The sequence below is a fragment of the Pongo abelii genome, chromosome 1 (assembly GCF_028885655.2).
Source record: "Pongo abelii isolate AG06213 chromosome 1, NHGRI_mPonAbe1-v2.0_pri, whole genome shotgun sequence".
Lineage (NCBI taxonomy): Eukaryota > Metazoa > Chordata > Mammalia > Primates > Hominidae > Pongo > Pongo abelii.
Window position 1 is genome coordinate 93,832,608 of NC_071985.2, and position 66,800 is coordinate 93,899,407.

At 52.4% G+C, this 66,800-nt stretch overlaps 5 protein-coding genes and 1 long non-coding RNA gene across 19 annotated transcripts; 4 read left to right on the forward strand and 2 right to left on the reverse strand.

The window, feature by feature from the left end:
* Positions 1-2,023: 2,023 nt before the first annotated feature.
* HDGF (heparin binding growth factor) lies at positions 2,024-15,865 on the forward strand. Of its 3 annotated transcripts, none has more exons than XM_009242877.4 (6): positions 2,024-2,151; positions 12,604-12,680; positions 12,831-12,969; positions 13,624-13,809; positions 14,094-14,320; positions 14,517-15,865. In XM_009242877.4, the coding sequence occupies exons 2-6, from the start codon at positions 12,613-12,615 to the stop codon at positions 14,521-14,523; spliced, it is 627 nt and encodes a 208-aa protein (XP_009241152.1). In that variant the 5' UTR covers positions 2,024-2,151; positions 12,604-12,612; the 3' UTR covers positions 14,524-15,865. The 3 variants fall into 3 exon arrangements, with proteins under 3 accessions (XP_009241152.1, XP_003775587.1, XP_002810055.1); XM_003775539.4 differs by lacking the exon at positions 2,024-2,151 and adding an exon at positions 5,496-5,770; XM_002810009.5 differs by lacking the exon at positions 2,024-2,151 and adding an exon at positions 6,267-6,653.
* A 916-nt stretch (positions 15,866-16,781) lies between these two features.
* Positions 16,782-20,668, forward strand: MRPL24 (mitochondrial ribosomal protein L24). 3 transcript variants are annotated; one of them, XM_002810014.5, is made up of 6 exons: positions 16,782-16,918; positions 19,204-19,447; positions 19,531-19,626; positions 19,835-19,938; positions 20,196-20,326; positions 20,437-20,668. In XM_002810014.5, exons 2-6 carry the CDS (start codon positions 19,265-19,267, stop codon positions 20,571-20,573), a joined length of 651 nt encoding a protein of 216 aa, XP_002810060.2. In that variant the 5' UTR covers positions 16,782-16,918; positions 19,204-19,264; the 3' UTR covers positions 20,574-20,668. The 3 variants fall into 3 exon arrangements, with proteins under 3 accessions (XP_002810060.2, XP_002810061.2, XP_009241163.2); XM_002810015.5 differs by having other exon boundaries at positions 16,785-16,959; XM_009242888.4 differs by having other exon boundaries at positions 16,836-17,040.
* A 348-nt stretch (positions 20,669-21,016) lies between these two features.
* Positions 21,017-29,466, reverse strand: METTL25B (methyltransferase like 25B). Of its 6 annotated transcripts, none has more exons than XM_002810008.6 (8): positions 29,150-29,466; positions 26,270-26,394; positions 25,912-26,104; positions 25,339-25,401; positions 24,851-24,994; positions 23,876-24,360; positions 22,059-22,243; positions 21,017-21,334 (listed from the first exon to the last, which is right to left on the reverse strand). In XM_002810008.6, exons 1-8 carry the CDS (start codon positions 29,258-29,260, stop codon positions 21,213-21,215), a joined length of 1,428 nt encoding a protein of 475 aa, XP_002810054.1. In that variant the 5' UTR covers positions 29,261-29,466; the 3' UTR covers positions 21,017-21,212. The 6 variants fall into 6 exon arrangements, with proteins under 6 accessions (XP_002810054.1, XP_009241209.1, XP_054407092.1 ...); XM_009242934.3 differs by having other exon boundaries at positions 21,017-21,347; positions 29,150-29,384; XM_054551117.1 differs by lacking the exon at positions 29,150-29,466 and adding an exon at positions 26,472-29,136.
* On the forward strand, positions 29,157-36,457 carry ISG20L2 (interferon stimulated exonuclease gene 20 like 2). 5 transcript variants are annotated; one of them, XM_009242923.4, is made up of 4 exons: positions 29,157-29,949; positions 30,597-31,462; positions 34,003-34,203; positions 34,888-36,457. In XM_009242923.4, the coding sequence occupies exons 2-4, from the start codon at positions 30,713-30,715 to the stop codon at positions 34,999-35,001; spliced, it is 1,065 nt and encodes a 354-aa protein (XP_009241198.1). In that variant the 5' UTR covers positions 29,157-29,949; positions 30,597-30,712; the 3' UTR covers positions 35,002-36,457. The 5 variants fall into 5 exon arrangements, with proteins under 5 accessions (XP_009241198.1, XP_009241178.1, XP_009241172.1 ...); XM_009242903.4 differs by having other exon boundaries at positions 29,162-29,949; positions 30,558-31,462; XM_009242897.4 differs by having other exon boundaries at positions 29,888-30,047; positions 30,558-31,462.
* Positions 31,278-37,993, reverse strand: LOC134760362 (uncharacterized). The gene is made up of 2 exons (XR_010137692.1): positions 36,954-37,993; positions 31,278-32,526 (listed from the first exon to the last, which is right to left on the reverse strand). It is a non-coding gene; the product is annotated as an uncharacterized LOC134760362 (long non-coding RNA).
* A 14,989-nt stretch (positions 37,994-52,982) lies between these two features.
* CRABP2 (cellular retinoic acid binding protein 2) lies at positions 52,983-58,925 on the forward strand. The gene is made up of 4 exons (XM_002810016.4): positions 52,983-53,202; positions 57,484-57,662; positions 57,879-57,995; positions 58,454-58,925. Exons 1-4 carry the CDS (start codon positions 53,133-53,135, stop codon positions 58,502-58,504), a joined length of 417 nt encoding a protein of 138 aa, XP_002810062.1. The 5' UTR covers positions 52,983-53,132; the 3' UTR covers positions 58,505-58,925.
* Positions 58,926-66,800: the final 7,875 nt, after the last annotated feature.

The following is a 66,800-nucleotide window of genomic DNA, read 5'->3' on the forward strand; positions in this document are numbered from 1 at the left end:
TATTGGGCCTCAGCCTCCTCAGTAGCTGGGATTACAGGCACACACCACCACACCCAGCTAATTTTTGTATTTTTAGTAGACATGGGGTTTCACCATGTTGGCCAGGCTGGTCTTGAACTCCTGGCCTCAAGTGATCCACCCACTTTGGCTTCCCAAAGTGGTGGGATTACAGGTGTGAGCCACCACGCCCAGCCTTTAATTTAAATTTATTTATTTTATTTAATTTATTTTTTTTGAGACGGAGTCTTGCCCTGTCGCCCAAGCTGGAGTGCAGTGGCATGATCTCGGCTCACTGCAACCTCCGCCTCCAGGGTTCAAGCGATTCTCCTGCCCCAGCCTCCCGAGTAGCTGGGATTACAGGCACGCGCCTCCATGCCCAGCTAATTTTTGCATTTTTTTAGTAGAGATGGGGTTTCACCATGTTGGTCAGGCTGGTCTCGAACTTCTGACCTCATGATCCGCCCGCCTCGGCCTCCCACAGTGCTGGGATTATAGGTGTGAGCCACCACGCCCGGCCTTAATTTAAATTTAAATGGCCACACGTGTTGGCCAGTAGAGACTTAGAGAATAACTCTTATAATTTTACCTTTTTCAAAAAAGCAGAACCAGGCTGGGCACAGTGGCTCATGCCTGTAATCCCAGCACTTTGGGAGGCTGAGGGAGGTGGATCACCTGAGGTCAGAAGTTCGAGACCAGCCTGGCCAACGTGGCAAACCTCTGTCTCTACTAAAAATACAAAAATTAGCTGGGCGTAGTGGCGCACAACTGTAATCCCAGCTACTCAGGAGGCCGAGGTGGGAGAATCGCTTAAACCCGGGAGGTGGAGGTTGCAGTGAGCTGAGATTGCGCCACTGCACTCTAGCCTGGGCAACAGAGTGAGACTCTATCTCAAAAAAAAAAAAAGGCCATCTTTTTAAAAAAATAACTTTTTAATTGTGTTGTATCTATATACAGAGAATTTAGAAAACATAGGCATTTTAAAGAAAAATAGCTAATACTACAATACTAACAGCTAATAGCTAACACATGGTAACTAACAGTACCTACCGTGTGCTAGGCACTGCTCCAAGCATTTTACATATATTATATATATTAATTGGTTTATCAACATCCCCCTTTACAGATGAGAAAACTGAGAAACAGAAAGGTTGAGTAACTTGCTGCAGGTCACACAGTTGGCAAGTGGTATAGCTGGGATTCAAACCTAAGTAAGCTGACTCCCAACTCCATCCTAAACACCCTCACCCACTGTGGTATTGCCAGCTTTGTCAGGGCATAATGCTAGTATCTCAGAAGCTTACTGCGAAGGAATCCATTTTTTTCAAACCAAATATTACACAAAATCTAATATAACAATAAATACAGTGATAACCAATTTTATTAAGCACTTATTATGTCCCAGGCTCTGTGCAAAGAACTTTATTTATTTATTTATTGAGACCTAGTCTCACCCTGTCATCCAGGCTGGAGTGCAGTGGCATGATCTCAGCTCACTGCAATCTCCGCCTCCTGGGTTCAAGCGATTCTCCCACCTCAGCCTTCTGAGTAGCTGGGATTACAGGTGCCCGCCACCACACCCAGCTAATTTTTGTATTTTTTAGTAGAGATGGGGTTTCCCCATGTTGGCTAGGCTGGTCTCGAACTCCTGACTTCAAGTGATCTGCCCACCTTGGCCTCCCAAAGAGCTGGGATTACAAGCGTGAGCCACCTCGCCCTGGCCTAAAGAACTTCAATGCATTCATTCATTCAATCCTAATCACGACCCCGTTTTCTGGACATGAAACTGAGGCTCAGGGTAGTTAAGTGTCTTTCCTAAAGTTACACACAAAGTATCCATGGTGGTGGCAGTACTCGGACTGTTATCTCTACAGCCCATATTCTCAACCACTCTGACTCCACACAGAATGCACAAAGGCAGGGCTGCTCTTTTATTTTGGGTGGCGTGGGTGGAAGTAGGCAATGGAGGCACAGTTTTCAAAGCCACTGGTCTAATCTAACCACTCTTCTCTCTTCCATTTTACAGAGTATGTAACTTCGGCCAAGAAGTCGTGATGTGAGTAGGTCACACAGTGTTGAGGGCCAAACCCCTCGACTCTGTTGGGAGTTAAAGGGAAGGAAGTGGACATTTCCTTTGAACCTAATAATAAGCAGGTGAGGTTTTGTATTCTCATTTTTCACAGTGGAAGAAAATTTTGTTTAGAAATTCTAGTTAAGTCATTTACCCAAAGCCCTAAAGCCAGTAAACAGCAAGTGGGATTCAAACCCAATTCCCTTGACATGCCAAACCAGCTTCTTTCCACTAGACCACCCCTTCCCCCATTGCTGTAAACTCCATCTCTCCGCTGCTGTCAGCTCCTTCTTGATCTGTACAGAAATAAAAGTTTGCCACCATTTTGCCTGACCTCCTCCAGAGACTCGCTTCAGGATCCTAGAGCCAGATCTGCACCCCACAGCCTTATCTGCTTTGGGGCCCCAAGTCCCTCAACTTCTGTCCTGACCTCCTTCCCCACATAAATGTAGAAGTACGCACCAGCATCAACGGAATCATTTCACTGGACGTTTGTGAATTGGTTCCAACCTGGGCTGGTGGGTTGAGGACTTGTGAGTCGTGTTGTTTTAGACCGTTACTACTCAAATGATGGTTCTAAGCAGCAGCAACAGCACCTTGGAGCACGTTAGAAATGCACATACTCCGAACCTCCTGAATTAGAATCTACTTTTTGTTTTGTTTTGTTTTGTTTTTGAGACGGAGTTCACTCTTGTTGCCCAGGCTGGAGTGCAATGGTGCAATCTCCGCTCACTGCAACCTCCGCCTCCCGGGTTCAAGTGATTTTCCTGCCTCAGCCTTCCAAGTAGCTGGGATTACAGGCGCCTGCCACACACCCAGCTAATTTTTATTTTGTATTTTTAGTAGAGACAGGGTTTTACCATGTTGGCCAGGCTGGTCTTGAACTCCTGACCTCAGGTGATCCACCTGCCTCGGCCTCCCAAAGTGCTGGCATTACAGGCGTGAGCCACCATGCCCGGCCTAGAATCTACACTTTTTTTTTTTTTTTTTTGAGACGGAGTCTCGCTCTTTCGCCCAGGCCAGACTGCAGTGGCACTATCTCAGCTCACTGCAAGCTCCGCCTCCTGGGTTCACGCCATTCTCCTGCCTCAGCCTCCCGAGTAGCTAGGACTACAGGCGCCCGCCACCGCGCCCAGCTAATTTGTTGTATTTTTAGTAGAGACGGGGTTTAACCGTGTTAGCCAGGATGGTCTCGATCTCCTGACCTCGTGATCCACCTGCCTCGGCCTCCCAAAGTGCTGGGATTACAGGTGTGGGCCACCGTGCCCGGCCGAATCTACACTCTTTTAAAAAGAGATTCCCAGGTGATTTGATTGCACGTTAACGTCTGCAAAGCACTAGGTTAGATGTGAATCCCAGGGGAAGCAGGCTTATGCCCGCCTGTGTAACTGACCCTCTGCAGCTCTTGGCTTAGTTGTTAGGGGCAGCTGCCAGTTGGTTGATGACGTTACTGTAAGGAGCACTTGAATATTAAATTGCAACCAACACCTGGGAGATTACTGCAACAAAAGGAACCCTGGTTGTATTATTGCAACCAGCATCCACATGGTGGACTGAATGAGAGGCCCAGGAGATTTTGGTGCAACAAGAATTTACAAGCCTATTTCCACTTCCAAACTGGCTATTATGATGCAACAAAGTGGAGAAATGGGAAGGGCTCTTGCTTTTTACTAAATTGAGTGTACCAAATTGGAAAATAGTTTAAAAGCATGTTTGTTGGCCGGGCGCGGTTGCTCATGCCTATAATCCCAGCACTTTGGGAGGCCAAGGCAGGTGGATGACAAGGTCAGGAGTTTGAGACCAGCCTGACTAACATGGTGAAACCCCGTCTCTACTAAAAATACAAAAATTAGCCTGGCGTGGTGACGCATGCCTGTAATCCCAGCTACTCAGGAGGCTGGGGCAGGAGAATCGCTTGATCCTGGGAGGCAGAGGTTGCAGTGAGCCGAGATTGCACCATTGCACTCTAGCCCGGGCAACAGAGCGAGACTCCGTCTCAAAAAAACAAAACAACAACAATTAAACAAACAAACAAAAAAACCATGTTTGTTGCGCTGAAACTGTGCATATTTATAATAACGACCTAGGCCGGGTGCGGTGGCTCACACCTGTAACCCCAGCACTTTGGAAGGCCCAAAGTGGATGGATCACGAGGTCAGGAGTTCGAAACCAGGCTGATCAACATGGTGAAACCCGTCTCTACTAAAAATACAAAAATTAGCCGGGCGTGGTGGCACACACCTGTAATCCCAGCTACTCAGGAGGCTGAGGCAGGAGAATTGCTTGAACCCGGGAGGCAGAGGTTGCAGTGAGCCAAGGTTGGCCGCTGCACTCCAGCCTGGGCAAGAGAGCAAGATTTTGTCTCAAATAGATAGATAGAATAAAATAATGACCTAGATAGTTAAAGGAAGCCTGTTCTGATGCTGGACTTACTCTTGAAACATTTTCAAGAACTTGTGACAAGATTCTCTCCTAACAAAAAGATTTAGCCTGATAGAGTCTGGACTATTACACTGATTTTGAATTTCAAAATGGAATGCATTGTAAACACCAACTAGAACCTAGTTGCTCTGTTGCAACAAGTTTGAATTTGCTATGGAAACAAATTGACAAGCTTGTGGCTGAGGGCCTGCTTGGCTGTTTTCTTGCAACAGGACCTTCCAGAATGCCCCCCTGTGCCAGCGGCCTGGTGTGCCTCTTATCACAAGGGGAACTATGGTTGAGAGGCCACACTGTTATAAAGGCAAAAATAGTGAAACATATTGCCATGGACATAAGGACAGCCAAGTGTCATGCAGGACTCTGGGAACAACTGCAGGCATCCCCTAGTGACAAGCAGCCATTCTATGCCTCTGTTGTTAGTTACCAGGGCAGTCATGTTATCCCATCTTACAGCAGAGGAAACTGAGGCTTAGAGTTCAGGAGGTTGTCCAAGTTCTCAGGACAGATGAACAGCAGGGTAGGATGTGGATTTGGAACTTTTGGCTACATCCTGGACTTCCTTGCAGGGAGACTTTGCATATGCTTTGAAATAGGATCAGGAAACGTGGGAAGAAAAACATGCATATTTTTTACCTATTCAAACCTAGCATATTTTGTTGCTAAATTTTAAGGATGTGTATATGCCATAACATAAGATCCAAATATCTTATTTCTAAGGGAACATAGGTGTCTGGAATGTGGGCAAATACAGTGACAGCAAACCAAAGATGTAATTACAATAAAGTCTTATTTAGCTTAATGGAAGAGACCTGAGTTCAAGTTTTGGTTCTATCACTTCTTAGCGTATAACCTAGGCCAAAATGTAGTCTCTCAGAATTTGGCAAAATTCTACTCATTCTTTAATGCCCAGTTCAGTCACCACCTTTGTGAAGCCTTCCCAGACCCCCCTCCCCACCTCCTAAAAGAGGTAGCACCTGGCCCCTCGGTCTTCACAGTTTACTGAAGGGGTTGGGTTTATTGGCATTCTACTGTAACCCACTAGAACTGAGCTCATCTTTGCGGGGTTAGCTAGCCGTTGAGTCCAAGTCTCCTTGGCAAGACAGCAGCTTAGAGAAACGAGATCGAATGCACCCGGAAGGTGGCCAATTTGTGCCTCAACTCCTTGGCCATCTCCTGGCTACCAAACTCAAGCGTTTCCTCCTTAGCAAAGGCGGACGTAGGACTCAAATCCCCGACGTTTCCAGGGCCACCCCCCATACGGTAAGCACGGCAAGGTCCAGAGAGGACCCCAGTGCGCGGAGCGGCACGGCGCCCACTCCTCTCGCCCTGGGCGCCTAGCACGCTGCCAAGAACCGCGGGTGTCCAGTAAATATTCGTGGATTGAGATGGAGCAAAGGGCAGGCGGAAACCGTGTATAGACGTCCACACTTAACTGCGCTGGGGCAGCGGTGGTGAGCGCTCCGCGGAGTCGGGGGAAGGGCGGGGGCCGCTCCGTCCAGCCGGGCGCCAGCTCCTCCTGGGCGGGCGGGCACCCACCGACCGCGGGCACACAAAGCCTGCTCGGCGTGCTCGGCGATCGGCTCCTTATGCCTGTGCCGCCACGCGCCGTCAGGCGGCTCCAGGTTGGGCGTTGGGCCGTGGCAGGCCCTGGGCGTCAAGAAGCTGCACGCATCAAACCGCCGCGGGAGGGAGCGCGAGGCTGGGGGGCGGGGGGAGGAGGAGGAGTGGGTCCGGGAGGAGGGAGGAGGAGTGGGGACCGGGCGGGGGGTGGAGGAAGAGGCCTCGCGCAGAGGAGGGAGCAATTGAATTTCAAACACAAACAACTGCACGAGCGCGCACCCACCGCGCCGGAGCTTTGCCCCGATCCGCGCCCGCCCCGTCCGTGCGGCGCGCGGGCGGAGACGCCGTGGCCGCGCCGGAGCTCGGGCCGGGGGCCACCATCGAGGCGGGGGCCGCGCGAGGGCCGGAGCGGAGCGGCGCCGCCACCGCCGCACGCGCAAACTTGGGCTCGCGCTTCCCGGCCCGGCGCGGAGCCCGGGGCGCCCGGAGCCCCGCCATGTCGCGATCCAACCGGCAGAAGGAGTACAAATGCGGGGACCTGGTGTTCGCCAAGATGAAGGGCTACCCACACTGGCCGGCCCGGGTGAGCAGCGCGGCCCGCCGCCCCCTAACCCCCTGCGGGCTTGGGTTGCATAACACCGGGAAGGGCACGAGCGCTCCGCGCGGAGCGGGCAGAGGTGGGGGCAGGGGGCTTGTAGGTCTCCGGCTCTTTCCCTGTTGCTTCCAAGCCCACCCGCCGGTTATATAATGGTGGAGGCGGGCGGGGGTGGGGGTAGACACCTGGCGGGCACGGCGACCGCGCGTAGTGGCGTGTGCACGGCGTGGGGATCCGAGGGCGCCGGTCACTTCCCGGCCCCCAGCTCCGCGTGCTCAGTTCCGCCCCCAGCCCCCATACTCCCAGAGGTTTCGAGCGCGAAGTCTGGCTTAGGGCCAGTAGTGTTATTCCTTCCCCCGACCCCAGGCGCCGCCGCCACCCCCCTTAAGACCCCCTTAGAGACCCCTAGTTTGTTCGTGGATTGTCGGCCCTAATTCAAACTCTTCTCTTCCTGGATAAATGGTTAAGAAGGATCCCAACCCGGAGAGGGCTAGATGGAGGCGGAGTTCGCTTCTAGGAAACTTTGGTTTGGGGCATCTGTAAGAGGTCTAAAGTTGGGAAGGTCGAAGGATCGTTGGGGGCGGCGTAAGGGGATCTACCTGGCTTGGAAATTATCCGTCAGAACCCATCAGCCCTCAGCTCCACAGAAATATTCCTCCATATGCTGCCAACTCAAATTTAGGATTGAGGTGGCAGATTCCCTTGTGGTATTAGGAAGTCCAGTCCAGACTGCCTCTTAGTAGGGGTTGGGGGAGCCCAAGTTCCTTCCCCCGCTCAGATGTGAAGATCTTCCGCCAGAACGGTCCAGTCTCTGCCATGTGGTTGATTCAGCCCGCCAGTAGGAGCCCCCCCACAACCCCAGCACCTGGCCAGGTGGGAGGGTGGGGCCCTGCAGCCAAGCCTGGTGTGCTCATCATGTTTCCCCTAAGGACTGAGACAGGTTAAGTAAGGAGGATGGGAGGTTGCCAGTTGCTGGAGGAAAGGAGGGGGGATGGGGGGGCAGTGCATTTGGCAACTTAAAAGTTGGTGTAGAGGGGCCTTTGGTTTTGGGCGAGGGCATGACTCAGTATCCTAGAGTGTAGGACTCCTGTAGAGTGAAATCCAAGGGCAGAAGGACTGCATGGTTTTGAGGTGCTCTTCTCAGTGTAAGTCTGTGTCTGTCTGGCCCAGGCTTATTCAGGGTATCAAGCCAACTTTGGGGCCAGTCAGAAAACTCAGAGACCCTTCCTTGCTCTGTACCCACTCCTCAGGAGTGTGCCTAATCCCACGTGCCTTGAGCTCCTGGTTCCCTGAAACTTTCAGATGGATCAAATGAGGACCGGCTTCTGCTAATGGGAGTGAAGTACAAAGAGAAGCGGGACTCTGCGTTAGAACTCTCCTGTACTTTACCCTGCACCCTTTGACCCAACTGGCTTCTTGGCCCAGATGCCAAGGCCCTGGTGGGTAGGACAAGAACTGAACCCAGGTCTCTACTGTTCCTACCTCCTGAGGGTGGGACAAAGTCCAGAGGCTGGACTAAGCCCTGGGGAGGGGGTGTTAGCTGGAATGTGGGTTGCAGGGAACCCCTTCTGCATCCGGTAAGAGAGAAAAGGGGTAGGGACACAGCAGGACCCACACTGGCCCCTGTGAGGAAGACCTCAAGTTTCTGGTGGCCTTTGGAGTAAGGGCAGTCCCTAGGACTAGGGATCCCATCCATTTCCTCTCCACTTTGGGCCTCCAGGACAGAAGGGAAGGACAGGGGAGGCAGCGTTTCTTCCTCTGTTGAGGCCTGGACCTTTTAGATAAAGTTAGAACTGGGGTAGGGAGATCAGCCTGGATCTCAAAGAGATAGGGCCCCACACTTTGCCTGTCTCTGGCTCTTGATTGTGATACTTGCAGGGAGGGCTACACCCAAGGCTGTTACCTCCCAGACACAGTACCCTTGTACTCCAAAAGAACAGACCTGGAGGCTCCTCACCATTCCTTGGACCGTGTCTTAGTCCCTAGAGAGGCAGAGCCTGAGGGGCCCTTCCTGAGATGGATGAGAAGTAAGAGGGAACCTCACTGACTCGCCCATCTCATAGGAAGCCCAAATCTTCAGCCATAAAGAAGGCCCGTGTGTGGATTTTCCTTCCTCAGTCCCTGCTGCTGGGGAGGGTGGGTGATTCTGGGTGAAACTAGAAGGGCCCAGTGCTTGAGAGAGAGCCCAGCCAGAGGGGCCACGTGATAGGCAGGACCTGCCTGGAAGGATGGTGTGACTCCATCTTAACCTTCTCCTTTCCCTCTTCTGCCTGCCTGACTTCCTGGGGGATCTCCAAGTACTTAACAATTAACCTCCAAGACTTCAGGGATTTCCCCCCACCCCCCGTCCCTTTCTGCTTTTGCTGCTTCCTGTTGAACAATCCCAGAAAACTTGGGCAGCCAGGACCTCACCCGTCTTTCCTCCCGGTGCCCCTTCCCCCTGTACCTTCTCTTTTCTGCCTCTTGGGCTTGCCACACTTTCCTGGCCCCAACTGTCTCCTGCCCCAGATTTTCCGGTTCCTGGGTCAGGTTGGGCCTCAGCCCTGGGTGTGGTGGTCAGAACCCTGGCTGGTAGCCAGTGTATGCTTAGCTTTCCCTGCTGCCTTCTTAAGTGCTGGGTCTGTTTTTAGTCTGAGGCTGGGGGAGAGGTGTTCAGTTCTCTTTCCCCACTCTACCTGAAAACTTCAGATTCCTCTTTGGACCTCAGAGGGTGTCTGTGGCTCGGGAGGCTGGTATTTCATGTGCTCAGGCCTGTCTGATGGAATCAGGCAAATGCAAGGCCTAAGAATAAGTAACTTGCCTGGATCTGGAATGGTTAAGAGGTAGCCGAGTTCCCCTATTGCTGGCTAGTGGAGGGGGTACAGTGGGGTCCCCAGCACTATTTGGCTCCACCCTGACCCAGTTAGCCTTGACTCACTTGTTCTGAGTCACAGCCTGGATACAAAGGCACTGCCTGGAAGACAGATGTCTGTATTGGGGTACAGGGCTCCCCTGAGAACTCATATCCTCTACGTCTAGGAAGAACTGCCCTCCACTTCCAAATGTAAGAAAGGACATTTCCTTTGTAGCTTGAGGGATAGAGGTGTCACTGTAGAAGGGATTTCTCCTCTTTTGGGTGAAGGGTTAGAAATTCCATCAAGTGAGAAGAGCGCACCTCCCCTGGCCCTTCCCCCACAAATGCCTATACTCTAGGTGAGGGAGCCAGGTGGGATGATGCTTTGAGGGGAGGTGCCTATCTGCTCAGGCCCCTGTCTTCCTCTCTCTTCCCGCTAGACCCATCCTTTATGTAGCTAGAAGTCAGCAGGGCTGGCATATCTGGTGTGCCTCATGCTATTTTTAATCCCATTCGTTCTTTTGTTTCTCCTCCACTGCTGGGGCTGGGCAGCTGGTGGCCTTCTGGGTCCCCTGCCACACCATTCAGCTATCTGCCTCTGAGTTTGCTTTCCATGGGAAGCTGGGGCGGCACGAGACGGTGGCCAGGTAGCCGCTTTGCAGTCTGTGCTTCTGCAAAGAACGTCATTTCTCTTTATTTCTGAACTTTCACCCACCCACCCCCTCTTTATGAAGCCTCAGTTTCTCCTCTTCCATCACGCATTTGCTGTGGGCATCTTAATGCCCTGGCTCAGGTGTGGGCACTGAAAATGCAGAGCTCTAAGTCCCAGCCTTAGACCCTTCAGTCCCCACCCCCACCCCTGGTTCTGGGTGCACACAGATCCACAGAAGAAAGGCCTAGGAAAGGCGTTTGCTATTATTGTCCTAGGCCTGTCTCCTGGGATCTCTAACCCCTGGGGGCGCTCGTTTTGTTTTTTGCTTCCCCCTGTTAGGAGGAGGATGGGAGCTAGCTGGTAACAGGACCCAGGCGTCCTGGCTGAGGACTGGCTCCTCTGTCCCTGCTCCAGGTCTGGCTTCCTCAGAAGGACGCCCCCCCTCCGCCCCGCACCCCCTGCAGCGGTAATCCAGCCCTAGCTGTGGTTTCCAGCACAGCCGGGGACCCAGGTGCCAGACTGCAGGCTTGGGGGTGGGGTGTGTGTTAGTATCCCTTCCTCCCCAATCCGGAGAGAAGGCGGGGTGGGGGGGGGGGGAGGGGCGGTCACATTCCTGGTTGCTGAGTGGCCCCGGGGGCGGGGTTGCGTTGTCATGGCGATGGGGATCGTGTTTGTGGGGGGAACTGCGTGCCTTTCCACCTCCTGCTCTCACACCCGGCGTCTCCTGGTTGTGGGAAGGGCCCAGTTTGTGTTGGGCCTTCCTGGGGGGAAGGGCTGGACCTCTGTCCCCAGAGGCCACGGGGCAAGTGGGGAGGTGCCCAAAAGCCTGAAGATTCCAAGTCTGGGGCAAGATGCCCCTCAGATTCATGCCCAGGGCCCCACCCCTTCTCCTGGGTGTGTCTCAGCGCATTCCCATCCACCCTGTCTCCCCAGGCCCCCAGTTGGGCCCTCTGTCCCTGTCTCTGTGTGTTAATCACTGCCTTGGCCTTTCTGTCTCTCCTGTTTGCGCCCGGGGCCCCAGTCATCATGGCCACCTGGCCTCTGTCCGGCGGGAAGCCTGGCTGCTGGGGCTGCTGCAAGTGCTGCTGGGAGTTGTAGTCCCCATCCGCCCCACCTTTCCCCCCGACCCACCCCTGGCTCAGCTTGGCCTGGGCTTCCAGACTTGATCTGGGAGAGGCTGGCGAGGCCACTGCCTCTGGATTCCCCGACCTCAGATTTCTGCACCTCTCACCTTCACCACAGCGCTCCTCACCACGGGCACACGTGGGGCAGGGGATTTCGTCAGGTGATCTGAGACCTGGCCCTTAACTTGCTATGTTATTTTGGGCAAATCACTTGTTCTCTGGGCTGTTTTCTCATCTGTAAAATGAGAGTTTGACTATGTGCCTTTCAGAGTTCCCTAGAAGCCTTTTGGCGGGCGTTGGATAGGCAGCCCTTTGACCTCACCCCTCCACTTCAGCCAGAGCAGCTTTCTTTTAGCCATTTGGTAAATTCATTCAGTAAATAATTGTATACCTACTGTATGCTAAGCACCGTGCTGCAGATAAAAGCAGAGCTGGTCTCTGACCTTGGGGCTGGTCTAGTCCAGATAGTGCACATAGATGTTAAATAATAATGCGAATCAGTGTAAAATTAGAACTGGGAAAGCACTGTAAAGGGGAAGTCTTACAAAAGAGTTTTACCTAGGGAGTCAGCCAGGCCAGGAGTGATAGGGAAGCTTTCTGGAGGAAGTAATGGCGGAGCTGAGGCTAGAAGGATGATCAGGAGTGAGTGAGTATTAGAGACTGCAAGAACCATGGTCAGAGCAGAAAGGACAGTGTACTGGGAGAGGCTGATGAAAGCAAAGACGTGTAGGATGTACCACATGCCAAGTTATGGTCATTTCATCCTCACAGCCCTATAGCTTTAGTACTATGACTGTCTCCCTTTTACAGATGAGGAAACTGAGGCAGAGAGATGTTCAGTAAGTTGCACAAAGTCATACAAGTGGGGGCAGACTTGGGATTCAGATCTTGCCATTGTGCAGAAGGGGTGAACAGGTGGGCCCTAGAGTCCTTAAAAGGTATTGAAGGATTTTGAAGCAAGGGGACGAAATCTTTGGACCAACATTCCCAAAGGCCCACTCTGGCTGCATTGTGGAGAATAGATTGTGGAGAATGGAGAAGGTGGTGGCAAAGTCAGGGGGCTTTGTGGCCAGACATGTTGGGAGGCAGAATGGGTGCTGTCTGGCTGGTGAAGGAGAGGGAAGGATTCCTGGGTTTCTGTTGGGCTTTCATGTCTGACTTCATTTGAATAAAGTGTCACTGCTAAAAATGGCCCAAAAGCCATTTTGCTGACTATCCTGGGTCCCTCTCAGTCTGATTTTATATAAATGTGCCTTGGAGGTCAGCACCCCTACCTCAGGCTCAAAACCTCAGGACTCTAGCTAACCTCACCCCCTCATCTCACCCCAGATTGACGAGATGCCTGAGGCTGCCGTGAAATCAACAGCCAACAAATACCAAGTCTTTTTTTTCGGGACCCACGAGACGTGAGTGGAGGCCAAAGGGGTATAGGTCGGGAGGGCCCCGGGAGGACTACTCTGGGGAAGGTGAGGTGGTGTTGGTGTCCCTTTCATGTCGGGCTGTGCAGCTCAGGGGCAGTGAGGGGCTTGAGAGCACAGTCTCCCATCTCTCACCAGGGCATTCCTGGGCCCCAAAGACCTCTTCCCTTACGAGGAATCCAAGGAGAAGTTTGGCAAGCCCAACAAGAGGAAAGGGTTCAGCGAGGGGCTGTGGGAGATCGAGAACAACCCTACTGTCAAGGCTTCTGGCTATCAGGTGAGCCACCGCCTGCCCCAGAGACCCCCTGGAAAGCAGATGTGGCCGTGGGCTCTGGCAGCCCCCAGCCCACAGATGATGCTTAGTCTTCAGAAACTCCAGGGCTTTCAGGGTAGGAGCTAATCGGGGTGGTGGGAAGGGGGCTTCCTACAAGAGGGGATAGGGTTGGGCTGTGTGGTGTAGTTGTGGTTAGGGACAACTGTGAGCGGTCTGGGGGGCAAGAACAGGATGGAGGCGGTAAGTGGGGCAGGCCTTTGTTGGGCCCAGTGTAAGTATAGGACACGGCCTTAACTCTTTCCACAAAGGCTTCCAGGAGGAGGTGCTTGTGAGCCGGGCAGGACGAGGCGGGAGGGTGGGGGGCGGGGGTTGGCGGGGAAAGGGTCCTAGCTCCCTTTGGGAGAAGTTGACCCGAGGTTTTGCCTCCTGCTCCAGCCCTCCCCCCTCCTGCACAGAGCCCTGCCTGCCCGGCCAGTGGGTTTACCCCGGGGCTAATCCGACAGAGGTGGGTCTCAAATCACTCGTGAGACTGGGCACCTGGGTGGGGGTGGGGGAGAGGCGGGAAAAGGAAGGAGTGAGTGGCCGAGGGAGGGTCTGGGGAGGGGGCCCAGCATGGCAGCGACTGGTGCCACTCAGCCTGTGCTGTCTCTGCTGCAGTCCTCCCAGAAAAAGAGCTGTGTGGAAGAGCCTGAACCTGAGCCCGAAGCCACAGAGGGTGACGGTGATAAGAAGGGGAATGCAGAGGGCAGCAGCGATGAGGAAGGGAAGCTGGTCATTGATGAGCCAGCCAAGGAGAAGAATGAGAAAGGAGCGCTGAAGAGGAGAGCAGGGGACTTGCTGGAGGTAACTGCTGCCTGCCCAGGGCCTGGGCCCCCCTCAACATTCCCCATGGGGTATCCCACAGGAGCAGGGCTTTGCCTCAGAGGTGCCCAGTCTGAGAGGTCGATCCAGCCCCTAGTCTTGGGGAGTCCCCAGCTGACCAGATGGGACACAGAAGGCATTTCAGCTAGTAGGGTTGGGGAAGGACTGTGGGTGTCAGCCTGGGAAGGAGCCCTGGAGGAGAGGAGTGGGTGGCTAGTGGCCTCCCTCTCCAGCCTCAGCCCACTTCGTCTGTTGATCCTGCCTAGGACTCTCCTAAACGTCCCAAGGAGGCAGAAAACCCTGAAGGAGAGGAGAAGGAGGCAGCCACCTTGGAGGGTGAGAGGCCCCTTCCTATGGAGGTGGAAAAGAATAGCACCCCCTCTGAGCCCGGCTCTGGCCGGGGGCCTCCCCAAGAGGAAGAAGAAGAGGAGGATGAAGAGGAAGAGGCTACCAAGGAAGATGCTGAGGCCCCAGGCATCAGAGATCATGAGAGGTGAGTGAGCCCCCTGACCCCTTGGCAGCTGGACTAGTGGGGGCTGGCCACTCTCGGAGAGGAGGATGAAAAGGGCCTGCAGTGGTCAGCCTCTCGGGAGGCGGGGTGAGCTCTCCTAGGAGACCGGCACTGGCTGGGGCAAGGCCAGGCCAAGGCCACACCATTAACCCTTCTCCCCTCCAACCCTCCCTCACAGCCTGTAGCCACCAATGTTTCAAGAGGAGCCCCCACCCTGTTCCTGCTGCTGTCTGGGTGCTACTGGGGAAACTGGCCATGGCCTGCAAACTGGGAACCCCTTGCCCACCCCAACCTGCTCTCCTCTTCCACTCACTTTTCCCACTCCAAGCCCAGCCCATGGAGATTGACCTGGATGGGGCAGGCCACCTGGCTCTCACCTCTAGATCCCCATACTCCTATGATCTGAGTCAGAGCCATGTCTTCTCCCTGGAATGAGATGAGGCCATTGTGTTCCTTCCACTTGGAGCTATTTTCCAGGCTTCTGCTGGGGCCTGGGACAACTGCTCCCACCTCCTGACACCCTTCACCCACTCTCCTAGGCATTCTGGACCTCTGGGTTGGGATCAGGGGTAGGAATGGAAAGGATGGAGCATAAACAGCAGGGTGGGCTTGTGGGGTCTGGGAGGGGCAATCCTCAAATGGGGTTGGGGGCAGCACAGGAGGGCGGCCTCCTCCTGAGCTCCTGTCCCCTGTTACACCTATTATCCCAGCTGCCTAGATTCAGGGAAAGTGGGACAGCTTGTAGGGAAGGGGTTTCTTTCCATAAATCCTTGATGATTGACAACACCCATTTTTCCTTTTGCCGACCCCAAGAGTTTTGGGAGTTGTAGTTAATCATCAAGAGAATGTGGGGCTTCCAAGTTGTTCGGGCCAAGGACCTGAGACCTGAAGGGTTGACTTTACCCATTTGGGTGGGAGTGTTGAGCATCTGTCCCCCTTTAGATCTCTGAAGCCAGAAATAGGATGCTTGGGAAGACCCCTAGCTGTCCTTTTTCCTCTCCGCACAGTGCTCAAGGCCAGCTTATAGTCATATATATCACCCAGACATAAAGGAAAAGACACATTTTTTAGGAAATGTTTTTAATAAAAGAAAATTACAAAAAAAAAAAATTTTAAAGACCCCTAACCCTTTGTGTGCTCTCCATTCTGCTCCTTCCCCATCGTTGCCCCCATTTCTGAGGTGCACTGGGAGGCTCCCCTTCTATTTGGGGCTTGATGACTTTCTTTTTGTAGCTGGGGCTTTGATGTTCTTTCCAGTGTCATTTCTCATCCACACACCCTGACCTGGCCCCCTCAGTGTTGTCACCAGATCTGATTTGTAACCCACTGAGAGGACAGAGAGAAATAAGTGCCCTCTCCCACCCTCTTCCTACTGGTCTCTCTATGCCTCTCTACAGTCTCGTCTCTTTTACCCTGGCCCCTCTCCCTTGGGCTCTGATGAAAAATTGCTGACTGTAGCTTTGGAAGTATAGCTCTGAGAACCGTAGATGATTTCAGTTCTAGGAAAATAAAACCCGTTGATTACTATATTGGATTCTGACTGATTCTTTGGGGGTGTACTGGTTAACTGCAGACAGAAAGTGGGGTAACGGAATGCAAATGATTTCCAGGTCATCTCAGATTTAGGTAGAGGGTGTCAGCCTCCTCCATTCTTAGGCATTTGGAAATCCAAACTTGTGGGCAGAGTCGTAGAATAAACCACACCATTCATTCTACTCCTGCCCAGCCACTGTTTAACGCACCTGGGAGATTTTTTTTTAAAAAAGGGTTTGCACAAGAAGTGGGGTGTGGGAGGATGCCAGTATCGGCCACAGCCCAAGATGGCCACGAAGTGGGAGTTTGGAGGCTGGTTGTATAAGCAATTTGACCCCAAAGGGCAAGTCAAATAATTAGGATAACCCTTTCTCCTTGCTAATGCTAGGGGTACCTGCCACCCTTAGCTGGTGATGGGGTGGTAGGGGGAGGGGGTTGGTAGGGTGAAATCCCGCCAGTACTCCCCGAGTTAAGTGGAATGACTGGCTTAGATCATTTATGTTTCCTTCCAGATCTGACATTTTGTAACTAGATCGGCTACTAGCATTGGAAGGGCCCACGTTTCATCCCTTCCTCTAGAAAGCCTACCGGCAGTTTTTGAATCTGCCCTGCCCCCACTCCAGCAGAGAAGGACAGGGAGAGCATTGGCTGTAGTCCTGTCTGGAAAGGGCAGCCCTTTGCCTTGAACAGGAAGCCACAACCACCTAGAAAATGGAGCCTTCTTCTCTAGAAACTACAATTCCCAGCGGCCTCCACGCAGAGCATGCGCGGGAATGTGCCAGGCGGGCCGGCCAAACCAGGTTGCCTTTCGATTCCCGACATGCTTCATGGTGTGTTCCGGTTTCCTTGATTTCCTACCCCGCCAAACTTCCTGTTTCCAGCTTTCTAGCGGCGGACTACAACTCCCAGCATGCTGAGAGGTAAGATTCGCGGTTGAGCTTCCGTTTTACATTTGGACTACATCTCCCAGAAAGTCGACGGGCGTGGCGGGGGAGGGGACGCTGAGGGCCCATGTGCGGAAAATCCGAAGTGCCGCGGAAAGTGGAGGTGAGGGCCGCCCGCCCCAGAGGTTCCCGTCCGAGAGGCAGGTGCGGGAAGAGCCTATCCTTTTCCCTGGCCATGGCTCAGTCGCCTCCCCAGGGTTTCTTTGCACCGGAAGTTTGGAGCGGGTGGGTGCTGAAGACAGCTAGGCCTTGGCGATGTCTGGGATGAGGCTGGTGGGGGAAGCCTTTGGAGCCGTGACCTGAGAGGGCAGACCTTCGACCCCACTACATTGCACGGCGCCTTCAGAACATGCAGGGAAGGCCCCACTGTGGGACGCTCACCAGCAGCATCTCCAAATTGTGGAGGGAAAGAAGGGAAAGATCTCGGGGGCATGCAAGCTGCTCTGGGCTGGGGTGGTTCAGACCTGGATTGACTGAGGTGAAGGGACTCCTTGCAGCAATCACGCAGAAGGCTCGGGTCTTAAGATTGGCCCTGCTCCTGTCAAGCTGTATGAACCAGGGTAGTCACTCCGGCTTTCAGGGCCTTGATTTCCCTGTCTGTAAAAGGGACTTTATGATGCATCTGGCAACCTCACCTCCCTCACTGGGCAACGTGAAGACCAAATTTCAGCAATGAAATTCCCAGCATTAGGTTTGTCATATAGTAGTCCTCTCTAAGCATTTGTTGAATACTCACAGGAACACTTAGGCCAGTCAGCATTAATTGAAAATAACAGGCGGGTTTTTTTTTGTTTGTTTTTGTTTCTTTTTCCGAAAATAACATCAGGCCTTTATACTGAGAAGTATAAAGAAGAAAAATGACCCAGTATCTCACTGTTCAGATAAACCGTTAATACATATTTTTAAATGCACATGGTTAAAAAATGCAAACGTTACGGGAAGGAACAAAATGGAATTAATAGACCTCCTAAACAGTTCCTCTCCCCTAAAACAAGTACTTTGGTTTCTTGTTTCCTTTCCATAAATATAACTGTGCTGGAATATATATTTGTATATTTACCCCAAAGGGATAATACTACTTACATTATTTTGCACCTTGCTTTGTTAAAATATTTAAAATAATTTAAATGACAACAGCTCAACCCTGTAAATGTTTATGGATGATGAAACTGAAATTCAAAAGTTAAATTGCTGGATGGGCGTGGTGGCTCACACCTGTAATCCCAGTACTCTGGGAGGCCAAGGCAGGTGGATCACCTGAAGTCAGGAGTTCGAGACCAGCCTGGCCAACATGGTGAAACCCTGTCTCTACTAAAAATACAAAAAAAAATTAGCGGGTCGTGGTGGCACATGCCTGTAATCCTAGCTATTCAGGAGGCTGAGGCAGGAGAATCACTTGAACCCAAGAGGCAGAGGTTGCGGTGAGCTGAGGTCATGCCACTGCACTCCAGCCTGGGCGACAGAACAAGACTCCGTCTCAGAAGAAAAAAAAAAAAAGTTAAGTTGCCTAGTGTCATACAGTAAGATGATGGTGGAGCAGGGAGTAGAACCCAGGTGGTCTGACTTCCTTGTCCAGGGCTGTTTATGCCTTTGTAGTATCTTTGTCTTTGAAGTTAGGGTCCATTTTTATCTAAAAAATGAGATTAATGGTGACTTCTTCATTTGGTTGTCCTTAGGCATAAATGAGATACAGGAAAGCACTTAGCATGGCACCTGGCAAGTTGCAAGTATTCAGTTAACTGAAGCACTTACCATTTATGCCTTCAGTTCATTCACTACCTCATTAATTGAGAATTGAGTGGTTTAGAGCACATACTTAGTTGGGAAATTTAGGACTCAGTAATTCTAGAGTCTGGCCCTGGGTCCTTTTCCTTTAGAAAAGGAGCTATCTTAGGGAGGAGTGGTTATTTCCTATCTGAGGATAGGAATTCTAAGTGGGATAGGGACATTTTAACCGCAGTTTTTATTTCTGCTACCTATTTGTTGATTTCATTGACTTACAACTGCCTACCTTTTGGCCGTATGCCAGCGTTCCATCCTCTGTTTTCTTCCTATCCTGTTGTTCATACATTGATTTAATAAGTATTTGTTAAGCACCTACTAGGGGCCAAGCTCTGGATTCAAGAGTGAGATAGATAACATGACCCTTATCCTTAATGAATTTTTTGGACTTTGAAGTCAGATATATGTGGGTTTGAATACTGATTCTCCAATGTAGTAGCTTTGTAATCATAAGCAAGTTACTTGACCTTTCTATTTTCTCGTCTATAAAGATGATAACCTCTTGTGAGGATTCAATGTGATGAGGTCCATTGAGCAACAGAGTAAGTGCTTTAAAAAATGTTCCTTCCCTTGCCTCTTTGTTCCCGTTTCTATCCATCTACCCAGAGCTGACAAAGAAGGTTTCTGAGCGTTTTGCTGGCAAAGGGATTTCTTACAACATCCAGGCATGCGTCTTTCTGCCTTGCTGGCCTTGGCATCCAAGGTCACTCTGCCCCCCCATTACCGCTATGGGATGAGCCCCCCAGGCTCCATTGCAGACAAGAGGAAGAACCCCCCATGGATCAGGCGGCGCCCAGTGGTTGTGGAACCCATCTCTGATGAAGACTGGTATCTGTTCTGTGGGGACACGGTGAGAGCCTCATACAGGGGGAAGAGTGATGGGGAACCTCCTGGGCAAGGATCCCCCTCCCTAACCTTCGTATCTTCCCACAGGTGGAGATCCTAGAAGGCAAGGATGCCGGGAAGCAGGGCAAAGTGGTTCAAGTTATCCGGCAGCGAAACTGGGTGGTCGTGGGAGGGCTGAACACAGTAAGTGGAGAGAGGGGATGGGGATGCTCAGGAAGCCTGTTTCATCTGTCCCTCTCCATTCAGAGCAGCACAGGGTGGCAGGAGACTGGCTGAGGGGATGGTGGCATTACTGAACCTTCTACTTTTCAACTTGGGCTGAATGCGCCGAGTAGCAAGGGCAAACCCCTTTCACACCCCTTGCTTTCTGACACTCCCCTCTCTTGGACAGCATTACCGCTACATTGGCAAGACCACGGATTACCGGGGAACCATGATCCCTAGTGAAGCCCCCTTGCTCCACCGCCAGGTCAAACTTGTGGATCCTATGGACAGGCAAGCAACGGGGCTCTGGGCAGAGGGTTTCTCACCCTCTGGGTCCACAAAGTGCTGTCCAATGGGAATGGTGGGTTGGATGCTCTGGAAATTAAGAGGGACCATCTCATGGACATGATTCCCTGCGGGTAACCCCAACACAGAGGTGGAGAAATGCGGTGGTAACCCTGGTATTTTGAACCACTGACTCCACTTTTGGGTTGGAGGGTGGCAGGAAACCTGGCTCGTAGGCCAGGCTCACCTCTTCTATCCACCAGGAAACCCACTGAGATCGAGTGGAGATTTACTGAAGCAGGAGAGCGGGTACGAGTCTCCACACGATCAGGGAGAATTATCCCTAAACCCGAATTTCCCAGAGCTGATGGCATCGTCCGTGAAACGTGGATTGGTGAGAGTGAGGGGCAGGAAGGTCAGGGGTGGGTGCTAGGAGTGAGAGTAGGGGACGTTAATAAAAGTTGGCAAGCCCTCCCACCCATCTCCTTTCCTCTGGCTTAACAGATGGCCCCAAAGACACATCAGTGGAAGATGCTTTAGAAACAACCTATGTGCCCCGTCTAAAGACACTGCAGGAGGAGGTGATGGAGGCCATGGGGATCAAGGAGACCCGGAAATACAAGAAGGTCTATTGGTATTGAGCCTGGGGCAGAGCAGCTCCTCCCCAACTTCTGTCCCAGCCTTGAAGGCTGAGGCCCCTCTTTTCCAGATGCCAATAAAGAGCAGTTTATGAGTCCTCCTGTGTACAGCTGCTGTGTGGTAGAATGGCACCCCTAATCCCAGCACTCTCAGGGACTGAAGGGAAGAAGCTTCTTTCCTGAGTTTATGACAGAACCTGGATGGAAGTTAGCTGGCCTTAAGGCGGCCCTCCCAAGGGGCAGGGCCTGCAGCTTCTGAGTTGGAGGCCAAAGAGGGGGAGAGAAGTCTCCTCCATGGAAATCTGTGAGTAACAGAAGCCGTCACCTACACCACCTGCTACGGAGGCCAGTGGGAGTGGCGTGAGTCCTAACTGTAGCACCCTTGCAGCAGTGCCACAGGGAGGGTGCACATCTCCTTTTATCTACCTACAGAAATGGGACGGAAACAGATTTCCAACTTTTAATAAATTAAAACTTTATACTGTATTACATAATCCATGGAGGGAGAGAAAGGGGATGAAACTGAAGGAACCAGGACTCTGGAGGACGCAGGATGCTGTTTCTCTGGATGAGATGTACTCTGCCACTGTGCTCTCTGGGCACTTTCAGATGATGGGGTCTGAGATGTGTCCTCAGGCTGCATCAGCTGTCTTCAATCTCCAGAACTGAAAGAGCCTGACCCAGGGGCATCTTGGTGGCCACCAGAACCAGGTTTCTGGGAGAGAGTTCAGGACTGAAGATGGGCAGGAGCTCAGCATGGAAACCTGGGAGAAAGGGCTTAATCATAAGGGGAAGAATGAACCAAACTCACTCAGCCGCTTCTGCCCAGGCCTGTAGGCATAGTCCCTTTTCCCCATGGGGGAGGATCCAGCGGGGCTAAGGAGACCCCGTTCTCCATAAGGAATACGGGTTCCCAAGGCACTGACTTGGGAGGCAGTCCTCTTGCATTGTAGGTTCTCGATGCCTGGGAAGCTTGCTTAACATGCACCTTAGAGAGGTTCACCAGAGGCTGATTTGGTAGGAATCTTAATATTTTTTTTGAGATGGAGTCTCTGTCGCCCAGGCTGGAGTGCAGTGGTGCAATCTCGGCTCACTGCAACCTCCGCCTCCTGGGTTCAAGCAATTCTTTTGCCTCAACCACCCGAATAGCTGAGACTACAGGTGTGCGCCACCATACCCAGCTACTTTTTGTATTTTTACTAGAAATGGAGTTTCGCCATGGCTGGTCTTGAACTCCTGACCTCACGTGATCTACCCACCTTGGCCTCCTAAAGTGCTGGGATTAATAGGCATAAGCCACCGCATGCAGCCTGGATTCTTTTTTTAACAAATCCCCTACTCCCAACCCACTAGTGACTCAAAGGTGGGGTCCAAGGATCACAACAGTGATTAGCTAGGCCCAGAACATGTTGGGGCTGGGACTTGGAGAAGGAGCCCCAGAACCCCAGTCACTATAGTCCTTGGGTCCCTGCTGTAGGCCACCCTCACCCTGTTCCTGAAGGTACAGCAGCCGGTCCAGTAGAATAAGCGTCTCCACCAGTGGGGCAAGCAGTAGAGCCAGGCTGAAGAAGGCCACCACACGGTTCTCCTGGGCCAGGTGGGCCTGAAGGGCAGCCAGATTCAGTGGCAGCTGGGGATCTAGCCCCACTCGCTGTAGCCCCTGCTGCACATATCTGTGGGATCAGTCACATTCAGCACTCAGTTTGGTTTTAAGAACTGTCACCTCTCAAACTTTGCTTGTTCCTAATTCAATTCCAACTTTGCTTTATTTTCTACCCCAATATGCGTTTTCATGAACATATATATATATATATATATTTTTTTTTTTTTTTTTTTTTAGATGGAGTCTCGCTGTGTCGCCCAGGCTGGAGTGCAGTAGCACAATCTCGGCTCACTACAAGCTCTGCCTCCCGGTTTCATGCCATTCTCCTGCCTCAGCCTCCAGAGTAGCTGGGACTACAGGTACCCACTACCACGCCCAGCTAATTTTTTTGTGTTTTTAGTAGAGACAGGGTTTCACCATGTTCACCAGGATGGTCTCGATCTCCTGACCTTGTGATCCGCCGGCCTCGGCCTCCCAAATATATATTTTTAAAGACAGGGTCTTCCTGTCACCCAGGCTGGAGAGCAGCAGGGCAATCATAGCTCACTGTAGCCTCAAACACCTCAATCCTCCCACCTCAGCCTCCCAAGTAGCTGGGTCTACAGGTATGAACTACCATGCCTGCCTTTTTTTTTTTTTTTTTTTTTTTTTTTTTTTAACAGACGTGGTCTCTCTATGTAGCCCAGGCTGGTCTCTAACTCCCAGCCTCAAGCAATCCTCCTGCCTTGGCCTCTCAAAGAGCTGGGATTACAGGCATGAGCCACCACACCTGGCCACGTATTTTTGAATGTTTCTCTGGCTGTGAGCTGTCTGTCCAATAGTAAATTGATTTAAACATTTTCAGCCAGTTCTGTTCAACTATTTAGCCATATTTTTAGCATTTAAAAAACTTTTTCTTTTTTTTTTTTGGAGACAGAGTCTTGCTCTGTCGCCCAGGCTAGAGTACAGTGGCGCGATCTCGGTTCACTGAAACCTCCAGCTCCTGGGTTCAAACGATTCTCCTGCCTCAGCCTCCTGAGTAGCTGGGATTACAGGCGCGTGCCTCCACGCCTGGCTAATTTTTGTATTTTTAGTAGAGACAGGGTTTTGCCATGTTGGCCAGGCTAGTCTCGAACTCCTGACCTCAGGTGATCGGCCTGCGTCAGCCTCCCAAACTGCTGGGATTACAGGTATGAGCCACCACGCCTGGCCAAAACTTCATGTTTCTTTGTTATTCTCCTGATAAAAGAGGGACAACTCTCAAAGAAATTTTGAGAAGGTATCCTGATCAGAGAACTCCAAATCACTCCTCTGGGTATACTTAGATTTTCTTTAGGCTATGCTGAAAGTGAGGGTAGAAGACCTCCAGTTAGAAATCTCCCCTCCAGGCCGGGTGCGGTGGCTCATGCCTGTAATCCCAGCACTTTGGGAGGCCGAGGTGGGCGGATCACGAGGTCAGGAGATCGAGACCATCCTGGCTAACGTGGTGAAACCCCGTCTCTACTAAAAATACAAAAAATTAGCCGGGTGTAGTGGCGGGCGCCTGTAGTCCCAGCTACTCGGGAGGCTGAGGCAGGAGAATGGCGTGAACCCGGGAGACGGAGCTTGCAGTGAGCCAAGATCGCACCACTGCACTCCAGCCTGGCCAGACTCCATCTCAAAAAAAAAAAAAAAAAAAGAAATCTCCCCTCCACTGCCCCCCACCCCTGTACCCCAACCTCACTCTTCAATCTTGAGCTCGTGGACCCTGGGGATACCCTGCACGCCTGGCCGACGGAGCTCAGGCCGGGCCCGTCGGATGACTGTCTCCAGTGCTGCACGGTAGCAGTGAGTTCGGAGGCCAGGGCCAGCTTTCTGTAGCCGCTCAGCATATTCCTCCAGGGCATGGCAGGCCCCCTCCCGAAGCCGGTAGGGCAGTTCATAGCCAGGCAGCCCAGCCACCCACTGACTCAGTGGGTAGCCGCCAGGGTCACTCAGCTTCATGTAGCAGCAGCCCACTGAGGCCAGGGCCACCACCGCAGGACAGCAGGAGAAGTGTCTCAGCAAAGCAACACTCAGATCCCCACAGGTGTGGAGGCCTGTGAGCAGCAAGCGGGCCCTGCCCTGACACGGGTTCTCCAGTGGAAGCAGAAGCTCGTCACACAGGGCTGCGGGGTCTACCCACCTAACCACGTGGTGTGGGGAGTGACGAGGGCTGGTTTGGACCACCTGTGGAAGCAGGAAAGGACAAAGGCAGATGGGAAGTCTGTTTGCTGTCCCCAGGCCACCTCAGGCCACAGGAAGGGATCTGTCCTCCATGTTATTCCCCAAGGAGGAATGTGGGAGATAAGCTGGGTGCGGGAGAGGGCTGGACCACAAGTCAGGAGAGGGGGATAAATCCTGGACTTATCATTTACCATGTACATCTTTTCATCTGAGACCCGTTTTTCTTATTTGTAACAAGTCTAAAACCTGACTGGCCACTTCACAGATAGTGAGAAGTATACATTGGTGTGGAAAGCACTTTGTAAATAGAAAGTAACTTTGAGATAGGGGGAGGCACCGGGGGAAAGGGGAACCTTGGGAAAGAGGTAATAGAAATTGGGGACCACACCACTTCAAGCTGAGAAACTTGAAAGATGTAATCCAGCCTCTGTGCTCAATTCCAGCCAAGCGGCCCCTGCTCCCGCAGTCCAGATCGCAGGAAGGGTTGGCCTACCTGCGGGTTCCTCTTCTCCTCTTTCTCCAGAGCCTGCAGAAGCTCCTGGTCCAGGCGCTGGGCTCTCTCTACCAGTCTCTGATCCCCTTCGATGCTCTTCACCATCAACCCCAGGCCAAGAGCCATGAAGCGGGAGAGATGGCCCTGGAGTCACGAGGAGGATGGAGACAGCCCTGTTCAGTGCCCTATCTACTGTCACCCTCCCCATGGGTAACCTGGACACCTGGGTCCCAGGCCCCACAGAAGGCTTAAATTTTACCCTACAGAACTTATTAACATCAGTGTGGCTTAAGTTGGTATATAACTCCCCCATTGTTAAATCTGACTGGCTTAAAAAAAATTACACAAAGAGAAAAAAAAAATCTATCCTGCTTGGTTCCACCGCTTCTTGACACCTGCCTCGCTGGGCCTGTGGCCTGATAACCTGCCTTCCAGGTGTTCTATGTCCCCATGACTCAAAAAAACAGTACATCAAGACTCTGGCTCACCTGGCCTGAGCCCACGTCTACAACCTGGGTGCAGCCTGTGAAATCACTCAGCTTCTTCACCAACTGAAAGAGGAGGAAACAAAGGTCTCCTAGCCACTGGTTCTTGACTCCTGGGGCAAACACCCATACTGAGAGTGGAAGAGACAAAGATGACAGAGAAAGATGGACAGAGGGTGCCCTGGATGTGAAGACAGATTTGGAAAGAAAGATATAGGGGTGAGGGTGGAAGCAAGGAGAGTGGACCTGACCCCAGGTTCAGGTCCACTCTCCTTGCCTCACAGGTCAGTGATTCAATCTCCCCCACAGAACAAGAACCCTGCGTGAAGCCATGAGCAGATTGTGGAGATTTGAGAACAGGAATGAGACTGTGATTCAGACCTAGCTGCCAACCAACCCCACAAAGGATGAAAAAGAACCCCAGCATCAAAATATGATTAGTTATGTCTGTTGAGGTAAAGGAATGTCTAGGGCCTCTGGCCTTGCATGTGAGGTAAAGGGCACACATCTTTGTAAGCCAGGCTTAAGGAGTCCCTGGGCTCCCAGACACCACCCATGCTCCAGCCATCTCCTCACCTCTCCCAGCCTCCGGATCTCATGCTGCTTCTTGGGCCTGACATGTTTCCGGAATGGAGCTGTTAGTCGGGAGCTCTGGCTGGGGTTCTCCAGGAATTCTGAGGGGGTCTGAAAGCCAGGCGTCCGGGTAAAGGCCAGGGCACAGGCCGTGGACTTCAGGGCCAGCAGGGTGAGTGGCCACACTGACCTGTACCTGAGATAGTCCAGCCGAGGCCTCCAGTGAATAGTCCCATCACATCTGAGTGCAGCAGTTTACAACCCGAGGCCCAGGAAGACCTTATGAGACTCTCTGAGCAATACGCTCACTGCAGGGCTTAAAGCCTTGAGTTCCCCAGCACAGGGCCCTTCTAGCCCATACCTGACGACCTCCCCTTCCCCAGGCATCCCCAGCAGCATTGTGGCCAGCTGTGGTGGTTTCAGTCCATCCAATGCTTCCTGCCATGAGCAAGGGAGTGTGTCCCATAGGTTGTCTGTGAAAAATTCCTACAGAAGAAGGGGAGAAGCCATCAGCAAGCTACTACCACTCCCATTCTTTCCCACTCCAATTTTCAACTACACACCTCATTGCCTGCCTCTTCCCAGCACTGCCACATAGGGCCACTGCCTGTAACTGGCAGGTACCTCCTACTAAGCCGAGTCAGTTCTCTGAAGCCTGCTCCAGCCTCCCCGACTCTGGTGGCTTAACTCTGTTTCCTTGGAGTCCAGATTGCATTCTGGACACACTTCTTTTAGCAATTTCTGCACTTATTTGTGTCTGTTTTCTCTATTAAATTGAATTTCTTAAGGAGAGGGATGGGATGGTATCTTCACATCTGCATCCCTAACACTTACCAGAGTGACTGACACACAGTATTAGTACATTACCACTTAGTAACCTGCATTATATGTGCCAGACACTGGTGTCTTTTTATTCATTCATCCACCACAAATTCTGGGGCTGTGTTTCGGTTATACATCAAGCTCTATTGTAGGCTCAGGGAATACAACAGTGAACCTGAGACAAGATTCTGGCTCCTGCAGAGTTTACATTAAAAAAAATAATAACTTTGGCCGGGCATGGTGGCTCACGCCTGTAATCCCAGCACTTTGGGAGACCAAGGCGGGCAGATCACCTGAGATCAGGAGTTCGAGACCAGCCTGGCCAATATGGTGAAACCCCCTCTCTACTAAAATTACAAAAATTTGCTGGGCATGTTGGCACATGCCTGTAATCCCAGCTACCCAGTAGGCTGAGGCAGGAGAATCGCTGGAACCCTGGAGGCAGAGGCTGCAGTGAGCCTAGATCGCGCCACTGCACTCCAGCCTGGGTAGCAGAGCAAGACTCCGTCTCAAACCAAACCAAAACAAACAAAACTTGAGACAACATCATATGTCACATAGACAAAACACTAATGAAACAGTAATGTAATGGAGAGTTTGGGCAAGGACTACTTTAGATAGGATGATGAGGGAAGACCTGTCTGAGGTGACATTTGAGCTGAGACTTGAATGATGAATAGGTGCTAGGCATGTAAAGAAAAAACAGGTAATAGCAAACACTTATTTAACAGCTTCTTGGCCAGGTACTGCTGTAAACATTTGACATGTATTAATGCATTTGATCCTTTAAACAATGCTTTGAGGTAGGTATTATTTTTTATCCCCCATTTTACAGATGTAGAAACAGGCACAGCACTTAAGTAACTTGCCCACATCCAAAAGCTAGCAAATAGCTGAGCTGGGATTATTTATTTATTTATTTTTAGAGATGGAGTCTCACTCTGCTACATAGGCTGGAGTGCAGTGGTGCGATCTCAGCTCACTGCAACCCCCGCCTCCCTGGTTCTAGCAATTCTCCTGCCTCAGCCTCCCTAGTAGCTGGGACTACAGGCGTGTGCTGCCAAGCCGATTTTTTTTTTTTTTTTTTTTTTTTGTATTTTGGTAGAGACAGGGTTTCACCGTGTTGCCCAGGCTGGTCTCGAACTCCCGAGCTCAGGCAATCCACCCACCTTGGCCTCCCAGAGTGCTAGGATTACAGGTGTGAGCCATAATACCTGGCCTGAGCTGGGATTTGAAACCAATTTTTCTCTAGAGTCCTTGTTCTTAACCATTCTGCAACTGCCTTTCTGTGGCAGAAGATCAGTGAGTGCAAAGGCCCAGATGCCTGCCATATTGGCAGAACAGAAATCAGGCCAGCAGAGGTATAGCACAGTGAAATGTGAGAATAAAATGGGATAGAGTTGAAGAGACAGTAGGAGCCAGATCTTGGGTTTTATAGGTAATAGTAAGGAGTTAAGATTTCATAAAAGTTTCTAGGAAGCAAGGGATTGTCGCGATCAGATTTACATTTGAATGCTATCAATCTAGCTGCTCAGTGAAGAATTGGTTATGGCAGGGCAGAGGTAAGCACACAGCAAGATCGGTTAGGAAGTAGTTCAGAAGAGAGGTGATGGTGGCTTGGCCTAGGGTGGCAGCAATGGAGGTGGGGACAAATGGATGAATTTGGGATCTATTCCGAAGGCAGAGCCAAGAGGACTTGTTGAAGGACTGGATTGTGGATCAATGAAGGACAGCACTGAATCAATGATGGCCTCTGGGTATGTGGTCTAAACAATTCAGTGGATGGTGGTGCCATTTACACATTCTCTCATTTATTCTTCACAATGATCCTTCAGACTGGGTTCCATTGTACAGCTGAGGAAACCCTGGCTAGGACAAGCTGGGGGTTAGGGAGGCCTAAGGTTAACACCATAGGGGAGGCAGGATTCTAGACTAAGCCTTTTTGATTCGAGCCAGGACTGTCTACTATACCACAAAACCACGTATTCAAAGCTTGGATGAATAAGGTGTGTTCTTGGAACACCTGACATGCTCCAAGAAGAGTTCAACATAATTGCAGCATGGTTCCAATGTCCACGCATTTTATTACCTTGGATCTGGGAAGATTACAAAAACAATCTAGGTAGGTACTAGAAATATTATTTATGCAGTGAGCCGAGATCGTGCCACTGCACTCCAGCCTGGGGGACAGAGCGAGACTCCGTCTCAAAAAAAAAAAAAAGAAAAAAAAAGAAATATTATTTATGTCAGCTAAAAAAAAGGAGGGATCACTCCAGTTTTAACCCCTTCTTGTACAGAAAAAGACTGAAACTCATAGAAGGAAAGAGATCAGAGGTAATTCTCCAGATTCTCTCCCTGACGTGGGCACCTAGCCAACCACACGACCAGAGACATCCCACCCACGCCCCTGTGGCCTCACGATGATGTAGGCATCCAAGATGGAACGGTAGAGCGCCAGGACACGGGTGAGGTTAACAGCTAGCTGCCTCCTCCCCTCATGAGAGAGGCCTCGGGCGGAGATGCCCGGCATCCCGGGGTCCAGCAGGGAGCGCGGGGAGCGAGAACGCAGTGAACAGGGATCCAGGGTCAGTACTACGCGGGTCCAGGACCCGGACGGGGCTCAGCTCTGCAGGCAGAACAGGAAGAGTTTTGGGTCCAGTCTCCGACGCTGCCTTTCCGAGATCCCATGCTGGAGTGGAAGATTTGAGGCGCCCCCCAGACGTCACAGGGCGCGACGTTTCACAGTGCGAAGGTGTCAGCGTCAGAGCACGTAGGGCGGGGTAACAGTGCAGTGACGCCACAAAAGCGTGCCGCTGAGCTCAGCTCACAACGAGGCGGGCCAAGTTCCAGTTCCCGCCCCTTGCCGTACACTTCTCTCCTCTTACGGAAGTGAAGCCGGAGGTGTCCGGCGGGCTGCAGTTCCGGTTTATCGCGGCCTTCCCACACCTTCGCGTTGTACCACCACGGGGCTAGAGGGGCCGGGGAGCGCATCCCGCCCCCGCCCCCACCCACGCCGCCCCCTCCTCCGCCGCCACTGCCGCTCCTCACACACTCCGAATCACTGGCCTCACTACCTGAGGTCGGGGCGGTGCGGGTGCGCGCGCGCCGACCTCTGGCGCGTTCTAACCCGCGCGCCTGCCTTCCCGGGCTTCGTCGGCGCGCACCGATTTCCGCATCCGGCTCCGGACGCTTCCGGTCTTAGCTGGACCCGTCTGGGAGGTAGGTTTGTGAGCGCGAGAGATCGATGTGTACCGCGGGGATCCGAAGTATGCTTATCCAGGTGGGCTGCCTGGAGCCTCGATCCCACCCCCGCCCTGGTAGGTGGTGTCAAGGTCCTTGCGTGGGAGAAGGACTGGGGTGAGATGCATGTGGAGATTGCCCCCAATTCCGGCCTGGAGCCAAGGGAAAGGGATGCCTGGATTTGTGTCTCTATTCGTGGTCCACGCTGCGGATGCCTGGGTAGCCCAGAGGTTATCTACGCCATACTTCTCACTGTTTTTGAGCATACCTAGATGTTCCTTTCCTAGGCGGAGTATAGAGGGCACGTGTTCTAGCCTCTTAGACTCATAGAGGATTCGAGCTCTATAAGCCCCTCCACTCCCTTCATTTTACAAATGAGACTCAAACCTAGAGCGCGGTAATGACTTTACTAAGACCAAACGGCTGGTGAATTGGGCTTCACTAGAATCCAGGCTTGCTGGCTAACACCAATGCTCCCTCCATCATTTCATGTTATGTTTTCATTTCCCCTGTGTCTGAGAGATTGCTCTGATGTCTTTCCTTCCGTAAGTCCTACGGAGATCGAGCTTACCTCATTTTTCTCCCAGGCCTAGGAGCTCAATTACCAGGATGAATTTCTTCCCCAGGGTGTACTACAGACCTCCACATGTTGGACAGTAGGATTCAGCAGAGAATGAGTCCCACATCCTCTGTTCATCCATAAGCCACTCTTCCAACTACTCTTCCACCTTCCATTATCCCTATGTCTACTTTACTGCTCAATCTGGATTTTGGGGAACCTCCTCCCAAAAAGGCATTAGAAGGAAATGCCAAGCACCGAAATTTTGTCAAGAAGCGGAGGCTCTTAGAACGGAGAGGCTTTCTGAGTAAAAAGAACCAACCCCCTATCAAGGCGCCTAAGTTGCACTCTGAACCTCCAAAGAAAGGGGAAACTCCTACGGTGGATGGCACTTGGAAGACCCCTTCCTTCCCAAAAAAGAAGAAGACAGCTGCCTCCAGCAATGGGTCAGGACAGCCCCTGGACAAGAAAGCCGCAGTGTCTTGGTTGACCCCTGCCCCTTCAAAAAAGGCTGATTCTGTTGCTGCTAAAGTAGATTTGCTGGGAGAGTTCCAGAGTGCCCTTCCAAAGATCAATAGCCACCCAACCCGCTCTCAGAAGAAGAGCTCCCAGAAGAAATCCTCTAAAAAGAACCATCCTCAGAAGAATGCCCCACAGAACTCCACCCAAGCTCATTCAGAGAATAAATGCTCCGGAGCATCCCAGAAGTTGCCATGGAAGATGGTGGCAATTGACTGTGAGATGGTGGGCACAGGACCAAAGGGGCATGTTAGTTCCTTGGCTCGATGTAGCATTGTCAACTACAACGGAGATGTGCTTTATGATGAGTACATTCTTCCCCCCTGCCACATTGTGGACTACCGAACCAGGTGGAGTGGTATCCGGAAGCAGCACATGGTGAATGCCACACCCTTCAAGATTGCTCGAGGCCAGGTAAGAAGCATGGGGCCTGATGGTGGCAGGCAGGTGGATGGAGAGAGGTCTAACTCATTTTTCTGCAAAGGATATCACTATGGGAAGACACCAAAGGTTTGTGGAGGGAGGGAGGAGAATCTGTCAGTTGTTGAAGAAGGCCCCCTGTCGGTGGAAGGAGCAGTGAAAGTCAGGAAGATACAATTAGCTGGTGTCACAAACTTCACTGGTCAAGATCTATTTTAGCCGGGCGCAGTGGCACTTGCCTATAATCCCAGCACTTTGGGAGGCTGAGGCGGGAGAATCGCTCAAGCCCAGGAACTCAAGGCCTGTCTGGGCAACATAGCGGAACTCGTCTACAAAAAAGTTAGCCAAGTGTGGTACATGCCTGTAGTCCCAGCTACTCAGGAGGTCGAGGCTGCAGTGAGCTGAGATCACACCACTGCCACTGCACTCCAGCCTGAGCGACAGAGTGAGACTCTGTCTCAAAAAAACAAACAAAAAAACTATTTTTGGTTCTAAATTGGGTCTGGGGAACTGGTAATCTGCATAGAGAAATAACAGCAAGTGATGAAACTGGACAGAGCTGCAGACATCAGTGTCAGGAGAAAGGGCTTGATTTGAAAAAACCTTGCGAGTTGGAGCCTAAGCTTGAGAGAGGAAAGGTGGAGAGCTCTTCCCAAGCAAAAAGTAGCCTGTGGCAAGTGCGGAAAGTGGTGGTGGTAAGAGAGGGCAGAAAGTTGACAGGGGGAGCTGGGGTATATATTGTCCAACTGAAACAGGTAACCAGTGAAGGGCATAAACGGCACAGGGCCGGCACTTCGGGTTGTCATCTCACTCCTAGCCCTGTGCTGGCTATGGAGCGCAAGGCATGAACAGAAAGGAGAGTGAGCTGGGAGGGGTGAAAGGAGGAAGTGAAGGGAGAGCAAGAGACCTGCTGGTCTCAGGAGGCCGCCAGAGGGCGCCCTTGGTGTACGTCTTTGCAGTTTCAGGTCCACACTGCCTTCTCTGGACACGCTGTTCCCATAATGCCTTATATGCGGTCAGTTGGAGGAGGTTCGTTAGAGGTGAGGTGACTGACTGTTCTAGAAAAGACGGAAAGAAGAGTTAAACATCTTGTGCACAAAGGGGCACAGCCAAGCAAAGGCATAGGAGAGGCAGAAGATGGGACGAGTCTGAGACAGCAAATCTGCCCAGCTTTGATGAGGGCTATATGTCGAGGTTAATAAGAAATGAAGGTGGTGGTGGACAGTAAGTAGGTGAAGTCAGAAGTAACGAAATATCTGGTTCACAGGACTACGTCTGGTTTTCATCATAAAGCACTTCCCCAGTGCCAAGCTGGGGTTATGAGACTAAGTATGTCCAGATGAGCCTAGCCCCTTCAGAGGGGGTCCCTTTGGGAGGCTATGCAGGACTGTCACTTTTGTTGAAAACCTGTTTGGAACCTCATTTGGGAATGGCCTTCAGAGCCTGTGGCATGTTCTTCGGTTGTCCTCATTGGTAGCATGTCCTCCTGCTTCAAGAGCCTGAAATGGCTAGGTGTGGTGACATGTGTCTGTAATCCCAGCTACTCAGGAGTTTGAGGTGAGAGTATTGCTTGAGCCCAGGAGTTTGAGGCCAGCCAACCTGCGAAAAATAGCAAGACCTCATCTCTTTTGAAAAATAAGTTTCCTGAAGGCCAGGTGTGGTGGCTCACACCTGTAATCCCAGCACTTTGGGAGGCTGAGGCGGGCAGATCACAAGATCAGAAGTTCGAGACCAGCCTGGCCCATATGGTGAAACTCTGTCTCTACTGAAAATACAAAAATTAGCCGGGCGTGGTGGCGGGTGCCAGTAGTCCCAGCTACTTAGGAGGCTGTGGCAGGAGAAACGCTTGAACCCGGGAGGCGGAGGTTGTAGTGAGCCAAGATCGTGCCAGTACGCTCCAGCCTGGGCAACAGAGCAAGACTCCATCTCAAAAAAAACAGTTTCTTGAAATATTGAGAAGTTATTTTACTTGGTTCCAAAACTAGTGTGAATAAGGTTCCTTCTGAAACTTTATATGTGATTCTTAATTTTTTATGGTTTGTAGATTCTGAGAATTTGATGAAAGCCACAGATTCTCTTCCTCTAGTACCCATACACATCTAATTGCATGAAATTTTGGGCTTTTGTTAGCCTCCCTGGAGCCCGGGTCCCAGCCATGTGTCTAAGGCCAGCATAATGGTAATAGTTAAAGGACTTCATGTAGCAAGCCAGAACTGAACTAAATACATGGACATCTCAAACATGAGTGTCATTTAGGACTGAAGGCAAATTAATGTCATGGGGTGGAGATCAAAAAGAAGGTAAGGAGCCACTGGCAGTATGAGTCCAAACAGGGTACACCATGGAAATCACCTGTGGAAGAGGAAGGTGGATTCCAGAAGAAAGAAAACTTGTGGGAGTGAGCATTTCAAGGATGGAGAGGTAGGCAGTTGGTGAAAGAATCCAGAAGGGATTGATGGTCATGTTGGGCTTTCAGAATGCAGGGGTTCCACTTCAGTCTTCCTTCTCACCACTCTCTTCCACACTTGTTCCAGATCTTGAAGATACTCACAGGGAAGATAGTGGTGGGGCATGCCATCCACAACGACTTCAAAGCCCTTCAGTACTTTCACCCCAAGTCCCTCACCCGTGACACCTCCCATATCCCCCCCCTCAACCGGAAGGCTGACTGCCCGGAGAATGCCACCATGTCTCTGAAGCATCTCACCAAGAAGCTGCTAAACCGGGATATCCAGGTAGCATCTCCCCACATCCCCCGCCCCCATCTTGGACATGGCTCTCGTTGATGCCCGTAGCCAGACTGATCTCAGAAGTCCTGTGGTTGTAGAGATCCAGGTGGGCTGCTATGATGGGAAGAGCTCCATCTGTACACAGGATAATAATTCCTGTTGTCTACCTCCTAGAATGTTTCAAAGTGTGCTTTGGAAAAGGGAAAAAGTCCTAAGTAAATATAAAACCCTAACTAGGGAAGAAAGCAGGTAGCAGTGGTGGTCCAAGAGACCGTGTAGTGGATGCAAGGACCGCTCGTATTTTACATGCTATCATTTCAGCAAAGGGTAGCCCATCTGGCGGGAAGATGTGGACATATGTCACATATAGAGCAGTTAAGGAACTAGGGAAAGTGGAAGACTCAGAAGACCTGTCTTTGACCTGGTATGTTCTATCTCTACAGAACCTAATAGGGCTTATACATACGGCCACAGAAAGGACTGAGGTAGACAGTGGCAAAGACTTCCTAGGAGTTGAACCCCTGAAATTACATAAGGAGTAGGACCCCACCAGAATTCTGTCTTTGTAGCCTGCTGACTGCAGAAGAAACTGTGTAGCAGAGGCAGGGGGAAGAGGAGTACAGAGAGTACACTGGGAAGGAAGAAACGGTTTCTTGTCGCTTCATGCTCTTGTCTTCCTTGCTTGCTCAGGTTGGGAAGAGCGGACATTCCTCTGTGGAAGATGCCCAGGCCACCATGGAGCTGTACAAGTTGGTTGAAGCCGAGTGGGAAGAGCACCTAGCCCGGAATCCCCCTACAGACTAGTGGCAGTGGGGACGCTGGTGATATGGGGAGGCAGAGGCAGCGCCCAGGAGAAACAGGGCAGTGGACCAATGGACAGCTGCACCAGCTCCACATCTTTGGAAGCTAGATTTGGGGAGAGAGAAGCTCTACCCCAGACTTAATACCCATTGAAATTTCACCTCAGGTGTTGTGTCCTGTGTCTGGTTAAGTGTCCCATGGAAGGGGGAAGCCTTCATATCAGAACCCAGCCCTATACCGTTTACTTCTTAAATGGTGCTAACCACAGGTGTCCCAGGGTGCTCTGTGCCAGTTAAGATTTTTAACTTTCAAGGGGGCAGGGAATACTAGGAAATGTAGTTTCCCAAACTGCCTTATCACTTGGGTGGACATATGTCTCCTTTTATGCCTTTTGGTCTTGAGTAATTAACAGCATCCTCTTCCACGCTCAGAAGTGTTCTGGTTGGGGCCAGGCATGGTGGCTCACGCCTGTAATCCCAACACTTAGGGAGGCAGAGGCGGGCAGATCACCTGAGATCAGGAGTTCAAGACCAGCCTGGCCAACATGGCGAAATCCCGTTCTCTACTAAAAATACAAAAAATTTGTGGGATGTGGTGGCGGGCGCCTGTAATCCTAGCTACTCGGGAGGCTGAGGCAGGAGAATCACTTAAGCCCAGGAGGCAGAGATTCCAGTGAGCCGAGATTGCGTCACTGCACTCCAGCCTGGGTGACAAGAGTGAGATGCTGTCTCCCAAAAAAAAAAAAAAAGAAGTGTCCTGGTTGGTTAATAAATTGTGTGGTCCCTGCTGGGCACGGTGGCTCATGCCTGTAATCCCAGCACTTTGGGAGGCCAAGGCGGGCAGATCACGAGGTCAGGAGATCGAGACCATCCTGGCCAACACAGTGAAACCCGTCTCTACTAAAAATACAAAAAATTAGCCGGGCGTGGTGGCAGGCACCTGTAGTTCCAGCTACTCGGGAGGCTGAGGCAGGAGAATGGTGTGAACCCAGGAGGCAGAGCTTGCAGTGAGCCGAGATTTCGCCACTGCACTCCAGCCTGGGCCACGGCCACAGAGCGAGACTCCGTCTCAAAAAAAAAAAAAAAGAAAAATTGTGTGGTCCCTTTCCATGTCACAGACTCTGCTTTTGGCTCAGAGTCTATATCTAGCCTGTGTCAGGATATTGCCTGTTCTTCCCACCTTGACTTCCAGAGCAGCCATCGCTTGGTGAGCTTTAGTTCTCCTTAGGGTTCCAGGGCATTAGAAGTAAGAGTGTAGCTTGGAAATCAACTTTTGTGATTTAGGAAAGCTGTCTCTTTCCTAAGGTAATAGGGGGTTTATTTCATTTAGGCCCCAATTGGTAGGTTTTAAAATAATTTATAAAGTGTTTTAATAATTTGGTTGTCTTTTTTACCTTGCTAAACCAAGCCTCTAAAAACTCAAATTATTCCCTTGATAAATTTTTATAACGGAAAAGCAATTATGTATGGTTTCTTCTTTATGTTAAATAGCTCTATCACAAAGTATTGTGGGGCTGTAGTTTTCTTAGGGGATTTCCAGGGTCACTGGATGACACTAACTGGGGCCCTTCCTGGAAGTCATAGAACTGACCAAGCCTTTGTGCGTAACCCATGTGACGCATATGGTTCCTTGTCCTCATCCCTACCACACATCAGAGCTGGGCATGGCAGCTCATGCCTGTAATCCCAACTACCCGGGAGGCTGAGGCATGAGGATTCCTTGAGCCCAGGAATTTAAATCCAGCCCAGGCAAAATAGACCCCATCTCAATTTTTTAAAAAATTAATGAGCACGCCTAAAATGACACCCCAAGCCATGCAACTCCCCCCGACACACACAGGGTACGTGACCAGGAGAGTGAGGTAGAGAGTGGGTATGAAGGAGGGGCAGAGCAGGGGAGAAAGGGTGCTTGGTGACAACAGCCTGGTCCTGCTGCCAGCTTTTGGTGGTACACACCTCATCTTGGGAAAGAGTCACCAGTCTGACCTTGTGTTCGGGATCATTATCTGCACTTTCTTGAGAGAATGCAGACTCCTTGTCTACACCAGGACTTTTGCATTCTTGAGTGGCTGGTCTGGTTCCAGGGGCCAGAGTCACAGTCACAGCTGCCTATAGAAGTGAATTTCGTGCAGCCAGACCAGACCCAGACATGGTCTTGTTGAGGCCTGCACTGTGGGGTCTGTTGCACAGGCAGCCATTGTGCTCTGAGCAAATTGGTTGCTGTGGGGCCCAACATATTTAATGTCCATGACTTCACAAAGGGGTGCCAGGTATCCTTGCACAGCAAGAAGTGAGAATAGTGCAAGGAGGCCGCAACAGAAACTGGTAGGAATACACACATGCAAGCGATTCTTAACTACATTGTAATCAGTAAACGAAGATAACGACAATATTCTCATTAGGGTACTTCTTGGCTGAAATAAAACTAACTGTCAGGCTGGTGCAGTGGTTCACACCTGTAATCCCAGCACTTTGGGGAGGCCGAGGCAGGAGGATGGCTTGAGCCCGGGAGTTTGAGACCAGCCTGGGCAACATAGTGAAACCCCATCGCTACCAAAAAAAAAAAAAAAACCCTGGCTTTGTATGTGTCTTGGTAAAGTAGCAACTGGCTTTTATGATCCTCCTACCCCCACACCCCGTGTCTAAAAAGGCACATGACTGCTACAGCCTCAAAACAAAAGTATTTGATCTCAGTCCAGTGTTGAAAAGAGCTCATTCTGCCGGGCACGGTGGCTCACGCCTGTAATCCCAGCACTTTGGGAGGCCGAGGTGGGCAGATCATGAGGTCAGGAGATTGAGACCATCCTGGCTAACACAGTGAAACCCCATCTCTACTAAAAAAATACAAAAAATTAGCCAGGCGTCGTGGCGGGCGCCTGTATTCCCAGCTACTCAGGAGGCTGAGGCAGGAGAATGGCGTGAACCCAGGAGGCGGAGCTTGCAGTGAGCCGAGATTGTGCCGCTGCACTCCAGCCTGGGCGACAGAGCGAGACTCCGTCCCCAAAAAAAAAAAAAAAAAAAAAACAGAGAAAAGAGCTCATTCTTACTTTTGCTCACCAAGAAAAACCTGGGAGACCAGAAGACCTTTCAGGCAACTCCTTAACTGTTTACCCTCATCACACTGCCTTGTCAGAGCCCAGCTTACCTAGCAAGGGTGCCTGGGAATCCCCTGTACTTCAATCCCCTTCCTGTTCTGTCTCTGTCCTGGCTTCATCCAGTTGATAGTGGACAAACCCTATTGTAGATTGCTGCCTGAACCCCAGTCAGCAAGTCCTGTTTTGGCTTAAATCTAAGGTCTTGTTGGATGTGATGGCTCACGCCTGTAATCCCAACACAGAGACCAAGACAGACAGATCACTTGAGGTCAGGAGTTCGAGACCAGCCTGGGCAACATGAAACCCTGTCTCTACTAAAAATACAAAAATACAAAAAAATCCCCGGCACATGAGGCACATACCTGTATTCCTAGCTACTCAGGATGCTGAGGCAGGAGGATAGCTTGAACTCGGGAGGCAGAGGTTGCAGTCAGCCAAGACTGTGCCACTGAACTCCACTCCACTCCAGCCTGGGCAACAGAGTGAGAACTCTGTCTAAAAAAAAAAAAAAAAACCTGAGGTCTTTCAGAGTGGAGCAAATGCATGACAACATGTAAGCTTTTGCTAGTAATATTCTTTTCATGGCATAATGAAGTTTTCTAATACTAAAAGACCCTCTGCTACAAGTGAGACTAGGAAAAGACAAGAGTGTAAGAACATATCCTGCTGAACATACTTGTGATAGTCTAAAACTTCACTTAAAGTAGTTCTCAAACGGGGAAGGGAGCATGTATTTTGAGATTTCAGGCTTTAGCACTACTCATCTCTCTGCCCTTAAGAACCAGTGCTTGGCCAGGCACGGTGGCTCATGCCTGTAATCCCAGCACTTTGGGAGGCCGAGGTGGATGGATCATGAGGTCAGGAGTTCGAGACCAGCCTGGCCAACGTAGTGAAACACTGTCTTTACTAGAAATACAAAAATTAGTTGAGCATGGTGGCACATGCCCATAGTCCCAGCTACTCAGGAGGCTGAGGCAGGAAAATCGCTTGAACCCAGGAGGCGGAGGTTGCGGTGAACCAAGATCGAGCCACTACACTCCAGCCTGGGCAACAGAGCGAGACTCCATCTCAAAAAAAAAAAAAAAAAAAAGGCTGGGCACCGTGGCTCACGCCTGTAATCCTAGCACTTTGGGAGGCCGAGGCCAGCGGATCACGAGGTCAGGTGTTTGAGACCAGCCTGGCCAGCATGGTGAAACCCCGTCTCTACTAAAAATACAAAAATTAGCCAGGCATGGTGGCACCTGCCTGTAATCCCAGCTACTCGCGAGGCTGAGGCAGGAGAATCCCCTGAATCCAGGAGGCGGAAGTTGCAGTGAGCCGAGATCATGCCACTGCACTCCAGCCTGGGCAACAGAGCAAGACTCCGTCTCAAAAAAAAAAAAAAAAAAAAAAAAGTTATCTAGGGAAGGCTCCAAGGAGGAATCATTTGATTACTAGTTTAATAGATAATTACAGTGGACAATAGGAAAGATCAACAGTACTGTAATTACAAACTTGCCCCAAGGCACATTAGTCCAAGTTCAAGTTTAGAGAGACAAATACCTAAGAATGTGATATGCCAGGTACCTCTATGAATATCCTGAATCCACAGTCTGGGTGTAACGTAGGTCACAAAGCACTTTCACCAAAGAGCTGACAGCTTAAAGAAGTTACTTTGCATTGATAATGGGTTCCAAACTTGATTTTGCCACTTACTAAATTTGTGACATGAGTAAGTCACTTGATCTTAATGGTTCTAGTGCCAAAATCCTGGGATTTTTTTCTAATCTTGATATTTAACTGATGGTTGCTATCATCAATAATAATAATAGGCCGGGCTCTGTGGCTAATGCCTGTAATCCCAGCACTTTGGGAGGCCAAGGCTGGTGGATCACGAGGTCAGGAGATCGAGACCATCCTGGCTAACACAGTGAAACCCCGTCTCTACTAAAAATACAAAAAATTAGCCGGGCGTGGTGGCGGGCGCCTGTTGTCCCAGCTACTCGGGAGGCTGAGGCAGGAGAATGGCGTGAACCTGGGAGGCGGAGCTTGCAGTGAGCCGATATCACACCACTGCACTCCAGCCTGGGCGACAGAGTGAGACTCCGTCTCAAAAAATAATAATAAAAAAAATAATAATAATAATGACAACCATTTATTGAGTGCTTCTCTGTGCCAGCCACTGTGCTAACCCCTTTAGATGCAATATCTTGGCCCAGTGCAGTGGCTCACACGTGTAATCCCAGCACTTTGAGAGGCCAAGACAGGTGTATGATTGAGGCCAGGAGTTCAAGACCAGCCTGACCAACATGGAGAAACCCATCTCTACTAAAAATACAAAAAAATTAGCCAGGTGTGGTGGTGCACGCCTGCAATTCCAGCTACTTGAGAGGCTGAAACACGAGAATCACTTGAACCCAGAGGCGGAGGCTGCAGTGAGCCGAGATCATGCCATTGCACTCCAGCCTGGGCGACCGAGCAAGGCTGTCTCAAAAAAAAATAAATAAAATAAATAAAAAGACGCGTTATCTCAGTCTCTGTAAAGTAGGTGGTATTGTAATTTAACAATTGAGGAAACAGGTTGACAAAAGATAAGAAATCTTTCCCAGGCCAAATAGCTGGAGGTTGGCGATGCTGGCACTCAGACTTCCCAAGTCTGCCAATCTGAAGTCTCTGCTCTTAACCACTGCCCTGCTCTTCTGTTAACACATGCAAGTGGCATCTGGTGAGACTTGGAATCTTTCCACTGAAATATTTATTAAGCACCTGCTGTGTATTAGGCATTGTGCTAGGCACTAGGGAAATGGGCATTGTCTTTGCCCCTGAGTTGCTTACAGCAACCTGAAGAAGAGAAACCAGTAAACTATTTTCAGTGCACTGTGCCAAGTGCCATCCCAAGTCATTGAAGGATTTCAAGCAGGGCAGTGATCTGAGCAGATCTGTGGTTTTTTTGGAAGATGTTGCTGGCAACCAAATGGAAGCTGGATTGAAGAAGGCCTGAGAGATGAATTCTGTTGGGATAATTTGTATAAGCAATGATGGAGGCCTCAATCAATAAAGCGGGAGGATGCATCTGAGCATCACTGAGGAGGTAGACTCAATAAGATAGAGATCAAGGCAAGAGATTAAAGGTTGACTTGAGCCGAGCACGGTGGCTCACGGTCTCCCAGCACTTTGGGAGACCGAGGCAGGTGGATCACCTGAGATCAGGAGTTCGAAACTATCCAGACCAACATGGAGAAACCCCATCTCTCTTTTTTTTTTTTCCCTTTTTATTTTTTCTTTTTATTTTATTTTATTATTATTATACTTTAAGTTTTAGGGTACATGTGCACAATGTGCAGGTTAGTTACATATGTATACATGTGCCATGCTGGTGTGCTGCACCCATTAACTCGTCATTTAGCATTAGGTATATCTCCTAACGCTATCCCTCCCCACCCTTTTTTTTTTTTTTTTTTTTGAGACAGAGTCTCGCTCTGTCGCCCAGGCTGGAGTGCAGTGGCACGATCTCGGCTCACTGCAAGCTCCGCCTCCCGGGTTCACGCCATTCTCCTGCCTCAGCCTCCCGAGTAGCTGGGACTACAGGTGCCCACCACCATGCCAGGCTAATTTTTTGTATTTTTAGTAGAGATGGGGTTTCACCATATTAGCCAGGATGGTCTTGATCTCCTGACCTCGTGATCCTCCCGCCTCGGCCTCCCAAAGTGCTGGGATTACAGGCGTGAGCCACCGCACCCAGCCTAGAAACCCCATCTCTACTAAAAATACAGAATTAGCCGGGCGTGATGGCGCATGCCTGTAATCTCAGCTACCCAGGAGGCTGAGGCAGGATAATCGCTTGAATCCGGGAGGCAGAGGATGCAGTGAGTCGAGATCACATCATTGCACTCCAGCCTGGGCAACAAGAGCACAACTCCGTCTCAAAAAAAAAAAAAAAAAAAATGGTTGACTTGATATTTCTGAATGAGGTTGAGTAGACAGTAGTGGTGCCACTCACCAACATAGAGAATATGCTGGAAAGAACTGCAGGTTTTGAAGATGTGTTAGGTATTCTATTGGGTTGACTTTGAGCTGTCTGAAGATATCCAGCCAGCAGCTGGATAACTAGACTGGAGCTTGGCATAGCAAAGAGATCTGGGGCTAGAAACTAAGGCTCAAAGACAACAGGGTAGCAGGGGGATGGAAGACTTGGATTGGGATGAAGTCTTCCAGGAAAGGTATATAAAGAAGACCAGAAGGTTGGCCCGGTGCAGTAGCTTACACCTGTAATCCCAGCACTTTGGGAGGTTGAGGCGGGCAGATCACTTGAAGTCAAGAGTTCAAGACCAGCCTGGCTAACATGGTGAAGCTCTGTCTCCACTAAAAACACAAATAAGCTGGGCATGGTGGTGTACACCTGTAATCCCAGCTATTCAGGAGGCTGAGGCAGAAGGATCATTTGAACCCGGGGGGCAGAGGTTGCAGTGAGCTGAGATGGCACCACTGAACTCCAGCCTGGGTGACAGAGTGAGACTCCATTCATCTCAAAAAAAAAAAAAAAAAGAAGAAGAAGGGCAGCAGGTCAAAATCAGAGTTTTGGGGAACACCTGGACTTACAGGCTTCTGGAGGTAGAGAGGCCTAAGAGAGAGCTACCAGACAGGTAAGAGGACAACCAAGAAGGAGACTTTCCAGGAAGGAGATCAGACTTCATGGAGAAGTCAGTAAGTTAAGGTAAGGTAAGAACAAACAAAGGGGTCTGTTGTAGCCCTTCCTCTGCACAATGTCTGGGGTGGGAGTTGGGAAGGTAACAAAAAGCTCAATTGCAGTGGGTTGGAGGATAAACTGGAAGTGGGGAAGGAGAGAAGTGGGTGTGGACTGCTCTTTCTTGGTTCTGGAGGGAGCAGGTGAGGGTCGCTGTAGGAGCAGAGGCCTGAAGATACTGAGGGATAGAGCCAGTGGATCATAATGTGGCTGGGCAAGGGGCAGGTGAATGAATGCTCCAGTAGATCCTGAAAGTACAGACAGGAGGGATCCCAAGCTTAGCCTTGGCCAGCAGTAAGGACACCTTATCTTCTGGGAAAGAAAGGAAAGAGGAAAGGGTAAGGGCAGATAAATATGTTTCTGAGTGGTGGTGGAATAAAGTGATTATCACCTAGAGACCTTAACCTCATTCAGTTGGAGGCAGAGTGGTCTGCTGAGTGAGGGGAAAGCCAATGGGTCATGAACTTGAAAAGAATAAAGACAGCTTGGAGAGGGCTTCAAGAAGAACAGGAGAGTGAGCTGACCAAGAACTTAAGGAAGGGCTGCTGAACAATGTTGAGTTCCTGATTTGTCAGAAACTGAATTTGCAGGAGCACTGCAAGCTGGTTGTGATTTTTTTTTTCTTTTAAAAAAAGCATCACTTGGCAGCCCAAATGTAGAAAGGGAGAGTTTACATGGTTGGGCTGTGTAGGCTACAATGGAAGGACGGGGTGTGGGTCCAGAGGCCAGTGTCAAACAGGATGGAGACAAAGTAGTTGGCATTCATGTTGAGTAAGTATTGAAGGTGCATTGGTGGCTGCAGGATTAGAAGCAGAGAAAGATTGGGAGCTGAGCTAGACATGCAGTGACCTGAGCTGCACAGATGCAGCAAAGGAGGAGAAGACGCAATGAGCACATGGCATGAGCCTTAAAGAATTTGGGGGAGGCCAGGCGTGGTGGCTCACGCCTGTAATCCCAGCACTTTGGGAGGCCGAGGCGGGCAGATCATGAGGTCAGGAGTTCGAGACCAGCCCGACCAACATGGTGAAACCCCGTCTCTATTAAAAATACAAAAATTAGCCAGGTGTGGTGGTGTGCGCCTGTAATCCCAGCTACTCGGGAGGCTGAGGCAGGAGAATCACTTGTACCTGGGAGGTGGAGGTTGCAGTGAGCCAAGATCGCGCCATTGCACTCCAGTCTGGGCGACAAGAGTGAGACTCCATCTCGAAAAAAAAAAAATGAATTTGGGGGAGGTGGCTGGGCCTGATGGCTTCTGCCTGTAATCCCAGAACTTTGGGAGGCTGAGGCGGGTGGATCGCCTGAGGTTGGGAGTTCGAGACCAGCCTGGCCAACACGGCAAAACCCTGTCTCTATGAAAAATACAAAAATTAGCTGGGCATGGTGGCGCACTCCTGTGATCTCAGCTATTCGGGAAGTTGAGGCGGGAGATTCACTTGACCACAGGAGGTGGAGGTTGCAGTGAGCCAAGACCACACCACTGCACTCCAGCCTGGGTGACAGAGTAAGACTCCATCTCAAAAAAAAAAAAAAAGAATTTGGGGGAGGGGATTTCTAAGAGGACAACCAAGGCATAGGAAGAATTGAGAAGACTAAAGAGTTCTGAGCTCTCCTAGCCAGAGATAATTGCCTCAGCCAGGGCTGTGTCACTCTCCTTTTTATTTATTTATTTATTTATTTATTTATTTATTTATTTATTTATTTTTGATACAGAGACTCGCTCTGTCGCCCAGGCTGGAGTGCAATGGCATGATCTTGGCTCACTGCAACCTCAGCCTCCCAGGTTCAAGTGATTCTCCTGCCTCAGCCTCCCAAATAGCTGGGATTACATGCATCTGCTACCACGCCCAGCTAATTTTTGCATTTTTAGTAGAGACAGGGTTTCACCGTGTTGGCCAGGCTGGTCTCAAACTCCCGACCTCAGGTGATCTGCCTGCCCCAGCCTCCCAAAGTGCTGGGATTACAGGCAGGAGCTACCACACAATGGCCATTTTTTTTTTTTTTTTTTTTTTGAGACAGAGTTTCGCTCTTGTTGCCCAGGCTGGAGTGCAATGGCACAAAATCTCAGCTCACTGCAACCTCCGCCTCCCAGGTTCAAGCGATTCTCCTGCCTCAGCCTCAGCCTCCTGAGTAGCTGGGATTACAGGCACGCATCACCACGTTCAGCTAATTTTTGTATTTTTAGTAGAGACGGGGTTTCACCATGTTGGCCAGCCGGGTCTTGAACTCCTGATCTAGTGATCCCCCCGCCTCAGCCTCCCAAAGTGCTGGGATTACAGGCGTGAGTCACCGCACCTAGCTGGCCTCTCCACTTTATTTTTATTTTATTTTATTTTAGGTACTTATTTATTTATTTTGAGACAGAGTCTTACTCTGTCACCTAGGCTGGAGTGCAGTGGCGCCATCTCGGTTCACTGCAACCTCCACCTCCTGGGTTCAAGCGATTCTCTTGCCTCCACCTCCCAAGTAGCTGGGATTACAGGTATGTGCCACCATGCCCAGTTAATTTTGTATTTTTTAGTAGAGACGGGGTTCCTCCATGTTGGTCAGGCTAGTCTCGAACTCCCGACCTTAGATGATCTGCCCCCTTCGGCCTCCCAAAGTGCTGGGATTACAGGGTGAGCCACCACGCCCAGCCTCTATGCTTTCTTTCAAAGGGTACATACAATGCATAGGATTTGGAGAGGTGGGGAAGTGTGGAGAGAGAAGGTATTTTTAAGAATTTGGCGTGGAAAGACAAGCACACCTTAATCCTCTTCCAGGCTCAACCAAATTCCATTCTGAAGTGTTTAAAAGCAAAGCTTTGGAATCAGACACACCCAGGACACCATATGGAAACTCTTGCACAGTGCTGGGCCCAGAGTAAGTGCCACTCATTTCCCAGGCCCACGCCTGTGACCCTGACCCTGCCTGCCAGAGCTCATAGCGGCACCAGAAATGTAAATCATCAATCATCTAGTTCCCCGAGGCCAGAGGCAGCTTCCTTAAAAGTCAGGTCCTTTACTCCCTTGCACCCTGTGGAATCTTGCTTGGTCGCTTCTTTGGAAAGATTTCATGAAAGGGATCCAAACCATAACCGAAGGAGGAAGAAGGCAACTGACTGTCCCTGCCCTGGGAGCTGGGGAGGGAGAGGGAACCCACACCAGGGCCGATAGGGAGGCAGAGGCAGACAGTCCAGCCTGCACTGCTAGACCCAAGGCTGTGGCTGGCTCTCCCAGCTGGGCTGGCAGAATGGGTAGTTCTTGGGGACGTTTCCTGAATTGCAGGAGGGTGGAGTTCAGGTGAGAACGAAGGGGCCAGGACTGGGGTAAGGACAGAGTATTCTGGTGGCTTCCTCAGCCACATGTGCACATGCATACGCGCTCTCTCTCTCTCTCTCCACTCTACCGCAGGGACTGCCTCTTCCCAGCTTTGGAATCAATTCCCTGGGACTCCTGGGAGACCAGCACCTGAAGGTCAGATAGCTTATGAGGAGATTTGGCCCACACAGACCATAAGTGCCCTCAAGCAACAAGAAAGGTGCACCCAGTGAGTGTCCTGGATCTGGCGGGCTCCCTCTCTAGGATAGTTACTGTGGGCTCAGTGGGAAGACTGATCCACCAAATAGCCAGATCAGGCCAGGTGCAGTGGCTCATGTCTGCCTGTAATCTCAACGGTTTGAGAGGCCGAGGTGGGAGGATTGCTTGAGGCCAGGAGTTTGAGACCAGCCTGGGCAACATAGCGAGACCCCATCTCTACAAAAAAACAAATTTTTTAAGTTAGCTGGACATGGTGGTGCATGCCTGTAGTCCCAACTACTCAGGAGGCTAAGGTGGGAGGATCACTTGAGCCCAGGAGTTTGAGGCTGCAGTGAGCTACGATTGTGCCACTGCATTCCAGCCTGGACAACAGAGTGAGACTGTCTCAAACAAACAAACAAATACCCAGGTCATCTGGAAACCTGGAAACCTGGCACTGACAGTCCCTGAGCTCTGGGATTTAGGGGGCTGAGACTGTGGCAGGAGTTTGGCAGCTGTGAAATTCAGGAGCTGCTGGCTCCTTTGATCCCCCAGGGATGTGTCCCTGTGGATCCTCAAGTTCCAAAGCACCCACTTGGATACCTAGCTCCAAGTTGTTAGAGGAATCACAGGCAGGGAGAGGTTGGGGGCTTCCTGAGGCGGATTTGCATTCTCAGCCTGGTTAACTCTGAAATTTACAGGCCTTAGCTCAGTGCCCTTTGGGAATCCAGGCAGGCTGGGGGGCCCTGGCGGATGGGATGGGGTAGGAGTACTGGGGAGGGGGAAGTGGGAGACTGTTCAGTCTCTCTTTCTTTGACAGCTAACATTTTCCAGAGCTGGCGCCTGCAGGGGAAAGGAAATCAGAGCTTCCCACCTCACACATCTTTTTCCCATTTTGTTCATGCTGCCCAGAGAAAACCATTAGGACTAGGTCAGACTGGGGCCTCCCCCGCCCGCCCATCTCTCAGCCCTGCTATAAAGAGGGGTGGGGGTAGGGGGTCATTGGAAGGACAAGGCCCTAGCCTGGCTAAGAGGCCAGACTCTGAACTCTTGTATCCCTTCTTAATTCCCTGCCAGTTCAAGATGGGAGGGTGGGGGCGGGGACCAGGAATCTGGGCTCCTGGGGCCCTCCTGTATTTTGCTTAAATCCCCCAACACCTCTGACTATCTCCCAGGAGTCTGACTCACTGGCCCCAAGGAAAGGGCCTGCCCGGCCCTCAGTCCTGGGTCTGGTCTGCAGCAGGAAGTGCCCAGGGGTTGGGGAAGCTGGTCCTTATTTCTCAACTTCTGGGACCCCAGCCTCCCCCCAGGAACCCCTGGGAGAGCTGGTTTCCACAGGTCCCTAGGAAGCAGGCTGGGGGATAGACTGCTGGGTCCCACTGTCTGGAGACAAGAGCTGCATTTGGGGACTTGAGAGGAGGGAAATGGGAGCCCCAAGGAGCCTTGGAGAGGAGTTCTGCGCAAGCTGGCTGACCCCCTTCCTGAAGCTGAGCCACTAGCCCCTCCTACCCTGCCTCCTAGGGACAGTGAGTCCAAAATCCTCTTTCTGTCCCCACCTAGAACCTCAAAACCCAGACCTGCACCCCTCTCAGTCTCCTCTTCTCCAGGACCTTGCCTTTCTCCTCTCCTCTTGCCTCTTTCCTCTTCAATCTCAGAATCCAGTTATCTGGCCCAGTGACCACCCTGCCTGCAGCACACTCCCCACCCAGCCTTTTGCTTCTTCCTCCAGAAACTCCAGATCATCTCAGTGCCAGGGGGTGGGGGGAAGGTGAAGGTGCCCAGACCCTGGATCTTCTATTTCCCATCCTCAGAGGGTGGGAGAGGAGGCATCTGAGACGTGGCCTGTGTTCCCCAGGTCTAGTGCCCTGGACCACAGTGGCAGGGTTGGAGGCTGCATGCTGGTTGTGCACCTGGTCTAGGGCTGGCCACTTCTCCTAGGTGCCATGTGAACCCATGTGTTCAGCTTGCCAAACTTGCCATGGCTACACCTTTGGCCTCCTGCCCTGGACTACCAGGGGTTAAGAGGCCAGTACAGGGTGAAGGGTGGGAGTGGTGGAGGGGTCCAGCCCTAGAAACTGGATCTTAAAAGCCAAGAGGAGTTTAACTGCAGGTCAAGTCATGGCGTAGACTGACTTCTCCATCCAGGGAACTGAAACCCAGTCTGGACAAGTCCTCAACCAGTGCATCCCCACCTCCTCCCTCTCCCTTCCCGCGGCTCAGCAGCCTAGCCCAGCCCAGCCCTGAGGAAAGCGTTGGCAGCTGGAGCTGGGAATGAGGTGGCAGAGCCAAGAACAACAGAGGCACCGCCTTGGCGCTGTGCAGATCCTCCCTGGTCTGCCTATAATGCCTCTTGTCACAGTCAGAGGCACCGCCTGGCCACCTGGATGCTGCACAGACCCTCTCCTTATCTGACTGTAATCCTGGTCAGTCCCCTCCTCCCAGTCTGTGGTCCTGACCCTACTGGGCCACATCTGCCTCTCTTTGCCAGGCCTCAGGGCTAGCCCTGGAGGTTACTGTCATCCCCTGACTTTGGGTCCAGCTGCCCCTTTACCCAGGTCACTCAGGATTCTCTACCCTAATCATCCCTAGTTTTTGCGATCTCTCTCCTGCATCCAAATGTTTCTGGGAAATGAGTTGCCTCCTTTCTAGATTTCTGACCCTTCTCCCTGCTTGCAATTCAGTTTGCTGGGAACTTTTTTCAGGCCTAACTCCTATTTATCCTGCTGTGAGGACAATTTCATTTGGGGCAAATCAGAGCCTGGCCTTCTCAGTCTTGAAAAGGGCTGGGCCCCTGAACCCAGAGAGAAAAGAAAGCAGCACTCTTCTCTGTACCAAGGATCAGGCCAGACTCGGGGGCAACCTGCCTGAGTCTGTGCTCTGTGCTAAGTGGAATCCTCAGGGCTCAGGGTGGCCACGAGACAGAACTCTTGCCCCAGCTGCTCCCAGCCCCTGTCTTCTACTCTCAGACTTCCCTGCATTCTGTAGAAGTCCTGAATTCATTGCTGCCCCTACACGGAGTAGCAGAGATCCAGGTGTCTAGCCCCACCTGGGTTTAATTTCTACATGCGTTCCAGCCAACAAACTCTCTGACCCAACAGATGCAGTAACACTGCCCAGGGTGAGGTTCTTCTCCAAATGCTGAATTTGGCCAGAGAATCTCCATGGTCCCAGTTAGGGGTGAGGGTGGGGGCTTAATCACTCTCCCACACTTCCCATCTCCAGTCAACCCTTCCCTCTCCAGCGGCTGGGCTGGGTGGTCACTCCTTCTCCCTGCTAGCCTCAAGAAGTAATGGAGAGGAGAGGGGGTTCTCCTCTCCCCAAGTCCTAGACCCCTCAGTTATACACACATCTATACCCACTCACACTCTTCACCATCCAGGAGCCCTCTCCTGCCCATCTCTATTCCTTCAGGTGTAAGACCAGCCACCTTCCTTTTAGCCACACCACCGTGGAACAAAGTCCCAGAATGTTGCTCTCCTAAGTCTCTCGAGCTTGTTTCCTCCTCACTCCACCCCTACCTGCCCCACCTCTGCTCCCCCCAGCTTTTCTCATCAACTTTGCACCCTCCCCTCACTGCGTCTCCAAATTCCTGGGGGGGCCCCAAGAGGGTTATGACCAAAGCTCCTGCAAGGGGTCACCCTGGGCAGATCTGTAGCAGATTTGGTCATAATTAAAAGGCCACAGGCACTGGGAAATTCCTTCTCCTTATTGATCCCAGCGGGAAATTAAAGCCAGTTGTTTGTGACTGAGTGGCTGATGAGGGCTGCAGCTCCTCCCCATTGCCTGGTTCCAGGGTCCTAGCCCCTGCTCCTTGCCTCTAGGCATCTCCATCCTCCTCGGTTAGTCCCCTTCCCCAGGCCCCTCCACTCTCTCATCTCCCACCCCTCCACCTCCCCGAGTCCCCTTCCCTAGCATCTTCCCTAAGCACCCTCCATGCCTGCTGCTCCCTGGGGTAACAGGGCTGCTAGAGGCTGAGACCTCGGCCTCAGCTATTCAGCACCCTGCTTAGACCCCCTACCCACCTCCCTCAGCCAGGGTTGGGGTGCTGGGGCTGGAGCTGGAGCTCAGGCCCAGAGCTGCCAAACCGCAAATGCTCACATCTGGAAAGAATTCCTCTCCCAGCCCGACTTCCCTTTGTCTTACTTCTGTCTCTTTGGAAATCATGGCCAGTTGGCTGGTGGGGGGAGTGGGGAAGTGAGGAGAGGGGAGTGGGCCCAGGTCTCCCTGCCCCCACCCCAGGGAGCCCCACTGCCTGGCTCCAGCCTCCCCAGCAGCCTCAGCCAAGCCATCCAGCCTGTGCTCCCCTGCTCTAGCATCGAGGGGCCAATCACCCCCTCCTATGAACTCTGTCCCTGCATCCTGGTAACCATCTTTTGGGTGAGGTTTTAACATCCTTAGTCACTCACAAGGCTAGTGGGGAGAGTGCACTTATCCTTTTGTTGTGCAGGAGGAGGGATGCCTACTGAGCAGGAGGCTGGGCGCTTCCGGCTGGGGGCTCAAGAGGGCTGGTGGCGTGGAGATGGATGAAATGACCTGGGTGGGGGAGGCAGGGGGCAGTGAAGGGAAGGAGGAGCAGCAGGAATCTGGTTACCACCATGTTCCCTCCTCTAGCCTCTCCTCATCCCTTTGGCCAGGAGCCTGATTTCACTGTCAGAGCCTAATCCCCCTCCCTTACCTACAGCATTGCTGAGCAGGGAGGATGGGGGAGGAGCTCGGGCTGTGCCTGCAACCCCAGGCCCTAAGCACTTCCCAGGGAACCCCCCACCCCGCCCCACCCCGCTTCCTTCCACCACCTCTGCTTTTGTCTGTCCTTCCTCAGAGAGCTCCTTGACCTGCTGCTGCCTTCTTCCTTCCAGAAGCCCAGGCCTCCCAAACACCCCCAAATAAGCTCTCCCACACAAAACCTGGACCCCTAAACCCAGGCTGAAGTATTCAGCTCCCTTCTTCAAATCTCAGTTTGTTGGCTATTGCAGGCGGGGCCCCATAGAGAAGTCCTTTCTGCAGTGGAATCTCCATCCCTCCTGCTGCCCAGTCAGCCGAGCTGCTTTATTTTCTCACCCACCCATTTCTGCAGATTTCCCTCTCTGCAACCCGGAGGCCCGACCCCCCAATACATTCTCCAGCCTTCAGTTCTCAATGCTGAGGTCACTCTGGCCCCTCTCCTTTGGTCATCTGCCTCCGGACTCCTCCCCAGCTCCCACCAAAGCCCCCAACTCCCCAGATCGCTCCTAGGTTCTAAGCATAAGGGCTCAGAGATCTGAGAGCGACTGCCTGCTCCACCCTTGGCCACGCTGGCGAGGAGGGGCCAGGGCAGGGACCCAGGGCTGGGACCAGATGTGGGGTTTTTCTTCCCGCCTCAGAAGGAGCTGGGAGGGAGAGTCTGGGGAGGGTGGGGGATGGGATGCAGCGGGGCCACGTGCATCGGTTCGCTCAGGGCCACTGGGCCGAAGGGCCCCCCCGCGTTGGACAGGCAGGGACGGTTCCTTTGGGTCCAATCACTGCATCCCGCCAGGCTTCGCTCCTCTGCGGTTTCCGGCCTCGGGTCCCAGGCCTGTCTCCGAGGCTCCCCGCCTGACCTCCGTTTCTGTTTCTCCGTCTCCCTGCCATCTCCACCGGGGTCTCGCCCACTCCCACTCGGGTCTCTGCAGGAAGCTGTGCCCTCCTCCCACCCTCTTTGATCTCCCGTTTCAAAGCCGCTGTCCAAGGGAGGGGAGGTCGCTCCTTCCGCCCGTTTTACAGCTCAGGATGGTGACACCTGAGACCCTGCTCCGCCTTCTCCCGCGGCACCCATCCTCCCGCCTATCTAGGTGGCGGCGCAGCTCGCCAGGGCTCCGCGCCTCTGTCCCCGCCTCCCTCCCTTCCGCCTACTGAGACCCCCTCGGGGTCTGGGGAGTGAAGCGACAGAGAAAGCGTTTTAATAAAGACCTCGCGTCAAGTGATTGGCTGTGACCTCTGCCCTCCCAGCCTCGCGCCCTAGGCTCCTGCTTAACCCTTCAATGTCCGCCCAGCGCATTAAGGGGAGCGAGTCGCCTGGCGACTACTTCCAGAGTCCCCAGGCCCTGCGTGAGCCCGAAGCAGGATGGAGGGGTGGGGGGGACCGTGCCGCCCCCGCCCAGCCTCTCCGAGTTGTTCCAGCAGGGGGCGCCGTTGCCTCACTTAGATCCCTAACCCCCGGAACCCCGCAGCTCCCCAGCCCCTCTCTGAGCACGGAGTGGTCCCACTGGATCCAGTTCAGGCTTCAATGGAGCCAGGGCCAGCTACGGCTCAAGATCTGGGGTCCGCCTGCGGGTGGGGTCGCCAGGTGTCCGGCGTCAAGGAGTTGAATGCACCGAGTCAGGTTGGGGATGGGTGGGGAACAGGCGAGACGTGAGGAACTCGGGTGGGGGACAGCCATACACGAGCCCTGAGCATCTGCGCCCGCAGCTGGTTCCCCCCGCCACGGCGGAGAGCGCAATTCAAGTGCTGGCTTTGCGTCCGCTTCCCCATCCACTTACTAGCGCAGGAGAAGGCTATCTCGGTCCCCAGAGAAGCCTGGACCCACACACGGGCTAGATCCAGAGGTTGGTGGCGGGGCCGCCGGGCCCCCCAGGTGGGGGGAGGGCGGAGCGGGAGGCGGGGCCACTTCAATCCTGGGCTGGGGCGGTTCCGTACAGGGTATAAAAGCTGTCCGCGCGGGAGCCCAGGCCAGCTTTGGGGTTGTCCCTGGACGTGTGTTGGTTCCAGAACCTAACGACCCGGGGACGGCGACGTCTCTTTTGACTAAAAGACAGTGTCCACTGCTCCAGCCTAGGGGTCTACGGGGACCGCCTCCTGCGCCGCCACCATGCCCAACTTCTCTGGCAACTGGAAAATCATCCGATCGGAAAACTTCGAGGAATTGCTCAAAGTGCTGGGTAAGGAAATGTTCGAGGGCCCAGGTGGGGCAAGGGGGGCTCTGGAGTCCTCCAAGTTGGGGATGAGAAAGAAAGCGGGACCACAATCAGGGCGTGAGACACTGGGAGCCTGCATCCCCGAAAAACGTGCCAGGCGTCCGGGTCCCGGGGCGCTGGGCACGACGCCTAAATCCCGCTTTCTCCTGCGGGGGCCCACCGGTGCCAACACTGCGGTGACTCACGGCCTGTGAATCGCGTAGAAACCAGAAGCGCGAGGTTGGCCTCTGGGGGAAGGGGAGGCTGGCCTCAGCGGCCGGACTCGGCCGGCCGAGGCACCTGGGTCTCTGCAGTTCAGAAGCTGCGGGCTGGTGGAGCCACGAACCCTGCATCCAGACTGGGAGCCCGGTTCCCTACCTGCCCAGCCGCTCGGAGACATTCCAATTTCCTTCCCGGTGCCCGCCTTGGTAACCCAATCCCCAGGGCAGTCTCATTACCCCTCGGCGCCCAGCTCTGCCTACGAGGTGATCTGCTGCCCCAGCGCCCCCTGAACCCCACTTTCCTCCCCCTCTGCACTTTCCACTCTGCTCTCTCCACCCCCCATCTGTGAGACAAGTATTTTCATACAGCGAGCAGCTCCAGAGTTCTAAAATCGCTAGGGATAATTATCACTTTCTTGGATTTCAACAAATGATTTCGTGTGAAACCCCAATCCCACATTTCCAAAAATCTAGGTTCCCACCTACTTCCCCCCACCATAGATCAGCTGCAGCCCAACTGGGTGTGTTGGCCAAAGGTGGGGAAAACTAAGTCAATCCAGACTGCCCTTCCCACTTTCCCAGCCCACCTTCTGTGTGCCCTCTGGGCCAACTGGGCTAGACATCTGGGGCAGGGGAGAGTGCCAGGACCTGGTGACTGGGAGAGGACTCTGGGGGAGAAATGGACATTAGTTAAGGACCCCAGCCACTGGGAGCGTAAGGGCAGGCCTGCTGCCTTCAATTCCTGCACTCAACAGAGAGACGGTAGTTGGGCTGTGTTGGGCGAGGGGGTAGGGAGGGAGGGCACCCCTCTCTCTGGACTATAGGAGTGAGTCTGGATCTAAGACGGGTCTGGAATGCTGCAGAGAGAGCAGGGATCTCCATCATTCCTTGCCGTTAGTTCTTCCTGCGATCTAACCACAATACTTCTTGGAGTCATATCAGTCTTCCTTGCTCTGTCCTTGCTAAACTTTAAGACAAAAAGATAGAAATTTTCTCTTTGGAAAGCCTAGATGCCACTCCCTCCTTATCGTCTCTGGATTCTGGCCCCTGTCCTCAGTGGATGAGGTGGTGGCCTGGTACACCCCCACGCCCCAGCTGAAGAGTAAGATTCAAGGCCCCAATCCTGCTGTCTGTCTTCAGTCTGTTTGTCCTCCCTGCAGGGTCTCTCTGAGCCACGTGCCCTCCTCAGGCCCTGCAGGGGGCAGATTAAAAACAGATCCATTAGACAAACACAGTCTTGAGCCAGCTAAGGCCGGCTGAGCTGGGCCCCCAGCTCCACAGGCACCAGGGGCTCGCTGAAAGGATGTCTCCTCTGAACCCAGCCTTGCCTCTGCAGGAACTTCGGTCCTGGCACACCCCTCTTAGATCTAGTCAAGGGTCCATCTCAGTAAGACTTGGGGACCTGTCATTTCTTCCTAGACCCAAGAGTTCAGCAGCCAACAATGGGGGTCCTGGCCTCCCCCGGGGCAAGGCTTCCTTTCTCCCTCTCTCTTCTGTTTGGAGTAGGGTAGGTATGCTTTGGCGCTGAGGGGAAAGAGGATTTGTTTCTCTAGGAACCCAGGTCTGGAGGAGGTCCAGGGAGTTGGCCAGATCAGGGGCAGGGAAATCCTGCTACCTGGCAGAGGGCCCTTTCACCCCCGCCTAGTGCATCCCTGGCTGTACTCCAGGACAGGGCGGCAGATCAGGCCAGGTGAGGTGGGTGTGTGGAGCTTAGACCTGGAGGCCATCCAGAGGGGCCCCCTGCTCTGCACGTCTTCCTTTCAGATGGGTGCTGTCTCCTATCTCCTCCACTTCGGTTAATAACTGGGGAGCAGAGAGAAGGGGTCCAATCTGGGATGGAATATGGAGGTGCACAGAGAGTCTGAATCCACAGAGGCTGAATGAGATAGCCGGACCCTGTGAGGGGAGTGGGGGATCCTGAAGAAGGGGACGCATCACACAGAACGGGGAGGGCAGTCTCCTTTGTCTCCTTTTCTATCCCTTCTTCTCACGGCAGAGGGGGTTCCCTTGAGGGGACGGGTATGGGAGTCTTCCAGAAGGGCAGATGAGCAGGGTGCCTAATGCAGGGAGCTTTGAGCCCCAGCTTTTTGCTTTCCTTTTTTTTTTTTTTTTTTTAGTGGTAGGGTCTAACTATGTTGCCCAATCTAGTCTCAAACTTCTGGGCTTAAGCAATCCTCCTGCCTCGGCCTCCCAAAGTGCTGGGATTACAGGCATGAGCCATGGCACCTGACCCTTTGCCTTCCTTTTATCAGTAAAAATAATACCAACAATCATAGCTATTGTTTCCTGAAAACTTAAGCATATGCCTGGCACTGTGTGTGCTAAGTCCTAAACACATACCATCCCAATTGGCTTTTTTTTTTTTTTTTTTTTTTTTTTTTTGAGACAGAGTTTTGCTCTTGTTGCCCAGGCTGGAGTACAATGGCACAATCTTGGCTCACCACAACCTCCGCCTCCTGGATTCAAGCGATTCTCCTGCCTCAACCTCCCGAGTAGCTGGGAGTACAGGCATGTGCCACCATGCGCAGCTAATTTTGTATTTTTAGTAGAGATGAGGTTTCTCCACGTTGGTCAGGCTGGTCTCAAACTCCCAACCTCAGATGATCCACCCACCTCGGCCTCCTAAAGTGCTGGGATTACAGGCATGAGCCACTGCGCCTGGCCATTTTTTTGTTTGTTTGTTTTTTGTTTTTTTTTTTTTTGAGACGGAGTCTCGCCTTGTCGCCCAAGCTGGAATGCAGTGGTGTGATCTTAGCTCACTGCAACCTCCGCCTCCTGGATTCAAGTGATTCTCCTGCCCCAGCCTCAGCCTCCCAAGTAGCTGGGATTACAGGAGTGCGCCACTACACCCAACTAATTTTTGTATTTTTAGTAGAGACGGGGTTTCACTATGCTGGTGAGGCTGGTCTCAAACTCTTGACCTCGTGATCCGCCCGCCTCGGCCTCCCAAAGTGCTGGGATTACAGGCGTGAGCCAGTGCGCCTAGACTTTTGTTTTGTTTTGTTTTGTTTTGTTTTGTTTTTGAGACACGGTCTCTCTCTGTCACCCAGGCTGGAGTGTAGTGGTGTGATCTCGGTTCATTACAACCTCCGCCTCCCGGGTTCAAGCAATTCGGCAATTCTCCTGCCTCAGCCTCCTGAGTAGCTGGGATTACAGGTGTGAGCAATCGCGCCCAGCCCTGGCTTTTTGCCTTGGCCTTGCAAAGTGCTGGGATTATAGGTGTGAGCCACTGTACCCAACCTTGATTGGCTTTTGAAGAAGCTGTTATTTCCATTTTACAATTGAGGAATCTAAGGCTCAGGGTGGTTAAGCCATTTGCTCAGGGTCACCCAGCCTGCAAGGGGGCTGAGCCAAGAGGAAATCACAGCCTCCTGTACCTTACTCCAGAGCCTCTGTCTTCCCAGGCTGCTGACCATTCTGTAGAGGGAAGCAGCTGCCCCTGCTCTCTTTCGTTGCTGTGGGGCAGAAATTGGGCAAATGAAGACCTATCTAGCACTAGATAGGGTGGGTAGACAGGACAGAGAGGGAAATGGCTCCTACTTCCCAGGACATGAGTGATGGGGCCTGGCCTGTGCTTGGCCAGGGGTACAGTCCCAGTGACTCTGATGAGCTGTCAACAGGGTAGACAAAAGGCCAAAAGTGAAGTAAACAGAGACAACCGGAGCCAGTAGCAGGATGTTTGTTGGGTAGGGGGCTGGGAAGAAGCTGCCCCTGGGCATTCTGGGACTGAAGAGCTGAGACGTGGGGAGCCTGATCCAGACCTGCTGACTCAATAAGGTGGGGCCACAGCTAGGAACAGGACTCCCAGGGGCAGGCCACTGCCTCTCTCCCCCTCCTCCCTAAACCCCCTCATCTTTCAGGGCTGCACCGCCTACCATCTCCTTCAAGGCACCTTCTTAGACACCCAGGCACCAGGCAGATGCACCCCACAACACACCCACCCCAAGCAAGTCACAAATCAGCCTGCTCCAACTGTCTCATGGGGAGGGTGTGAGAGAGGTGCCCAAAGCCCCCTAAAAGGTGAGCCTCTCCACTCTCCCCACAGGGGTGAATGTGATGCTGAGGAAGATTGCTGTGGCTGCAGCGTCCAAGCCAACAGTGGAGATCAAACAGGAGGGAGACACTTTCTACATCAAAACCTCCACCACCGTGCGCACCACAGAGATTAACTTCAAGGTTGGGGAGGAGTTTGAGGAGCAGACTGTGGATGGGAGGCCCTGTAAGGTGAGTGCCAGGAGGGGCTCCAGGGTCATGGCATCATTGCCCTGCCTCTCAACCTGCCATTTTCCAGGCTAGCAGTTAACTCCTAGCTTCTCTCTGTTCCCAGTAGGGAAAATCCCTAGGTAGTGGTGGGGGCTAGAAAGGGGCTCTCTCCCTTATCCTTCTCACTGCATTGCCCCTGCTATGGGACCAGCTCACTTGGCCACCTGTCTCTTGCAGAGCCTGGTGAAATGGGAGAGTGAGAATAAAATGGTCTGTGAGCAGAAGCTCCTGAAGGGAGAGGGCCCCAAGACCTCGTGGACCAGAGAACTGACCAACGATGGGGAGCTGATCCTGGTAAGTCCTGCCTCCTCCCAACTAATAGCAAACCCAGCGCTACCTTCTGAGATTCTCTGGGAGACCTCAGGGTGCAGAAGACTCAAGAACAACCATGGCTGGACTCCGCACCCTCCTGATGGGACTGCTTGACTAAGGTGTCCCTATCCCATACAGTGCCCTGGGTGAATTAGAAATGGTGTTCCTTTTATGCAAGCAAAGGGCATGTACTGAGGGATCCCAGCAGTTCTTCAGGGAGATCTTCCTGGCTTGAGGAGGAGGACGGGCCCCGGGGGCTCTGTTGCCTCCTCCCTCCATCGATGCCTGGGCGTTCTGGGACCAGCTCCTGCCTATTGGTCTTGAGCCAAGAAGCAGGTTTGGACCTGGAGGCCAAGCAGAGTACCTCCATTCAACCCTCCTCTCCAAAGCCACAGGACCCCAGAGGCCTCTCAGGCTAACAACTACTTCTGTCCTTCCAGACCATGACGGCGGATGACGTTGTGTGCACCAGGGTCTACGTCCGAGAGTGAGTGGCCACAGGTAGAACCGCGGCCGGAGCCCACCACTGGCCATGCTCACCGCCCTGCTTCACTGCCCCCTCCGTCCCACCCCCTCCTTCTAGGATAGCGCTCCCCTTACCCCAGTCACTTCTGGGGGTCACTGGGATGCCTCTTGCAGGGTCTTGCTTTCTTTGACCTCTTCTCTCCTCCCCTACACCAACAAAGAGGAATGGCTTGCAAGAGCCCAGATCACCCATTCCGGGTTCACTCCCCGCCTCCCCAAGTCAGCAGTTCTAGCCCCAAACCAGCCCAGAGCAGGGTCTCTCTAAAGGGGACTTGAGGGCCTGAGCAGGAAAGACTGGCCCTCTAGCTTCTACCCTTTGTCCCTGTAGCCTATACAGTTTAGAATATTTATTTGTTAATTTTATTAAAATGCTTTAAAAAAATAAAACCTGTCTCTGGCTCATTGGGCAGGGGGTAGATAAGTCACCTGAGTTCAACCTTGCCTCTGAAATGTAGTCTGGGAAAGACTTGTGTTTCTGCAGCATGGAACTGAGTTATACAACAGGAGGGATCAGTCCTTCCAGTCACCGTTCTAACCACCACCCCTTCGTTTGCTGCTGAATCCACAAGCCTCACCTCCACGTTCCCTTCTCCAAGGTCCCTCCTTGGTGTCCTGCTCTGGCTTCCAAGGTCACAAGGGCCTCCTCCTCCTCCTGACCTCTCAGCTGGGGCACTGGGCTCTGAGGAGCTGACTCCCACCTTCTCCCATGTTTTCCATCATGGTGACAGTTTCCTCCTCCTCCTCCAGCTGTTGCTTCCCTCTCCTCCAACTTCAGCCCATGGGTGACCCCAGGCCTGGCCTTGGCCTCCCACATGGTTCCAGATGAGCTCAACAACACCCACAAGCTAGCCTTGCAGCTGCCTGGGCCTCTGGGTGAGAGGTCTCATCCTGCCTGTCAGCCCTTTGTGTCTGAGACAAGACATCTCTGCTACCAGCCTTCCTCCCTGCCTCAATCTCTCACATGCCCTTCTGCCTCTGGCTTCTAAATCTTCCAGGCCCCTTGGATCCTCCTCCAACCCTCTCCCTGAGCCTCCACACTCAGGTCTACACCAGGTCTCAAACTCCTGGGCTCAAGCGATCCTCCTGCCTCAGCCTCTCAAAATGCTGGGATTTCAGGTGCAAGCCACTGTACTCAGCCAGTTATTTTGTGTTTTTAAAACACAAAATAATGTAATTTAATGGCTTATGTACTAGGAAGCTCCAGCTGGGTCTGGCTTCAGGTATGGCTGGATCCAGAATTTCAGTGACGGTCATCAACCTCTCCCTGTCCACACATCCTGCTCATCTGTTTCTTTCTTTTTTCTTTTTTTTTTTTTTTTTTGAAATGGAGTCTTGTTCTGTCACCCAGGCTGGAGTGCAATGATGCAATCTCGGCTCACTGCAACCTCCGTCTCCCAGGTTCAAGTGATTCTGTGATTCTCCTGCCTCAGCCTCCCAAGTAGCTGGGATTACAGGCACGAACCACCACACCCAACTAATTTTTGTATTTTTAGTAGAGACAAGGTTTCGCCATGTTGGCCAAGCTGGTCTTGAACTCCTGACCTCAGGTGATCCACCTGCCTCGGCCTCCCAAAGTGCTGGGATTACAGGTGTGAGCCACCGTGCCCGGCCTCATCTGTTTCTTTTGTGCATCAGCCACATTCAATCCTGTCACATAGTTTTCTCCAAGTCATGGGAAATTGCCTTCAGATGCTCTAAGCTTACAGTTACAGTTTGAGATCCAAAAAAAAAGAGAGACCCAGGGTCCCTATCTTCAACATTCCAAGACTCAACTCTGTTCTGCTTTGGTCACATGACCATCCCTTGGACTAGGTGCTGTTGGCACAGGTGGGGCACTGTGACAATCCCTCAATCCTAAGGAATGGGAAGGGACAGTTTTCCAATGAAGAGGGTCACGACGAGTCTCAGGTTTCTAATCCATATCTAGCAATTATAAATAATACCTCACTGGGTTGTTACAAGAGTTAAGTAAAATAAGTCACATTCAGCACATAGCACTTAGCCACAGGAAGCCCTCAGAAAGTGATGGTCCTGTCTCTGACCCATCCCCTACAGTTCTGCCAGGGGATTCTTCTAAAACAAAACTTTCATCATGTCAGTGCCCTGTTTAAAAAACAACAAAATAAAAACTCACCTTAGCTGCAGCCCTTCCTTTTGCCCAGAATAAAATCCAAAGCAGTACTGGAGGCTCTTTAAGCCATGGCCCCTCCCCTTACCACATGTGCTCCTCTGAGAAGGACCCACTGTATGGTTTGCTGTCCTCTCTGCCCATTGGCACCCAGCGCTTCTCCAACGCTTAGCTCCTTGTGTAGCCCTAAGTGGCCTCTCCATTCATCAGCACTGACAGTCAGTGGTCATGCTTCACAGCCTATGAGCCTCCTCTCCCTGCAAGACCAGGGTGCCCTGGGGCCAGGGCCTCCCACTTCTGCCCCATGAGAAGCCACACACTACGGCTGAGGGCAGATGACCAAGGTCGGGAAGTAGGGAGACAGTGTCCAGAGCCCTTGGGCTCTGAGTGTGGGATGGGGGAGGTGAGGGGCTTTTTCATGTACTCATCTAATATTGTTTCCTGAAAGCCTCCTAGGAGCTGGGCACCCTGCTAGGTACTAGGAACACGGAAATGAATCAAACAGACAAGCTCTCCACCCTCATGGGGCCTATAGGGGAAAACAGACCTTTAGTGGGGAAAGATAATTTAAAAGTAAGTGTACCAATACATACATAATTGCATATTGTGGTAAGGGCTATAAGGAAAAGGGGGACGAGGGAGAGAATAATAAAGCAGGCCTCAGGTAGACCGGGCATGGGCAGAGGCGGCAGGAGAGGAGGTGTGTAGAGGAGTAAAAGCAGAGGAGAAGGTGCTCTGGGCAGCGGAAACCACAGGCTAAAAGCCTGGAGGCAGCCAAGCATCGGAGGCTTGACCGGAGTGCAGGGAGGCTGGAGGGGTGGCCAGCGCCCAGTCTTGCAGAACCTGAAGGCCACGCCAAGTACTTCTTTATTCTAAGAGCAATGAGAAGCCATCAAAGGATTTTTGAAGGGGGTAGCATTGCATGTGTGTTTTTAGGAGTTCCCTCTGGCACCGAGGTGGAGAGGGACTAGAGAAGTGGGTGAAGGAAGAGCCAGCAGGAGGCTGGTGAAGTGTACAGGCAGAGGATGGAGAGAGTCAGGCACAGGGCACAGTGATGTGTAGAGGGGAGGTGAAAGGATGAGAGAAAGAGAGGTGTGGAGAACGGTTCTGCAGCTTCTGGTTTTGGTCACTGAGTGGCTGGCGGGGCTGTTTTCAGAAATGGAAAAATGAAGCCTGCTGGGCTGGCTGCTGAGAGTCTTTCTGGATGCGTGCTTTTTGTTTGTTTGTTTGTGTTTGTTTGTTTTTAGATAGAGTCTCCCAGGCTGGGCACTCACACCTGTAATTCCAGAACTTTGGGAGGCCAAGACAGGAGGATCACTTGAGGTCAGGAGTTCGAGACCAGCCTGGACAACATGGTGAAACCTCTCTACTAAAAATATGAAAAAAAGGCCGGGTGCGGTGGCTCACACCTGTAATCTCACACCTTGGGAGGCCAAGGTGGGTGGATCACGAGGTCCGGAGATCCAGACCATCCTGGTTAACATGGTGAAGCTCCGTCTCTACTAAAAATACAAAAAATGAGCCGGGCGTGGTGGTGGGCGCCTGTAGTCCCAGCTACTCAGGAGGCTGAGGCAGGAGAATGGCATGAACCCGGGAGGTAGAGGTTGCAGTGAGCTGAGCTCGTGCCATTGCACTCCAGCCTGGGCGACAGAGCGTCACTCTGTCTCAAAAGAAAAAAAAAATTAGCTGGGTGTGGTGGCATGCGCCTGTAATCCCAGCTACTTGGAGGCTGAGGCAGGAGAATCACTTGAACCCAGGAGAAGGAGGTTGCAGTGAGCCGAGATCACACCATTGCACTCCAGCCTGGGAGACAGAGTGAGACTCCACCTAAAAAGAAAAGTGGGCTGGGCATGGTGGCCCACGCCTGTAATCTCAGCACTTTGGGAGGCTGAGGTGGGCGGATCACTTGAGGTCAGGAGTTTGAGACCAGCCTGGCCAACATGGCAAAACCCTGTCTCTACTAAAAATACAAAAAAATGCTGGGCACAGTGGCTCACGCCTGGAACCCCAGCACTTTGGGAGGCCAAGGCAGGCAGATTAAGAGGTCAGGAGTTCGAGACCAGCCTGGCCAACATAGTGAAACCCTGTCTCTACTAAAAATATAAAGATTAGGTGGGCATGGTGGCGCGTGCCTGTAGTCCCAGCTACTTGGGAGGCTGAAGCAGGAGAGTCTCTTGAACCTGGGAGGCGGAGCTTGCAGTGAGCCAAGATGGCACCACTGCACTCCAGCCTGGGCAACAGAGCAGGACTCCACCTCAAAAAAATAAAAAAATAAAAAATAAGCTGGGCGTGGTGGCGCATGCCTATAGTCCCAGCTACTCAGGAGGCTGAGATAGGAGAATCGCTTGAAGCCGGGAGGTGGAGGTGGAGGTTGCAGTGAGCCAAGATCGCGCCACTGCACTGCAGCTGGGAGACAGAACGAGACTCCATCTCTCTTTTTTTTTTTTTTTGAGACGGAGTCTCGCTCTGTCCCCCAGGCCGGAGTGCAGTGGCGCGATCTCGGCTCACTGCAAGCTCCGCCTCCCGGGTTCACGCCATTCTCCTGCCTCAGCCTCCCGAGTAGCTGGGACTACAGGCGCATGCCGCCACGCCCGGCTAATTTTTTGTATTTTTAGTAGAGACGGGGTTTCACCGTGTTAGCCAGGAGGGTCTCGATCTCCCGACCTCGTGATCCACCCGCCTCGGCCTCACAGAGTGCTGGGATTACAGGCGTGAGCCACTGTGCCCGGCCGAGACTCCATCTAAAAAAAAAAAAAAAAAAAAAAGAAAGTTAGATAGAGTCTCCCTCTGTCACTCAGACTGGAGTGCAGTGGCGCTATCTGGGCTCACTGCAACCTCCGCCTCTCGGGTTCAAGCAATTCTCCTGCCTCAGCCTCCTGAGTAGCTGGGAATATAAGCGTGCGCTACCATGCCCAGTTAATTTTTGTATTTTTAGTAGAGACGGGGGTTTTGCCATGTTGGCCAGGCTGGTAAATTCCTGGCCTCAAGTGATCTGCCCGCCTTGGTCTCCCAAAGTGCTGGGATTACAGGCGTGAGCCACTGTGCCCCAGCCTGTTTGTTTGTTTGTTTCCTCTCCTCCTTTCTGCATCACCGCCTCCCATCTCACCTCCTTCCAGATTCCTTGCTCCATCTCATTCCCATCCAGGTCACCCAGCTCCCCCTACCCCTTCCCACCTTAGCCTGGCTCCCTACTCCCCACGTCCTTAGGCTCTGGAGGTTGAAGCTCTGTCTTTCCATTCGTCTGGAGCACGTGCTCTTATTTCTCTGCCTAGTTTGTTTCTTTCTAGAACAAAGTTACTGAGAAAGGCAGAGAGAGGAGGCCTCTTTCTTTTTCCCAGGAGATCCCTGAGAGCAGGAACTGGGGCTCCCTGCTCAGACTGGGGGCTTCCTGAAGGCAGAGGCTGTGTCTCATCCCTGAGAGGGGGAGACTCCCTGAATGCAGAGCTGGGGCTGCTCCCTTTCCTGGCTCTGCTTCTCCAGTTACTTTCCTGCCCGCCAGTGCCAGCCTGAGATGACAGGGAAGTTACAAGTTACAGTTACAGTCAAGGACTGGGAGATTGGATCAGGGAGGGGCTACCTCACCCTGCTGGCCCAGCCTGGCCCTATCCGTGAGAAAGTCCCTCCAGTTTCCCCTCCCACCCCAGGCCCTCTTGGGCTCCTCTTTCTAGTTACCTGGGCCTTTGTTACTCAGCAATGCGTTTGGGAGAAAAGGCACAGCAGCTCTCACCTCCTGCCTGTGCCCCCAACATTCTGTGAGATCTTTGTGGGCAGAGAGGCTTCTCTTCTCTGAAGTCCAAGCTTCTCAGAGCCCAACCACAGGACAAGCCAAAACATGGTTCCAGTCCTGTCACAGCTGGAACAAGGGGGCCCAGAGAAGGTGGAAGGGCAAGGCAAGTGGGGAGGGGAGGGGTTGCAGGAAGAGAATGACTCTGCCTTGGGGTTGGGAGGCTGACATACATGGCAGACCCTGACAGGCACTGGGAGAGTCTGCACCTACATCTTAGGGAAACTGAGGCAGGGCCAATCCCTCTTCTTCCCCCACAAGAGACGGGAGTATGGAGCTGAGAGAAAGGCCCAGTGATGTCAGAGTTGCTCAGGGCACAGCTGAGACCAGAGAGGACAAAGCCCAGCAGGAGCCCAGGGCCTAGTGGGGCCTCTGAGACCCCAGCACCAGAGGACAACTTCATGCCTACGTGTGGCAGGAAGGGCCAAGTTACAGGGGTCCTCAAAGGAGGGATGCAGAACTGCAGAACCAGAGATGGAAGCCCCAAGAGAGACAAAGAGGCAGAAGGAGAGACACAGACGGAGATGGAGAATGCGAGGGACAGACAGAGTGAAAGACACGCAGAGAGAAAATGAGAGAAGAGAAAGGCAAAAAAACAGAGAGGAGACTGGGTGGGAGGAGAGGAAAGGGAGGGGACTGGGGAGGTGACACAGGAGAAAGTGGGGAGATCCTGAGACACTTGGGAGGAGGGGAGGAGGGGGAAGAAAGGGCCCCAGGGGCAGTGGTCCCAGGAGACGGGGCGTACTGGCCAGGACCTCTGACCCTAGGTCCCAACAAAGAACTGCTTAAGGACCGCCACAGGCGCAAGATGGATGGGCATGTGGCTGCCGGCCCTTTTGTGGCGGGGGATGAAAGGCAGCAGGCTCTGAGGACAGTCTTCAGGGTTCCCCACCGCTTGAGGCTCCCCTGCCCCTCCCCCAATGACCTCCGGAGCCTTCAAGTGTGGTGGGAGGTGGGGAGGGGAGGAGCTGAGTCCAACCAGGTGTTTCTCCTGGCTGGGCCAGTTGCACCTGAGGAAAAAGGGGGACAGGGCTGTAGGCTGTGGGGGGCCTGGGAGGGGCTCCCTGAGTCTTTGTGGAAAGTCAATCAGTCACAGGCAAATAAGGTGGATGGGCCAGGCCGACGGGGCCCCAGCAGAGGGGGTTGAGGCTCTTGTTCTAGTGTCCGTCGGAGGTCCCCTGGCCAGGGCTTCCCACCTCTCTCCTTTGGGCCTGGCACTGCCCTCCCGACCTTTTGGCTTCCTCCTGCCCTGTCCCCCTTGGCGCTGCCAGTCGAGAAACCAGTTCTGTTCCTGCCCTGGATAAGAATCTCTGGGCTGGGCTCTTCTTCCCAGGCAGCGGCAGAAACCTGGCAGGAAGACAGCACCCCCGCCCCCAGCCAGGGCCAGATCTCCCCACTGCAGGCCCACCCCAGCTGCAGGCGGCCCCTTCCTACCATCTTTCCCAGGGTCCAGTGCCACTTTCCTGCAGCCCCGAGGACCCATCCTTGCTGCCTACGCTTGGTTTCCCCTGCATCGGGGTCGGACCCATGGCTCTTTATGGAAGGATGGGACCTAGGAGCCCCCTCCCCCTCCTCTCCTGTCTAACTTCCTTCTCTTTCCGTGACACGGCCCTCTAGAGTGCCTTGCCCGTCCCCATTTCCACTCGAAGAGAAGAGCTCCTCAAAACACCCTTGTAGGAGTCAGGGTCCCTCCCTGCTTTTTCCTTGGGTGTCCCAGAAACCGGGCTGCTCCTTCCCCCCAGTCGCCCTTCCTGAGCCCCCTCCCCAGTCCCCACAGGCTCCCCGCAGCTGCTCTCATCAATCGCTCCCCAACGGCAGGGTCAGCCCCTTGCCCAGTCACTGGCACTGAAGGGTGTCGGGTGAGACAGGGTTGACCCCACTTAACCCCAGCCCCGGGTCTCCTCTTGGCCCATCATTCATTTCCCGTGACACTTGGTCCCTTTTTCATCCTTTGGACATGCAGCCACCGCTCCTCCAGCGGGAAGGGACTTTAAAAGTTCATCTTCTCTGTTCTCCCTCCTCATCACATGTCTGCTGCTGTCCGTCCCTGCCCTGCACCCCACAAACCGTGGGCTGCTCCTTGTTCCTGTCCCAGCCCACTGAAGCGCTGGCCAGCCTCTCCAGCTTCCTCCAGGCATCCAGCCGCTCGCAGGGGGCGGTGGAGAGACCCAATGGCAGAGGCAGAGAGGAAGGCAATTCTGGAAGCCATCAGGGCAGATCTGGGGGCGTCTGGAGGAGTCTAGACTTGAGCCTCAGCTCCCACCCCTGCTGCTTGAGGTGAGCGGGTGTGTCAGGCCAGGCAGGGACTCAAGCTGGTGACTCAAGCCCGACAGCTGCATGGTCCTCAGCA

What these genes read in the sequence shown, in the direction of transcription:
- ISG20L2 (XM_009242923.4), top strand. Translation starts at nt 30,713, where the DNA reads ATGTCTACTTTACTGCTCAATCTGGATTTTGGGGAACCTCCTCCCAAA. An exon ending in TCAAGATTGCTCGAGGCCAG is followed by an intron (nt 31,463 to 34,002) that starts GTAAGAAGCATG and finishes CACTTGTTCCAG; the next exon opens with ATCTTGAAGATACTCACAGG. An exon ending in TGCTAAACCGGGATATCCAG is followed by an intron (nt 34,204 to 34,887) that starts GTAGCATCTCCC and finishes TTGCTTGCTCAG; the next exon opens with GTTGGGAAGAGCGGACATTC.
- CRABP2 (XM_002810016.4), top strand. Translation starts at nt 53,133, where the DNA reads ATGCCCAACTTCTCTGGCAACTGGAAAATCATCCGATCGGAAAACTTC. An exon ending in GGAATTGCTCAAAGTGCTGG is followed by an intron (nt 53,203 to 57,483) that starts GTAAGGAAATGT and finishes CTCTCCCCACAG; the next exon opens with GGGTGAATGTGATGCTGAGG. An exon ending in ACGATGGGGAGCTGATCCTG is followed by an intron (nt 57,996 to 58,453) that starts GTAAGTCCTGCC and finishes CTGTCCTTCCAG; the next exon opens with ACCATGACGGCGGATGACGT.
- METTL25B (XM_002810008.6), bottom strand. Translation starts at nt 29,260, where the DNA reads ATGCCGGGCATCTCCGCCCGAGGCCTCTCTCATGAGGGGAGGAGGCAG. An exon ending in GGGGAAGGGGAGGTCGTCAG is followed by an intron (nt 26,105 to 26,269) that starts GTATGGGCTAGA and finishes GGACTATCTCAG; the next exon opens with GTACAGGTCAGTGTGGCCAC. An exon ending in GCTGTACCTTCAGGAACAGG is followed by an intron (nt 21,335 to 22,058) that starts GTGAGGGTGGCC and finishes CCTTTCTCCCAG; the next exon opens with GTTTCCATGCTGAGCTCCTG.
- HDGF (XM_003775539.4), top strand. Translation starts at nt 5,636, where the DNA reads ATGCACCCGGAAGGTGGCCAATTTGTGCCTCAACTCCTTGGCCATCTC. An exon ending in TCAAGGCTTCTGGCTATCAG is followed by an intron (nt 12,970 to 13,623) that starts GTGAGCCACCGC and finishes TCTCTGCTGCAG; the next exon opens with TCCTCCCAGAAAAAGAGCTG. An exon ending in GAGCAGGGGACTTGCTGGAG is followed by an intron (nt 13,810 to 14,093) that starts GTAACTGCTGCC and finishes GATCCTGCCTAG; the next exon opens with GACTCTCCTAAACGTCCCAA.
- MRPL24 (XM_002810014.5), top strand. Translation starts at nt 19,265, where the DNA reads ATGCGTCTTTCTGCCTTGCTGGCCTTGGCATCCAAGGTCACTCTGCCC. An exon ending in ATCTGTTCTGTGGGGACACG is followed by an intron (nt 19,448 to 19,530) that starts GTGAGAGCCTCA and finishes ATCTTCCCACAG; the next exon opens with GTGGAGATCCTAGAAGGCAA. An exon ending in TCGTGGGAGGGCTGAACACA is followed by an intron (nt 19,627 to 19,834) that starts GTAAGTGGAGAG and finishes TCTCTTGGACAG; the next exon opens with CATTACCGCTACATTGGCAA.